Raw genomic sequence first — 72,089 nt, 5'->3', positions numbered from 1 at the left:
TATAGAGACCCCATTCATATTGGTTTAGGGTCCATTCATATGATGTAATTTTACTTAATTCCCTCTTCAAAGACCTTATCTCTAAATATAATCACATTCTGAGGACTAGGGGTTTAAATTTCAACATACTAGTTTTGAGAGGACACACTTCATCCCATAAGTGTATGATTCATTTAAAACATTTACCACACTTCATTGATTGTATGATGTATTTTGTTTCACATTTTAACATCTGGGAAATCAGGCCATATCTAAGAATCCTGGGGCTCAGATATTGGTGGACATTTTTCTGTATTAGTGGTGCATAAAGTAAAGGTACACCTTACAATGGATGACATCTTGGATTTGATGACATATAATAGTCCTCACAATACACCACTGAATTGCTACTGTTTTTACCCCCATTTTATAAATTAGGAGAGTGAGGTGTACAGGTTAAGCAAGTTCCCCAAGGACACCTCACCCAAATCCTAAACAATTCATTCCTGATTTCTCTTCCCTCCTCAACCCTTCTGTCCCATCTCACTCTTGGCTGATGACCTTGCTTCTTATTTCCTGAGAAGACTTACATGTGCAGGAGAGGACCACAGACCCTACCCACCCATCTACGTCCTCCCACATCTGCACTAAGTACCTTACCTCCCACCCGGCATGGATAGAGTGTGATTGGGGAGTGGGTGGCTGCGGTGGAGGAGAGGAGGTCGCGGGACTGGAGAGGCCAGAGTTGGGGAAAGACCATGGACATATAGGAACCCAGAAATCACCAAACATTCAGATTAGAGAAAGATCAAAAAGAGTAACAGCGAACCAGGAGCTAAAAAACCTAAGTTATAAGGGGGAAGTGACCCCCTTCATTCAAGTCAGCAACAATGAAGGGTACGAGAGACACCAGCTGATATGAGAGTCAAAGCTGGTGATCCGTGGAGAGGAGAGTAAGAAATGGGCCTTAAGGGTCCACGGGGATCGGAGCAAACGCTGAGCTCTCCTCTAGGCCTGGGGCTACGGAGACTACAGGAGAAAAACAGTCACTTCTTGAGGGGCTCCTGGGGAAGCCCGTCCTCAGGGGAGATTCAGGCAAAGAGGAGAGATGATGGTATGTGGGATTTTGGTAATGATGGACGAGGAATTGCCAAGACACGGTAGAAAAGTTTCAAGAGTGAGGAAGCTGAAAGAGACGGAGATAGAATAGTGGGTACTCAGAACCTATATGGATTAGAAGGTGGGAGATGGGGGATGACCTGAGAGGCCGAAGCTTCTCAGGACAACCTGGGATGCAGGGCAGGCTGAGATTAGTCCTCCTGGACTCAAGACAAATAGACTAAATTCCCTACATACGAACAAGTTTCGTTCACTCCGAGAGCACATCTTAAGTCCAATTTGAAAGTCCAACAAAGTTAGCTTAGGTACCCAACTAACACAATCAGCTATATAAAACTTATTGTAATAGGTTTGAGCTTCCCAGGTGGCACCAGGGGTGAAGAACACCCCTGCCAATACAGGAGATGTAAGAGACACAGTTTCCATCCCTGAATCAGGAAGGAGGAGGAAATGGCAACCTGCTCCAAATTTTGCCTGGAGAATCCCACAGACAGAGGAGCCTGGTGGGCCACAGTCCATGGGGTCGCAAAGAGGCAGACACAACTGAAGCGACTTAGCACATAATAGGTTTATAATACTTTTCACAAAAATAACACATACATAAAAACAAACAAAAAATAGAGAAAACATTTTTAGTCATGGTATAGTACCTTGAAAAGTACAGTAGTACAATACATCAGTTGGCATACTGGGGCTAGCACACACATTTACATCTTTGGAAGTTTGCAACTTGAAGGTTCGTATGTAGGAAATTCCTTTATTGGTGATGAAGTTGTAAATATTGAATGGTAGAGAGGGGTAAGGCCCTCAGGCCTCCTCTGGAGCCCCAGGATGGTGGAATAGAAGGCTTAGGGAGGCCAGGTCTTAATTCCTGAGCTTGGGGATCATTCTTAATACCTGTAAGTGACTCTGAGTTTGTATATGAAGTTCTAGACATTTGGAGAAGCCGTGTTACTCCAAGACCAAGTCTTCTCTTGACCTCTGTCAGTAGAGAGTGTTGTCTTTTTTAAAAGAATTTTGCAAGTAGTATTAACCTCATTATATTTGATGGAATCAAAAATAATAAGAATGTTGAAGGTCCTTGTAAGAAGAGGTGGAATTTCCAATGAAACTAATATAGAAATAAGAATATTGACAGTGATGAGAAAATGTCAAATGTTGGTGGTTTGGAGACACTTTGAACTTGCGAACAACTAGATCTAAGAAGGACCTGAAAACCAAAGTGAAATATTGGTTTTCAGGGGCTGCAGGGGAGGGAGAAATGGGGAGTTGTTAATCAACAGGCATAAAAGTTTCAGTTAAACAAGATGAATAAGTTCTAGAGATCTGGCGTGCAACATTTATTGACAGTCAACAAGATTGTTTTGCTCCCCTGGTGACTTAGATGGTAAGGAATCTGCCTTCAGTGTGGGAGACCCAGGTTCAATCCTTGGGTCAGGAAGATCCCCTGCAGAAGGAAATGACAACCCACTCCAGTATTCTTGCCTGGGGAATCCCGTGGACAGAGGAGCCTGGCGGGCTACGGTCCATGGGGTTGCACAGAGTTGGGCACAAATGAAGCGACTTAGCATACACGCACCATAATAAAATAAAATTCTAACAAAAGAATAACATTATAAATCTAACCTGTTCATAAGTAAAGAAACTTCAATACACTCTGTATGTTCACTGGTCAATATTTTGACATAATACGTCCTGCATATAAGATGCAGATAATAGACCTTAGCTATTATTGCAAGCCAACTTTAATTCCACATAACTTGCTCCTCTACATTACTTTCTGATGTAAATGCAATAAGAGGAAGAGAAGAAAACCTGTTTAGATGATAAAACTCTGACCTCAAAGCACTTACTGTCAGAATCCTACAGTGATGAATCGAAAATCAGGGTCTAAGGAAATCAGCTAATCCAATGGCCTCACTCTTCCATTTCAGAGGAGAGTTTACGCTCACAGGATACTTGTATATCATTTTGTGAGAGGGCTTCCCAGATGGTGCTAGTGGTAAAGAACCCGCCTGCCAGTACAGGAGACATAAGAGACTGAGGTTTGATCCTTAGGTCAGGAAGATCCCCTGGAGGATGGCATGGCGGTTCACTACAGTATTCTTGCCTGGAGAATCCCATGGGCAGAGGAGCCTGGCTGGCTACAGTCCATAGGGTAGCACAGAGCCAGATACAATTGAAATGACTTAACATTTTGTGAGATCTTAGTTGTCTTTTGTTTAAATTACAAGTGCCTTCCTCTTGTTTTCTTAAGAAAGTGTTAGTCGCTCAGTCGTGTCTGACTCTTTGCAACCCCATAGACTGTACTCTGCCAGACTCCTCTGTTCATGGGATTCTCCAGGCAAGAATACCGGAGTGGGTTGCCATGCCCTCCTCCAGGGGATCTTCCTGACCCAGGGACGGAACATGTGTCTCCCACACTGTGGGCAGATTCTTTACCATCTGAGCCACCAGGGAAGCCCCCCGACTCTATGACACCTATTTAGACATCCCAGGACAAAATAGCTCTCTGGTTTACATATCTCATAATAACAGTGATTAAAAATTAACTGTGTCCTGATTTCTTTAGTTATAAACCTGTCATTTTTCCCTGAAAAGCTAAGGAGACATGGGTATTACTCATGTGTCTATCCCTAGTTCTTTGCCTAGTGTCCAGTGCATATTAGGGTTAAAAAGGAAAAAAATGCCTGTTGGCCTAAACTTGAGATTTCACAGGTAGAAGCCAAAGTAAATAAGGTCAGAACTACATAGTGTGACTTTAGGAGGCTGGAAGTTTTCTGTTTTCCTCCCAAGGGTTCTGGGGCAAGATTCCAATACCCACTACTCGATTTATTCAGAATATCAGTGCCAATACTACGGTTCTCCAGGAGCAGCCCAGTTTATGGTCAGGAAGGAAGGGCAGAGGCAAAGACGGTTCAACCAGAGGGAAACTTCGGAGGAAGGAAATGGGCTACAGAGAAGATAAGAGAGCAACCTCTTAACTGTATAAGTAACTTGCAATTCATCTTACACCATCCTCCCTCCCAACCCCACCCAATTCTGTTGTTTAAGTCTGTTGCCCCATAATTTAGAAAATGAAATCACTTTTCACCTTGCAATGCATTTAACACACATTTAGAGGAGGGACGTCAGGCTCTTTAATGCCAACTCTCCTTTCACAACCTAGAGATAAAAGTCAGAATTCATCTCACCTTTGACTGACTTGTGCAGGTTGCTTTGGACAGGAGGCTGCCACCCCAGCGACAAAGTGAAGCCAACAAAATGAAGTTCTCTGCTGTTTACATCAAGGCCAATATCACCGGTGCTGCATGCAGATGGATGCACCTTTCAAATAGAGACTACAGGGGCGATTCAAGACATGCTAATGTCTCTGTGAGTATGGATGGCTCCACTCATTGGGTCATGGCTGATAACCTGGTACAAGGCTGGGCTTTTCCTTGACAGCTTTGTCTGCTGTGAAAATCTAGGGCTGCAGATAAAACACCAGAATAGTTATGGGTATCTTTCCAGTTGTTTTATGTGTCCTCAAGCTTGTGTCTTCTAGACTGTGTGATCCAGACTGTGGCCTCTAAAATATGTCCTCCAGCCTAGGTCCTTGAGGATACAGTACGTTGAGACCAGGCACCCACTATTCTTCCCTCTCCTGTTCTTTTCCTTTTTCCTTTCCCCCACCTAGCACCTTAATGTTTGACAAGGTTAAGAGATGAACAGTCCTCAGGTCAATCTAGTTAATTCACTTGGTGATCTTCAGACTTTGTACCTTGGCAACCTAGGACAGCCAAGACAGTTTGCAGGAGTTTCCCATGAAAGATTTCCCACCAGATAAAGATACAATTGTCCAGTAAACTCTATGTTAAAAGCCATTTATTGGGTCAAGATTCCGCCTAAGATTTTCTTTGAAAAAGAGTTGTCTACCACTAAAACATTTTTCATCCACTGTTCTAGTCACAAATTGCTGCTCTAAAAATAAACATGACACTCAGTTATGGTTAAGGAACAACTCTGAAAAAAAAAAAAAAGGAACAACTCTGAAGCCAGGACTATGAGGCTCTTTGCTTTGTAGACAGAGGACTCACAGTTACCAATGGCATAGATTTTTTAAGGGATATTGACAACCTGCAGTAAGCCCCACGCTGGGCCGTATGCTGAGGACACAAAGATAAATCTTATTTAGTTCCTGACTTAAGGAGCTTCCAGTCTAGTATTTTATATTTGAAATTAAAGCCATATTAACCTTTTTTCACAATGTTGAATAAAAGTGTTCTGTAAAAGAGCTCTAGGGTCATCATCAGGTGTCCTGAGTTCTAAGCCAACCTCCCTGTGTCTTGTCAAACCTCAGTTTCTCATTGGTGATAGTAACTAGTATCTCACTAACTTAGTGAGTAACTCACTAAGTAACTAGTAAGTAAGTAGTAACTCACTAAGTTACTGTGAAGAGTCAGTGAAACACTGGGTGTAAAATCGCTCTGTAAGTTCAAGTGCTACACAAGTCTAAAGCATTCTGTTGGGGACCTTCCTGGTGGTCCAGTGGTTAAGACTCCCCCTTCCAATGCAGGGGACATGGATTCGAACCCTGGTTGGGGAGCTAAGATCCACATACCACAGGGCAACCAAGCCCGAGCGCCACAACTAGAGAAGCCTTGGTACCTCATCTACTGAGCCCATGGACTCTAGGTCCCATGAGCAGCAACTAGAGAAGCCCCCCCACATGAAACTTGAAGACCCAGCGCAGGTAAAAAAAAAAACAACAAACTTTTTTTACTTTACTTTAAGAAAGCATTCTGTTTATTGTAGCTTGAATTTTTCTCAGAAGACCTCAGAGTGAGGAGGCCCAGAAAGGCCTGGCTCATCCTGACTCACCCTGAGCCCGGCAGCTGCCTGACCATGGGACACTGGCAGCAACAGAGGTCTTGACAGAACTCCTGCCTCAGGCTCTACCCTGCACAAGCTGTTTGACCTCAAGCAAGTGACTCCCCTTCTCTGAGGCTCAGCTTCCTCATCACTCAAGTAAAGTCAAAGTCGCTCAGTCGTGTCCGACTCCTTGCGACCCCATGGACTATATAGTCCCTGGAATTCTCCAGGCCAGAATACTGGAGTGGGTAGCCTTTCCCTTCTCCAGCGGATCTTCCCAACCCAGCGATCGAACCCAGGTCTCCCACATTGCAGGCAGATTCTTTACCAGCTGAGCCACCAGGGAAGCCCATCACTAAAGCAGGGCCTCGTTTCCTCCTTAGGACACTGCTGTGCAGATAAAGTGAATAATGCGTGTAACATGCCTGGTTCAGGGCCTGGCACATGGAAGCTCCTGGAACGAAATGCTGTCTGCCAGCCTCCCTAACTCCCCCACCCCATCCCACCCCAGCACTCTGCCATATGGCTCCATTCCATCCAGCCTTCTACATGGTCGTCCACTGCTTGGGAGCAATATAGAAAGAAAGGCATCTAGGCTTTGCAGTCCAGGTTCACTAGAGCTTCTCTTAAGCCAAACTTTCCACCACATGAGAATGTTTTCAAGCAGGTAAGCGATCCAGAAGATGCTCTGTGTACCCAGTTCCCTCAACAGATACTTATCAATTGCCCCCCGTGAGCTGCTCACAGGCACTCCTGGAGTGGGAGCCACTTTGGGAAAGAATTGGTCATTTATTTCTCTGGCAAGAGTCTGGGAGCTCCGAGAACACTCTGTTCCTGATAAGCCTGTCAGAAGACAGCTGTTTCCAAGGCCAAGTGGTGAGGAACAAAAGGGCATCTCAAGTCTGAGCCAGGGGCCACTGACAGCCTCCCGGGCAGCAGAAGAATCCTGCCGGTTTAGCATTGAGACAAGCAGGAAGCCAGCCCAACCCACCAGACCACACTTAAGGTTCTTCGCGTGCCAAGAACATAGGGCATTCAATGAAATCCAGCCGTGCACCTGGCCAACAGAGGGTGACAACACCGGGGCCATGAGCGCTGTCCCCAGGGCCCTAGCGTCCTCCATGTCATTTGTATTTAAAAGGTTTGGGGCTATCCACTCCAGGAGGCTTGCCTGGGAAATCCCATGGACAGAGGAGCCTGGCGAGGCTACAGTCCACGGGCCGCAAAGAGTCAGACACCACTGAGTGACTAACACTTTCACTTTCCAAGCTAGCTGTAGGCTGCGGGAAATACTATGTAATTACCTCAGGAGAGAGGAGGAAGGGGCAGCCGCCCATGTGCCTAAGAAGAATGCGGCCAGCCATTTGCTTTGGAACTGAAAGTGGACAGCTGTCAAGAGTCGTTTATCCTGGAAGCTCATCCATACCACCACGGGGTAGACCCTGCCCGTTCTTTGTGGCCAACTCTTGAGATCTCCAGGCCACCAGCAAAGGTTATGTGATCACAGACACCAGTCTGAACACTCAGTCAGACCTCACAGCTGATTCCCTAGGTCAACAAAGACCTCAGGGAGGCAGCCGGACAACCTACAAGTTCAGCAACTTAACTCAGGAAGTAACTTGAGCATCTCACTTAAAAATAATAATAATAAAAAGATTAGAATCAAATGAAAAGACATTCATTCAGAATTTCTAGGAAGTTCAGAGCCCTAAACTCTTATGTTAGCAGTAATGGCTTCAATAACTCAAGAAGTAATTCTTAAAAAGTTGTTGTTCAGTTGCTAAGTCGTGTCTGACTCTTTGCAGCCCCAGGGATTGTAACCCGCCAGGCTCCTCTGTCCGTGAGATTTCCCAGGCAAGAATACAGGATGGGTTGCCATTTCCTTTTCCAGGGGATCTTCCTGACCCAGCAGTTGAACCTGCATCTCTTGCTTTGGCTGGTGGGGTCTTTATCACTGAGCCATCAGGGAGGCCCAATTCTTAAAAAGAACCGAGTGCAAATACAGCTAAACTGAATAATCCCTGATGACAGCTCTTACCTTGGTTTTAACCCATGTACGTTTATTTAACTTACATGCAGAGTACATCATGCGAAATGCCAAGCTGGATGAAGCACAAGCTGGAATCAAGACTGCTGGGAGAAATATCAATAACCTCAGATATGCAGGTGACACCTTCCTCACGGCAGAAAGTGAAGAGGAACTAAAGAGCCTCTTGATGAAAGTGAAAGAGGAGAGTGAAAAAGCTGGCTTAAAACTCAACATTCAAAAAACTAAAATCGCAGCATCTGGTCACATCACTTCATGGCAAATGGGTGGAGAAACAAAGACTCTATATTCTTGGGCTCCAAAATCACGGCAGATGGTGACTGCAGCTGTGAAATTAAAGGACACTTGCTCCTTGGAAGAAAAGCTATCACCAACCTAGACAGCATATTAAAAAACAGAGACATGACTTTGCCAGCAAAGGTCCATCTAGTCAAAGCTATGATTTTTCCACTAGTCATATATGGATGTGAGAGTTGAACCATAAAGAAAGTTGAACGGTGAAGAATTGATGCTTTTGAACTGTGGTGTTGGAGAAGACTCTTGAGAGTCCCTTGGACTGCAAGGATATCCAACCAGTGCATCCTAAAAGAAATCAGTCCTGAATATTCATTGGAAGGACTGATGCTGAAGTTGAAACTCAATGAAAAAGACCCTGATCCTGGGAAAGATTGAAGGCGGGAGGAGAAGGGGATGACAGAGGATGAGATGGTTGGATGGCATCACTGACTCAATGGGCATGAGTTTGAGCAAGCTCTGGGAGTTGGTGATGGACTGGGAAGCCTGGCGTGCTGCAGTCCATGGGGTCACAAAGAGTCAGACACGACTGAGTGGCTGAACTGAAGTTAGACACAGGTTAAAACCCTCTCTTGGCCACAAGGGAACCAAAACATTATTAGGTGTTTCTCAGTACAATTCTACATCAACTAAGTTTTGTAAAACCACCTGCAAAATTAATGCAGAAACCTTCATTAAAGTGCAAGACGGAGAGAAAAATGCCATAGGCGGTGGAGATTGGGTTTGGGGAATTGAATTGCGGAACAGGATTTATTGGTGCAGATGAAGTCCTAACAAATAGCAAATTGTTCTCTTCTCCCCATTTTCTCTGAATCTCAAACTCTAGAAGGCAGCGAGGTTCCAGGCACCAGTTGCTGTATCAGGCAATCCACAACACACAGGAAGCGCCCGCATACCTGTGTTGGCTCCATTACCTGGCAAGTGGACATTAGGCAGTGAGTGGAGTGGTTTGCATTATTTCGAAGTGTAATCAGCTGGTGAGTGTGAATGAGGTCATAAATTCTGCTGTCTCATCATCCTTTTGTCTATGTAAAGTCTTCTCAAAATTCTCCCCCAAGGATGTCTCAGAGTCCTGTGGGAATGTCTTTGATGTCTCTGAACAGTTCTAGGCTTGTTCTTCCCCCACTGTGCATCCACCTGATCTCCACTGCGGAAAGGCTGCCCTCCTTGCCCAGGATCTGTCTTCCCATGTCTCCACACCTGCCCTTCCTCCTAGTGCTGCATGTAAGAGCTGCGTTACTCAGGCCCTCACCATCCGAGAGCCAGGCTGGTCCTTGTGGAAAACAGAGACAAGGAGAAGGGTGACTTTTCTCTCCCAATGACACCCCTCCTTTGTCACCATCTCTTCCTTTGGCCCCCTGGGTGTCTTACTTAGCACCTAGAACTTTCTAGGCAAGTATCCCATTCTGGGTCCTGCTTCCAGGAAAAACAACTCACCTAAGGACACCTTGAGTTTAAGCTCATCAAGGACCACTCTGCTCTAAGAAACCCAAGAAGTCACAAGGTAAGACAAACTTTTGAGGGGAAGTTGGAAAGGGAGATGAGACTTGAACAGGATTTTGAGGCAGAGGAGCCAAATAGGTAGAAAAGAGGATGGAAGGTGTAACAAGAACTCAAGAACTCCTGTCTGTCTAGTTATTGAGAAGAAGAAAGAGGAAATGATATCGGGAACCAATAGTTGCAGGGAGCCCAGCCCTGGACAGGTTCTTTCCACATGTGTCATTTCATTTACTCCACAAACAACTTTATCAGTTCCCGGTATTCATGTTCTACAGAGGAGAAAACCAAATCTTTGACAGAGAGAATAATGGTCTTTGTTACACCATGGTTTATACTTTGGGAAGCGCTGCTCAAAGGAGTTCTCCATGGAGGAGTCAGGATTCTGGAAAACTCTCAGGGTAGCTCCAAGCAGCTCTTCGCTATGGCTGATGGGTGGCTGTGGACTGGGAGAATGGAGGCTGCTGTCTTGCTGGTGTCCCGCACACTGACCTTGGGCCATACCACACGGCTCCTCTGGGCACAGCCAAGTCTGCAAGGTCATCGTTGTTCCTTCTCAGATCAAGAGAGGTACAAGGTGCCAAACCCTAGAGAGGGAGCTTGGGATTGAAAATATTCGACCTCCTCTTTTTTCTATAAGCAATGAAGCATGGGAGGAAAATAAAGCTACTAATGGCTCTGCTTCTCAATAGAACTATTTTATTCCTCTGTTGGAGCAGGTTCATAGGAGACCCCCTTCCATGGCTTAGTTTGGATTGGTGTATCTAAATTCAGACTGGCAAGATTATTCAAAGCTACTTAAAATCCTCAATTATGAATGGGAATGGAATCCTGGAATGGGGATGAACCAGCAGGTTCTTGGGGTCCTTAGCCATTCATGCAGACAACCATGTATTCAGTGTCTTCTATGGGCAGTGCCTTTCTAGGTGCTGGGCTAAGGGCACGGGGGAGATGAGAAGATAAATAACTCAGGATCGTCACACATTGCCAAATGTAAGGTAGTACAGACACCTTGGAAAATAATTTGGTAGTTTTCTTTAAAAACTAAATGCACACTTACCATATGACCCAGCAATCACATGCTTGGGCATTTACCCCAGAAAAATGAAAATGTATATACACACAAAAATGTGTACATAATTGTTCATACCCACTTTGTTTATAACAGCCCCCCAAATAGGACAACCAAAATGTCCTCCAACAGGTAAGTGATTAAACAACCTGTGGAACATCCATACTGTGTCATACTATATCAGCAATAAAAAGAAATGAACAATGGATAACACGCCACCACTTGGATGGATTTCAAGGATATTAAGCTGAGTGAAAAAATCCCTTCTTAAAAGGTCACATACGGTATAATTCTATTTATCTAACATTTTCAAAATTAGAGTGATGGAAAACATTTGTGGTTTGGGGAAAGTAGGTGGGTTTTAACTATAAAGAGCTTGCACAAGGGAGATTTTTGTGGTTGAAGGAACAATTCTGCACCTTGTGTATTAGACGCATGTTCTGGCATGTGCTAGAAAGATCTGGCATACACACACACTATACCAATGCCAATTTCTTGGTTTTGATGTGTTATATTTATGCCACAAGTAACTATTAGAGCACACTCTTAAAAGTTACATAGGACTTCTCCATACTCTCTTTGCAACTTCCTGTAAATATCTATATCAAAATAAAAAGTTTTTTAAAAAAAACCTCGGTCCCTACCATCAAGTGAAAATCAATCTCTACTTCTGTCTCCTCGAAAGAGCTTTGTTCCTGCCTCAATAAACAAAGCTTAGCAAGTGACATCGTCAGAGTATCTTTCCCTCTGGAAACATTCAGCCTGGGTTCATCTATACCCGCAACATTTTTCAGACTCACCCACAACTCCACTCCTATACTCAAGTTTTAAAGGACAGGTGTACCATTGGGTTAAAAAAAAAAAATGCCAGTGATGAAACAAGGAAATACTCAGCTGTACTTTGCAAATCCCAAGCACAGTTTTCTCTGTATCCAAATGAACACGGAAGCGTGGATGGGAACAAAGATGGCCCTGTAATCCAATCTTCTCTGTGCAAACAAGAGTGTGTGAGCGGGGTGATGTGCTCTGGACCGAAACCTTTGTTCGGGAGAGCCAGGGTCGAGGCTCGGCCTCTGACAGCCGTTTTTGTTGGAGGTCAGCAGCATCTCCAGACCTAAGGAGCAGAACAAGCTACTAGAAAAGAACATTACAAATGCAGGATCAAAATCAAGGCTGCTTTTTTTGTGTGACAGCAAGTGAGAAACACCGGAGCAGGGGTCAGAAGATTTGAATTTCAATCACAGCTCTGTAGCTCACTGGCTGTGAATTCCCCGGCAACGCATATAAACTCTTTGAGCCTCAGTTTTCCTATATTTAAATGAGAAGTGAGGATGTTAATACCAGCCTGATGATCACAAAGCAGTACTGAGATTCTAAGTATAAAATATATTGGAAACTCTGCTGTAAGCTGGTACTGCATCACAGATGTAAGAGAGTTCCATTGTTATTGGTATAATTTTCTCCAGGACAATATATATATTTAGAAAATTCAAGTAATTTTTTTTTAATTCAAGTAATTTTTATTCTGTTTGCTTCCTGCCATTTCCCTCTATTGAAGGGAAAAGTAGTTACCTGCTGAACAGAAGACATGCCTGACAAAGAGATGGGCAATTATTCCTGAATTCTATTAAGAATCTAACTATCCTACTTGGATGGTATCTTATGCTTATGAAATAAGTCAGAAAGAGAAAGACAAATATTGTAAGATTTAACTTCTATGTGGAATCTAAAAAATAAAACAAACTAGTGAATATACATCTATATTTAAAAGGGATAACCAACAAGGACCTACTGGACAGCACATGAAACTCTGTTCAATGTTATGTGCAGCCTGGATGGAAGGGGAGCGTGGGGAAGAATGGACACATGTATGTGTATGGCTGAGTCCCTTCGCTGTTTACCTGAAACTATCGCAACATTGTTAACCAGCTATACCCCAATACAAGATAAAAAGCTAAAAAATAAAATAAACTAGTGAATATAACAAGACTGAAACAGACTTGCAGAGAAGCAGCTAGTGGTTACCAGTGGGGAGAGGGAAGTGGGGAGGGGCAAAATCAGCGTAGGGGATTAAGAAGAACAAACCATTATGCGTAAAATATGGACTTCCCTGACAGTCCAGTGGTTGGGACTTCAACTTCTAATGCAGGGGGTATGGGTTCGATTCCTGGTCGGGGAGCTAAGAGTCCACATGCTTGCGGCCAAAAAACCAAAACATAAGACAGAAACAATATTGTAATACATCCAATAAAGATTTTTAAAATAGTTCACATCAAAAAGAAATCTTTAAAAAATAAAAAAAACCTACAAGGATATATTGTATAGCACAGAGAATATGATATATATTTTATAAAATATAGAGTACAACAAAAATATAGAGTACAACCCTTAAAAATTGTGAATCACGATGCTGTATACCTGAAACTTACATAATATTGTAAATCAACACGTGTGCTCAGTCGCTCGGTCGTGTCCGACTCTTGGCAACCCCATGGACTGTATGTAGCCTGCCAGGCTCCTCTGTCCATGGAATTTCCCAGGTAAGAATACTGGAGTGGGTGGCCATGCCCTTCTCCAGGGGAATCTTCCTGACCCAGGGATCGAACCTGCATCTTCTACTTGGCAGGTAGATTCTTTATCTCTGTGCCACCTGGGAAGCCCAAATCAACCATACTTCAATGTAAAAAAACACTACAAAATTTTTTTTAAATGATCATATTAACTCAATTTTAGAAAGGGAGAAATGAATCAAAAAGATGGTAGAAAGTTGTAGGTTCAGATACGAGTTCAAATATTTTTTCTCCTGTATTTTCACTGTAATGATTATAGTATTTTATTTTTAAAAAGGAAACTTCTGAGAGGAGAAAGTAATATTGGTCCAGTTATAATAATTAGTACATAAATAAAATAAATTTAAAAAATAAAAATTTCTGATATTTAAAAAATCTAATCATTCTGCTTCCACTGAGTGTCATATTTATTGTTGTTGTTCGGTCGCTAAGTTGTGTCTAACTCTTTATGACCCTATGGACTGCAGCACACCAGGCTTCCCTGTCCTTCACTGTCTCTTGGAGTTTCCTCAATCTTGGAGTTCTCCTGCCTTCAATATTTCCCAGCATCAGGGTCTTTTCCAGTGAGTTGGCTTTTCACATCAGGTGGCAAAAGTATTGGAGCTCCTACCTACTTATCTATGTGTCTGTACATACATACAGATATGTATCTATCATCTATCAATCTTTACATATATAAAAATAACCATATGGGAGAAAACTATTCCAAGTTTCAGGAACCCCCTAACTTAAATTGTATATGAGACCGTAGATATTTATTTATTGACTCTAATAGCCACATGAACTTATTCAAATGCAAAATATAATTGTTCAGATGTTACATATATGCTTTCAATGTGGGCAGAAGAGCTCTTAGTAATATTATCTTCTCTTAGATTCACTATTTCTTGTTCAGAAAAGTTTAATTTTTAAGCTATCTTTAAACATCATTCTGACGTTCTACGATCTCCGCTCACTCCTAATTCTCCTACACTCATCTGTTATTCACAGACAGTTTTGCGTCACTTCTCGGCAGGTTGGATGTCCTCATTCTGTCTTTGTTTTAACTCCCAGTGAGTTTGTGTTCACTCTCAGATGGTCAGGTAGCTACAGTCCACCCCCAGGACGTGCCCAGCTCGTGTGGATTCTCCTGTCACAGCGACACTCCATTTTTGGCTCTAACTCCAAACACCTTCTCTAATCTACTTTCTCATCCTTTCAATCACAGGTACTCTCTCAAATGCCTCCTGAGTATTTGCTATAAATAATGCCTTTGGTTGGTCACTTCCCTAGCTCAGTTCTGAGCACCCTTATCTCTTGATCTAGTGATACAGTTTTTTGCAGATGTCCCAGCAACCACTGGGTGCCTTGACTGTGGCTTTGGTCTGTGACTTTCACCTGTACTGTTGTGTTTCATTGCCTTTGTTATCAGAATCCTACTTCCCTTCAGAGCCCAGCATCCCTCTTCCTCTGAGAAGCTTTCCTTGGCCACTCACAACTGGGTCTGAAGTGGTATAAGCAGGCACTTGGACTCCCAGACTGGTTTGTCACTTGATTTGCTTCTACCTGGGCTTCCCTGGTGGGTCAGATAGTAAAGAATCCACCTGCAATGCAGGAGACCCGGGTTCAATCCCTGGGTTGGGAAGATCCCCTGGAGAACGAAATGGCAACCCACTCCAGTATTCTTGCTTGGAGCATCCCATGGACAGAGGAGCCTGGCTGGCTTCATTCCATAGAATCACACAGAGTCGGACATGGCTGAAGGGACTTAGCACACACGTACCCATGCTCGTTCTTCTAATTGTTGTTATCTTTTCTATCTATACTATCTTTTCTCCAATAAGATGACAATGCCTGGAAGGCAAGGACTGTCCATCTCTACAAGGCACATTGTTCTTGGTGAGCATCTTGCTGCTCATTCATAGATAACACAGGAGTCCTGTAAGACTGAGCCACTGAAATGAGCTATCCAGAGCATCCGTTGTTAGCATGCACTCTCCTATGCCTGCCTTGGTGGAAAATATTAGTTCTGGAGTCCCAGAAGAGCCCTAACCACAGAATCCTTGGCTGGAAAGTGCTAAAAACCACTCCATCCTTTGGACAAATGAAGAAACTAAATCCAAGATAAGGCTGCCAGTTCACGTTGGTACAGCTAGTTAACACCCAAGCTGAAACTAGAATAAAATAAGAAGCTACAACAATCTAAAACAAGTAGTAGAGAGTTCACTTCCTTACCCAAGAGTTTGGAGAGTCGAAGAACATCTTCTATAGTATCAGTGATCACTGTCACCAATATTTACCGAGCACCTTCCAAAGTCAAGGCTCTTCTTAGGGAGAGGGTGTACTGGACAGGTATGGTCAAAAGGTACAAAGTTCCAGTTATAAGATGAATAAGTTCTAGGGATGTAATATACCATATGATCAATAAAATCTACACTGCCACATATATGAAAGTTGTTAAGAGACTAAATCCTGAGAGTTCTCAACTCAAGGAGACATATTTTTTCCATTTCTTTAATGCTGTATCTACATGAGGTGATGAGTGTTCACTAGACTTACTGTGACAATCATTTAACGGACTATGTAGGTCAAGTCATTATGCTGTTCACCTTAAACTTCTACAGGGCTGTGTGTCAATTATATCTCAATAAAACTGGAAGAAAAATTGACATATTTTTAAAAAGACTCTTCTGAGTCAAGGTAATGAGGGGAGAGATATTGGTCAGGCAAATCCATCACTACTTCAGCAAGAGAAGCAGAGAGAAGTCAATGTGCAAGGGGCTTCTAGAGCCCAGCTGAGGCGGATGTGCCTGGGGAGGGGGTGAGGGCCCATGGGAAGAGAACTAGGTTGTCATTCGGGACTTGGTCCAAACCAGCTGTGCCATCTTGGTTTAGTCCTTCAACCACTCTGAACATTGGCTTTCTTATCTGCAGGGTAACTCTGACAGCGCTTTCTATTTCGCATGTTCTGAAATGGCTTCTCCTTTGGCACATGTGTGTGTGTGTGTGTGTGTGTGTGCACACGCTAAGTTGCCTCAGTTGTGTCCGACTCTTTGCGACACCATGAACTGTAGTCCACCAAGCTTCTCAGTCCATGGGATTTCCCAGACAAGAATACTGGACTGGGTTGCCATTTCCTCCTCTAGGGGATCTTCCCAGCGTGCATCTCTTATGTCTCCTGCATTGGCAGGCAGATTCCTTACCACTAGTGCCACTTGGGAAGCCCCAGTACAGGGATGATGGGGCCGCAAACCTTTATTCTCCAGCAAAACTTAAATGCCTGGTGGGGCTGATCTATGTGTAGTTGTGTTTACAGGAAAGCCCCTCCATTCTAGGACCAAATAAAACCTCTGAATGTGAGGAAGGAGGCAGTCACTCCTGCCTTCCTTACCCTTCCAGGTTTTGTCTTAACCTGATCTATTTTCCCCTTGTCCTGGCTCTTACTCTTTCTAAGGAAGAGGGGAGAGACTCAAGTACAAAGGTGAAGTTCACTATATTTCTCAGTTCACGTACATTACCATCACTGGGCCTTCATGAGTCCTCTCTCCTGTCTTAGGTATTTATTCATTGCCTTTTAACCCTGCTTCCCACTCCTATTCTGTACTGCAAGAGAAACCATTATAAGGGGCTTAATATATGTCATGTTGCTTGAATGTGCTCTTGTAAAATGTGGACTTTTGCTTTGTGCGTATTTTTAAACTTCTGTACATGCTATTAGGTTGTGGACCAGATGTCTATTTTGCTGGTATAGTTGGCAAAAGAGTTCCCAACCCCAAGCCTCTTCCTCTCCACCCCAGAGGATGTCTTCAAGCTGAGGAGATCTGTTAATTCTACACTCCCTGCAATGTGAAGGAGCTCATATTATTCATCCTTTCAACAAAGAAAGAGAAACAATACAGCATAGTGATTAAGCACATAGACTCTCTCAAGTCAAATGCACGTGAGCCTGAATCCTGTTTTCCCACGTGTATGTGACTTTAGGCAAATTACTCAGCCTCTCAAAAATTTCCGTTTCTGTCTGTAAGACAGGACAAGAGTAAATCATGAGGTTATCGTGAGGATTAAATAATATATGCTTAGAGCAATGGGGACCTGCATAAAGTCTAAATAGATGACAGCTTATTATTAATTATAATAATTAATCAATAATTATTCATTATAATTAATTATTAATAAAACATGTATTAGTGGGCTCACAGGTGCCAGACCCACATATCTTGTGTAGGGGAAGTAAGCTTAGGATGAAAGGCAAACAGAAAGTTAAGAACTTTAAAGACACATCTGAGAACAAAGAAAACTGCATAACTAAAACTGAATCCTTCAAGTCCCTGGGAACAACAGTTCCAATGAGGATGCTTACAAGTGTCCTAACTGATTGCTTTTTACACCAGCATGAAGAAACAAAAGGAAAAGAGTCACCTTACATGAGTGGAACATTTAAAGGTTTTTTTAAAGGTTAAAATAAGTACTTTGAGGCATATGCTTTGTCTCCACCCCACTTTCCCCACCTGCAGTGAGACTCTCCCACACATGTAAATTGCCACCTGTCTGGCATCAGCTTGGTCAAGAGTGTTGTACAAGGGCAATCTTTATTCTGAGATCTACTCTACATAGACACTGAATCACACGGAGTTGGTCAGAGCCTGGGAGATCCTTAGTGGCCGTCTGCCCTATCCTCCTTTACACAGGAGGAACTTGAGTAGATTAAGTCTCCATCACATCACATGGTGCTGTGTGATGTGTTCCAACAGACAGGTGGTAATCATACGAAAATTCTGTTGTTACCTCCAAGTTCACGGACATCAGCATGCGGACGGGGTGGGGTGTGAGGGGGTGATGCCCCACCTCTCCTTAGAACCAAGAAGCACTCCAGAATGATCTCTGGAACAGATTCTTCTAGGGAAGAACGCAGCCTAAATATAGCAAGTCACATGTTCTGAGCCTCTCCCCACCAATTTAACCTTTAAAGGCCATGCCCCGGGAAACAAGGATCTCAGTCAGTGCCCTTCAGCAGACTGAACTCTGGACTGGTTGTCTAAAGCAGCCCAAATCAGGTGAGTCACATAAGTGACGCCTAAAGCCACAGTGATGGTAACGCGATTACGAAAACCCCACCCTGGGGGGTTAGCTCAGGGAAGCAAGTTGAGTACTTCCTCAAAGACGTGTCTTTCAACGAGCCTAATGATTCATGAGTTCAGAAAATACGTTACGCTTCTATTTATACTTTCCAAACTAGGTGAACTGCCATTGCCAATTGCCACGTGCTATTAGCACCCAGGTAAAGTATCTACTGAGTTTGAGCAGAAGGATCGATTAAACTTTTCTTCTCCATTTCTCAGTGTAATGGTTGTCTTGCTGCTTTCAAGAACCTTCTTTTCAATGCACTACCAGCTTCCACAGGCATCAGCCCCTTAAGGTGGAAATTATACACCGAGGTAAGGCTAAATAGCCAGCGATGTCAGTGATGGACACTAACTGTCAGTGGACTGTAGTCATAACTAGCATCAAAGGTATAAGAAAGGATGGTGTGACTTTATACTGTGCATGTTTTGTTTTTTTTTTTCTTTTTTGGTTATGCTGGGTCTTTGTTGTTTTGTGAGGGCTTTCCCTAGTTGCGGCAAACGGGGGCTACTCTCTAGTTGTAGTGCACAGACTTCTCATTTCAGTGGCTCCTCTTGTTGAGGAGCACAGGCTCTAGGTCTGTGGGCTCAATAGTTGCAGTTCCTGGATCTAGAACACAGGCTCAATAGTTGTGGCTCATGGACTTAGTTGCCCCAGGGCACATGGGGTCTTCCCCAACCAGGGATTGAACCTGTGTCTTCTGCATTGGCAGGTAAATTCTTATCCACTTTGCCACCAGGGAAGTCCTTGTACTATGCATGTTAAGGGGACCAGAAAGAACAAATATGTGGAATCTTGTGATTCCAGAAGAATTTTGAAAGAGGTGTGTTTTAGAGTTATATGTACTAGAAACACTCTTCCTATTTCTAGGTATGTGTAGAAAGTGCCCCAAATTTATCACATTTTTTCTGATGAGTTTAGGTGTTATAAAATTCTATCAAACAAACTGCATTTATTAAGACATAATTAACCTATTTTTACATTTTAATCATCTAAGACATATATAACTGCAATCACAGCTTCAAATTAGCATGATAATCAATGTTATCAAACTGAATTAATTTAACGCTAATCAAAAGCAAAAATACCATGACATTCTACTTAATTCATGCAGTTTTATTTTGGGAAATGTGCAGTTTCTGTTGGACCTTTTGGAATTAATGAAAACAATTCAAAAATCCTTCTTGTTTCCTTCAAAGACCCCCTAAGGGCTCAGGTACCCCAGGGGGTGAAGCACTGACTTACTGCTTTATAAAGGGCCCAGTGAAAGTGTTAGTCACTCAGTTGTGTCTGACTCTTTGCAACCCCATGGACTGTATAGCCTGTCAGGTTCCTCTGTCCATGGAATTCTCCAGGCAAGAATGCTGGAGTGGGTTGCCATTCCCTTCTCCAGGGGATCTTCCCAACACAGGGATCGATTCCAGGTCTCCCACATTGCAGGCAGATTCTTTACCATCTGAGTGACCGGGGAAGCCCCAAAGAGCCCAGTAGTAGAGGTTATATAGCCTTAAATTAGAGAGGATGACTTACCTTTTATTTCTGTCTTGGTCCCCCCTCAAAAGGTGTGTATAACCAAGACATAAGCACAATGCTTACCTCTTCAGTGTTTCAATTTCCCCAACTGTACCTTGATAGAAAATGGGTCTTTTAAAAAGTACATGAATTTCTCTAGAACAAATTTACTGAGATCTAAGTTAATAATCTAGAGTAGCATGAATGAAGAATGAAGTCAGTTTCTAATGAAGCTGATCTAACAGACCAATTACTACACTACTTTGTCTGGTCTCTTGAATTTATAGGAAGTTAAGAGTAAAAATTAACTTCCAGAAATGAATGCAACAGCTTCACGAAGCATTCCAGTGCGTATGCAGGGTCCTGAGGTGATGGTTTCTGTGGGGTTACCATCATACAGAGCAATACAGTTGATATTGCTTACCTGAATGCTGGTGAGAGAAAGCCAGAAAGAATGGCGACCTCTTACAGCAAAGGGGTCTTGTTTGCTGTACATAGTAGTGAGTTCTGTTAGGAGTTTACAGAGTATGCATGTTAAGAGCAATTACAAATTTAGGTACTAAAATCTTATTCAAAAATCCCTATTTCAAACTGACCCTGGGAAAAGAAAAAACAACGAAAAACTCTTTCCTATCATGCAACATGCTTCCAAAAGATTTGTGTTTGTCATCCTGAAGCAAATTTACTGATTTAAAATCAGGAGCTGTGTCTCACTCCTTACCCCAGTTCCATTTATGGTAACAGGGAATCAGATACACATCAGGGAGGTCTTTGTTGCTTAAGCAGCCTAGAGAGTGAGTGAAGTTGCTCAGTTGCATCAGACTCTTTGTGACCCTATGGACTGTAGCCCACCAGGATCCTTCATCATGGGATTTTCCAGGCAAGAATACTGAAGTAGGTTGCCATTTCCTTTTTCAGGGGATCTTCCCAACTCAGGGATTGAACCCTCGTCTCCTGCATTGCAGGCCGACTCTTTACTGTCTGAAGCCGAAAACAGAAGCAACACTTATGGACCACAGTTGTTGTTTGGACACTAAGTCCTGTCCAACTGTTTGCCACCTTATGGACTGTAGTCTGCCAGGCTCCTCCATCCATGGGATTTCCCAGGCAAGAATACTGGAGATGGTTGCCACTTCCTTCTCCAAGGAATCTTCTGACTCAGGGATTGAACCCATGTCTCCTGCATTGGCAGGCGGGTTCTTTGCCTCTGAGCCATCTGACTATCTGTAAATCTTTAGTCTCCACCCTATATTTTGATTCAGGTAGATTAAGGCAGGACCCAGAAATCTGCATTTTTTTTAACAAGAACTCCAAGTGATTCTGCTGTTTGAGGTTCTTAGCCACATTTTTTAAAGTGTTGCTTTAAAAGAATACTCTTATTTTGGTTCACATGGAGCTAAAAAAACCTGACCTCTGCCACTTTGAGGCTAACTGGAAGAGAGTAGAGATTCTGTCTGATTTAGGAGGATCTGTGCCACAGTGTTCCATTACCTCCCATTTTATTTATGTGTCATTTCATGCTCGCTGAAAGAGCTTTTCAGGGTGAATACAGTAGCAATGGTACTGTCATTTCCACAAAGGACCTCCAAAAAGCTTAGAAATTGGTGGCACTGAGTTACTTCCGAAGTAGAGTTAATGACTGAAAATGTAATTGTTTAAAAGTTTGTTTAAAAAGAAGTTAGAAGAAGTTTACCTCTGGTATAGTAGAGTAAGCTCAAACTAAACCTGCTGCATCACAGATAATAACTATTGGGGTGGGAAGATCCCCTGGAAAGGGAAAGGCTACCCACTCCAGTATTCTGGCCTGGAGAATTCCATGGACTACAATCCATGGAGTCACAAAGAGTCGGACACGACTGAGCGACTTTCACTTCACTTCACAGAGCAACATTTTAAAAAACAAAAACCATCTGCAGTGAACAAAAGAAGGCAGACTCTAGAGAGGGCAGTTGACATTTGGAAAAGGGGGCTGATACAGGTTTATGAGGTGAGTTCCCCCCTACATTTTTCCCCCTTAGATGCAAGGAAGTTGATCACGGGGCACAGCTAAAACTCCAACAGGAAACCTGCAGGAGTTCCAGCTTGAAGAACAAGAGAGCAGAATTCAGGGCAGCCACAGCCACTGGAAAGTGAAGTCACCATATTGGGATGGTAGAGGTCTACGATGAGGAACCATAGATTATGCGTGTAAACTCTGACAATGTCCAAGTGACTCTCAAGCTACCCAGGCATAAGGAGAACTGCAAAGAGCACGGCTAAAGGGACATGAACCAAAGGAAAATTTGAGCTGCCAACCAAAATTAGAGTTTTCAGTTAGAATGCAACCAAGAGCTTACTAAGACAAATCAATGGAAAAAGACAGCATTCCTCCCGATTATCTACAGCACAACACTCCCAATGTCTAGAGTATAATCCAAAATGATTCAACATCCGAAGAAACAGGAAAATGTGACTCACACTCAAGAGAAAAAGTAATCAATAGAAACTGACCTTGACATGACCCAAATGTTTACAGTAGCAAACAAGGACTTTAAAACATCTATTATAACTATGGTGAATAAAGTAGAAGAGAATAAACTCATCATGAATGAAAGGTGGAAAATCTCAGCAGAGATATGGAAACTATTTTTTTTTTTAAATTCTAAAACTGACTACAATTGAACATGGGTTTGAATTGAGCAGGTCCACGTGTGCATAGATTCTTTTCAATAGTAAATACAGCAGTCCTACCCGATCTGGGGTTGGTTGAATCCCTGGTGGGGAAACACTGGATGAAGGAGCTGTGTGATGGGCGGATCAGCTCTTAAGTTGTGTTCACATTGGTTGATGACACCAACTCCTGTGTTGTTCAAGGGTCAACTGGAGTGTACCTGAAATAAAACATTTTGTGGGGAGGCTAGGTAACAGTAGGATGGTGATAACAAGGGAAAGCGTCAGTAAGCAAGAAGAGATCAATAGAAATTCAGTGTAAAGAACAGAAGAAGCCCAAACGAAGTTAAGATCCCTTCCCTTATCCAACTCAGCGTCCTCAGACTTCCCCTCCTCTACCACAAGAGAAGACCAAAGAAGGTAAAACAGACTAAGTCTCTAGAAAGGGTAAAAAGTGGAGGGGAGGGGGTCTCTGGACTGAGAGATTAGGCACAGTTCTGGGTGGTTGCACAAGACTGAAACGAGAATGAAGAAGTAGAAATTTACAAACGGAGTATGGAAATGTTCCCCCAAACACTCCCCAGCCACACGCCTGCTCTCTTGCTAAGATGTTAGCAGCCAGGCTTCAGTCTTACACTTTTCAACAGAATGTTAGAATGTCCTACATTAGGGAGACGTACCAACCCGGAGAAAAGATCCAAAGGTGCTGACAGCCAAGGCTCTTTTCTCCAGCAAAGTCACCCAGAGAATTCCTATCTAGGAGCATATATGCCTGGATGGCTGCATTCATTAAGAAAGAGAGCTGTGTGAGGCTTCCTCCCATCCCTCAGCATGCAAACTTTCACAAAACAACCCTGTTTGCAGCTCCACCCTCAACTGTGCCAAACATCCCTGCCAACGTGGTGAACTGGATGTCTGAGGAATGAGGGCCAGAGAGAGGCTTACTTCTACCTGTGTTCTCTTTATTCATAATTTTGAATTTTTAACATGAGCATGTATTATTCACTAAAAAAATAAATAAAACATGAATTTTTTTAAGTGCTCAGTAAAGAGATTGACAGATAAATTGGAGGAAATAACCCCAAAGGAGCAACAAAATAAAAAGAGAAGAAAAATAGTAGAAGACTAGAAGTAAGAAATTTAGAGAATCAATTTATGAAGTCTGACATCAACTGACAGTGGTTCTAAGAAAAGAATGAAGAAAATGTAGCAGAGGAAATTGTCAAAGAATAATAGAAAACTTCCCAGAACTCAATAATATGAGACTCAGGACTGAAAATAGCCACAACGTGCTCAGCACAATGCATAAATAAACAATGAAGAGAGTATACCAGCATAAAAAGGAAGATACTATGAGCATTTAGAAAGAATAAAAACGGTCACGTACCAAAGACATGAACTAGAAAGGCATCAGAATGCTTGGAAGCTAGAAGACATCAAACCAATACTAACTTCAAAATTCTAGGTTGAAATTATTTTCAACCTAGAACTCTGTAACCAGCCAAATGAGTGATCAAGAGTAAGCTTAGAGGAAGGACATTTTCAGATATTCAGGGAATCAAGTATTTTACCTGCGAAGCACACTTTTAAAATATGCTTCCAGAGGCTGTGTTTCAGAAAAGTAAGCAAGTAAAATAGTATGAAGATGGAGGACACAAGAAAGGTGGAAGGAAACCTGGGGTGCAGTCGAGCAACCAGCTTAATATACAGCCACACCCAGATGGAAGGAAGTGGATGAAGGGCTCAGAGAGGGGAGCCTTTGGGGAACAATGGAATCAACTGATTGTCCAAGACAGTTGATAGTGTGAAAGGAAACAGGAGATGTCTGACTGACCTGAATGATCATGTGTGTATTTGGGGGGAGGGTGGGAGAGGGATTAAAGAGATAAAGAAATGAAAAACTAAGGCAATTAATTATCTCCAATAAAAACAAAAATTTCCAAAACAAAATAGAACGTAATTTTGGCACATCACTTGGCTCAGGGGTCAACAATATACACAATCGTAATAAAGCAAATACAAAATATGATTTAAGGATAATTTTGGTAGAATTGGAGAAAGGAAAAGGGAAGAGTTCAAAAGCTAAACTTGACTGGTGTAATAGAAATTCATAGATAATGTCTATAGTTGATGATAAATAAAGAAGTAATAAATATCCTTACTTAAGGAAGTAAATACCAAAGTAATAGGCTAAAAGAATAGATGAGAAGTGACTGCTTCTGGAAGCAAGATCACAGATTAATTGTAGAGGTGGAGAAGGCTGTTTTTCATGATTACTCTTTAAATACAATTTGATTTTTATATATAGCTTTGATAAATATAAAAAGCAATATAAATAATTACAATAAAGGCTGAATCACCAATCTTCAGGAATATTCTAGCAAGTGATTCTAGAAAGAGTGATAATAATGATGAGACTTAGATTCTACTATCTGCTATTGCTTTTCTAAGCATGTAATATGTATTAACTCATTAAATCTCATAACATATTTATATTATGTTCCCATTTTGTTGTCAAAGAAACTGAGGCAGAGTGAAATTAAATAACTTGTCCTGGGTTCACATAACTGTTAAGTGGTTGAGTTAGGATTTGGAAGAAGTTTCCAGAATCTGGGCAATTTACTTTTAATTGTCCCTTTAATGCAAATATTACAGCAGACTGCCAAAATTTCTTCTAATTCTCCTCCCCTTTCCTTCTGTTTTATGCTCTATTTAGCTTCAATGATCACAATACGTATGAAATATATTAAAATAAGTTTCAATTTCCAAAAATATTCAAAAGTATTTTATTTGCAAGAATTTTTAAGAGTAAACATTTTGATACCTACAAATTGCATACATTATAAAATGATTGCCCATTGCATAAGATTTATTTTTAAAAATCAGAAAAATACAAAGGTCAGATTACTTGTTGCTCCAAAGATTTAAGTTTAGCAGATCTCTGAAGTTGGACAGAGAGGTTTGAAGACTACTGAAGAAAAAAGCCTGGATTGTTATAGAGCTTTGATCCTTTGAAACTGTTTCAGTTGGAACATCATCACCTGTGCCGGGTCACAATTTCATATCAACATCCTCCCCACGTCTGGAAAGATCATTTCTCCATGTGAGGGCAGTATTCATCATTTTGCAGGAAGAGTATGAAATGCTGCTGTCATTGTCCCAATAGTCACGGTGGCTGATCAGGTAATCCCAGGCAAAGCAGGCCAGTTGTGGTATCCCAACAGACAAGTTTGAAAATAGATGCATAGCCCCCTCAAGCTCAAGTACGCTAGATTGGTTTGTTAAAAACCATGACCTTTTTTTCAGGTTCCATATATAAGACCACATTTTCTTTGTCTCATAGGTCATCTGCCAACATAGCATTCTCAGTAAGAGACCTGAACTCGGAGAAGGCTCATATATTACTGTGGCTGGTTTCTCGCACTGTATTCCATGTAACAAGTACCTTCAGGAAAAATACCTTAATGCTCACACAAATCCACTTGCCATTTATAATAAGCATGGCGAACAATACTGTTATCCTTACTTTACAATGAGAAGACTGAGATTCAGAGAGGTTAAGCAACTTGCCTATAATCACACAGTGGAATCCAAATTAGTGGCATTCAAATCCAGCCGTATTAACAGATTCCTTTGTTGCTCAAACTGTTCTTAGTTTCTCTCATCTACAAAAATAAAGCTATAATATACTTAGATGATTCAAACCTGTACAATATTTTTCAAAGGTTAGGTGTTCCTCCTTCACACATCAGAGCAAGGGACTTGACAAGAGATCATTACTTTAAAGAACGGTTTGAGATGTATTCAGGAGCAGGGAATGCCTTGGCTTTCATTAAAATCACGTATGTTAAAGGTCAGTCTAATGTTATGAGCTTTGTCTTGGGTGGGGGGGGTGGTATTAGAGAAGGGGGGAAGAGGGCAGTGCTTAAATCATTTAAATTACCTCTAAGTTTTCCTTAGTTTCATCATAATTCCTTATATGTTGATGGCACATCCAGCTTTGAAGACGTTTTGCATATATTTGATGTTCTGCAACTTCCCCTTCCTTTGAAAGAAACATTAGTTATCTTCCAGAGAGCTCTGGGAGCATTGCAGAGATCTAAGTATCTTTGGGGGGAAATGGTTTCTAACATAAAATATTGTCTTAAGCGTCTAAAGCTGGCTCTGTTAATCTTCCATTTTTTAAAAAATTAGGACATCACAGTGACATTATAAGAGAGCAGTTGTCTATAATTTGCCCGGCTAAATTTGGTTTCCGGATTGTCAAATATGCAAGTGTATTGTTTGGAATAATAGTTAATAATAGTTTCCAAGCAAGTCGGAAATAGAGCCACTATCGTTGAAAAGCTGGAGCCAAAATGCTACTGCCTCTCCAGCAAGATAATGAATTAATGAGGAAGACCTCTTTCCAACTGACAAACGCCACCATCATTCAGAGTTATCTGGGCGCCCACTACCTTGAACTCCAAGTCGCTAATCGATGACAATGTGCTCACTAAGAATAGCCCCCATTACCGCCTCCTCAGCTAGGGCTGGAGCTAAGCGGCTGGCACTTATATCTGGGTTCTGCAGGAAATGAGGACTCCAAAAAGGATAAGGTCCTGGGTTTATAGAGCTGTTGTTAAGAACCAGGACAAAGCTGTTGGATTACAAAAGGGAGTGGATTTCAAACTCTCAGCTTCTAGGGCACCTGGAATAGCTCCTTTGATGTACTGCCCAGAAAAGCCTTCCCAGATCCCCCCGGCCCAGGTTTTGCACTGACCTTCTCCATTTGTCCTTCCACATCCACGCGCTGAGCCTTTCCAGCCTGTCCTGTACCCCAGGCTGCTGACCTCTGGGGACTGCGCCCACACAGTTCTCAGGACCCTCGGCTTCCTCTTGGTTTGGGATAACAGGAGAAACCAGCAACTGGCCAGAGGATGTGGGGACAGGGAGAAAGAGGTATGTATGCCGGGACCTGAAGCTCCGGACGCTGGTTCTGGCGCCCTCTTCTTCCCCTGGCCCCTCAGGCCTGGGGGTGGCAATGGCTTCCTGCTTTGCTGGTCCTGGTGCTTCACCAGCCCCTCTTGCTTTCCTCTGAACCACTCCACCTTAGTCAATGGGCCCTCCTCCACGGAATGCCCTTCAGTTACCCCTTTTGAATGTCTTGTCTGTCTCTTGTAGGACTCTGATGTTGTGGTCTTTTTTTCTCTTTGCTTACAGCTAATTGAGACTGGTTCTTATGAGGGAGAGATTTCAGCTTTTGGTGAATGCAGAGGCTGGTAAGATGTACAGTCTCTGTATCGAATGGGATCAGTTCCAGGACAGCCCGCAGATTCCCAAATCTGTACCTGCTCAAGTCCCATGTATAAAATAGCACAGTATTTGCATATAACCTATGCGCATTCTCCATGTACACTCTAAATCATCTCTGGATTACTTCTAATTCCTAATACAACGTAAATGCTATGTAAATAGTTGGCAGCACAGCACATTCAAGTTTGACTTTGTGGAATTTTCTGGAAATATTTTTCGAATATTTTTGATTCACAGTTGGCTAAATCCTGAGCTGCTGAACCCATGGAGAGGCAAGGCCAACTGTGTAACTGGGCAGGATGCCTCACACTCAGTTATATATTATTATTATAGCTCTCCATGCAAACTCGAGCAAGTCATCAAAACTTAACTGCCTGGTTTTTTAAAAGCTCTGGATATTGGGACCCATCCCAACTGGACATCCAACTTCCCATCCTCTAGTTCTCCTCTCCCCAGTAGGGGCCTTCCTAGAACCATGCTGTCCTCAACAGCCACGACACCCCGTCTCCCTCTGAATGCCTCACCTTGCCAACAACATGATACCATCTTTGCTAGTAGATGTTCTATCTCATCCTTATTTTGTTTCCATTAAAATGCAGAACACAGTTCTTAGACTATAAGAAAACTTCTCAGTACTTGTAACAAGAACACTTGGGATCAACTCAATATATATCATTTTATATAAATTACAAAATCCACTTACCCATGTAACCAATTTGCCTGCATGTTCTATAGACTGTTAACTTTCTTCTAAGGGCTTTGGCAGAGTCTAACAGGTAACGACAGCACATCCGGATAGGTATGTATGTATGTGTGTATATGCGTGTGTGTGTGCATGTATGTATATAGATGTATCTGCAGATCTATATCCGTGCTTAGTTGCTCAGTCGTGTCCGACTCTTTGCGACCCCATGAGCTGTAGCCTGCCAGGCTCCTCTGTCCATGGGGATTCTCCAGGTAAGAATACTGCAGTGGGTTGCCATTCCCTCCTCCAGAGGATCTTCCCAACCCAGGGATCGAACCCAGGTCTCCAACATTGCAGGAGGATTCTTTACCGTCTGAGCCACCAGGGAAGCCCAATCTATAGATATCTATATCTATGTATATATAAATTGTTAATATTTGCCTAGATGTGAGGTGCAGAAAGTGTTATATAAATAGGATGTAAATAGGATAGACTCTAAAATGAAATAGCTCCGGGTTTCAACTCCAGCTTATGTCACCTTGGGCCAGTTGCTTAGACTTTCAGATCTTATTTCCTCTTTTGTAAAAATGATGATAATCCCTTCTCTGTTGTAGCTATTTTGAGCATTAAATTATTTATTTTATGTAAAGTGCTTGACACTTACAAGATGCTTAATGAGTGTTTACTTCCTTCCTCCCAGAATTATGGTTTATAAACAAAGGAAATCCTGAAATTCTGTGGAACTTCTGATCCTTTTTTCCAAGAATCTTGAATCCTTTGAGTCAACCTGCTCACAATCAGAAGCCCTGGCACTAGGAGGTTTACAGGCTGACAAAAATAAGCTCTCTGCTACAAATACCTTCAAATTAATCTTCCCAAAGTCCCTTGAGTTCAAATGTTTAGTTGTTAGAAAGTTAGATGATTAATAAGATGGTAGTAGCAAAGACTCACGCCCCATTACCTACCTCCTGGTAGGTAGAAAGTGTGCATGCATGCTAGGTGGCTTCAGTCATGTCCGACTCTTTGCAATCCTGTGGACTGTAGTTCACCAGGCTCCTCTGTCCATGGGATTCTCTAGGCAAGAATACTGGAGTGGGTTGCCGTGCCCTCCTCCAGGGAATCTTCCTGACCCAAGGATCAAACCTGTGTTTCCTGTGGCTCCTGCATTGCAGGCAGATTCTTTACCCCTGAGTCACTAGGCGAGCCCCAAGAAACTGCAGGAACCTCAAAGAAATATCCACAAGGATGTAAATCAGCATGACGTGAGATGTGTTCTGCCCAACTCAGTAATCTGTTTAAACTTGAAAGTGAAAGTTAGTCACTTAGTCATGCCGACTCTTTGTGACCCCATGCACTGTAGTTCCTCTGTCCATGGAATTCTCTAGGCAAGTATACTGGAGTGGTTGCCATTTCCTTCTCCAGGGGATCTTCCTGACCCAGGGATGGAACCCAGGTCTCCTGCATTGAGGGTGAACTCTTTACCAACAGAGCCACCAGGAAAGCTAGAAGCCACTTGTTTTAATTTAGTAGCTAATAAAAACATACAAAGGTAGGAGGCAACTTTGGAGGGCAATGCATATGCTCACTATCTTGATTGTAGTGATGGTTCATGGATATATATACATGCACATGCATGCAGTTTATTATTCTATGCCAATTGTACCTCATTAAGACTGCTTTTAAAAGTCACACAAGAAAAAATAAACTTTCAGAAGGAAAAAAATTCATTCACCTGTCCACTTACGTTTTGTACATTTGACTGCATATGTTACACTTCAGTAAAGTACTAGTTGCATAAAAAAATCAAGTTGTCAAGTAGTAAATATTCTTGCTGTCTTTGTAGAAGAAATATGGAGCAGATTTAAGAATATATGCTTTTATGTGTTGTTATCTAAGAGTGTTAGAAACATTAGAATTTAATGGCAATTATCCATCCCTGGACTTCCCCGGTGGCTCAGACGGTAAAAGCGTATGCCTACAATGCGGGAGGCCCAGGTTCGATCCCTGGGACAGGAAGATCTCCTGGAGAAGGAAATGGCAACCCACTCCAGTATTCTTGCCTGGAAAACCCCATGGACGGAGAAGCCTCGTAGGCTACAGTCCATGGGGTTGCAAAGAGTCCAACACGACTGAGTGGTTTCACTTTCACTTTCACTTTCATCCATCCCTGTGGCCCAGAGAGAGGAAGATGAAGACAGAGGGAGTAAGGCTTCTCCACGCTTACCTTTGAATATCATCCTGCTCTTTGAAAATTCTGCAAAATAAATAGCCTCTAAAGAAAGATGAGTTACCAGTTAATTGGGGTGGAGAGTTGAAACAGGGAAGAGAAAAGGCAAATGAGCATTTTCTAAAATCAGAAACACCCTGAACATACAAACAGGAGGAGCCCACACTGGGAGAGTCGCAAAGCTCAGCGATCACGCCAGCCAGTCTGAGGTCGATGAGTAGATGGGCATCTGCTTGTCGCGTAATTTCTCTTCTGCCTGGGAGTGCAAAGATACCGCTACACTCTAGTTAGATATACTTAAACAAACCCAAACCACCCTAGGCTGCACTCCTGCCGTGATACCAAATCACCCAACTAGGCAATACAGATTGAGAGGCCAGTACATGCCATGCACAGCCCTGGCACTGACAGGAACCCAGAGAAAGATCACTGCAAGATGAAGTTTATTCTCTGAGATCTCTAGGTCCCATCACAGGTGAAATCGCAGCGGACAGTTATTGTCTGCTGAATGAAGAAGTGCAAGTTCAAAGGGAATGAGACCAACCAGAGGTGGCATCAGAGATTTCATTTCTAGGCATTAATTCTTTGCTCCCCTTGGCCAGGCCCCCAGGGGCTAGAAAGGAAATGGACTTGGTTTCTGATCAGCTAGAAAGGGGTCCATGCGTTGCTTCGCTGTTCCCCTTGCTCACCTCTAGGCAGTAGCAGGCAAGCCTCATGTGGGTTCCCTACTTCCTTTTCTAGCTACATCTCCAGATCCTGGCTTCTCCCACCTCAGCTTCCTTGGTTACAGCTAACAAGTCTCATTTGTATTTTCTGAAGGCTGCAGTAAGGTTTCCTGGTGGCTTAGGCAGTAACGAATTTGCCTACAATGAGGAAGACCTGGGTTCAATCCCTGGTTTGGGAGGATCCCTGGAGGAGGAAATGACAACCCATTTCAGTATTCTTGCCTGGAGAATTCCATGGACAGAATAGGCCTGGCGGGCTACAATCCACGGGGCTGCAAAGAGTCAGACACGATTGAGTGACTCACGCGCGCGTGCACACACACACACACACACACACACACACACACACACACACACACACACACACACACGGCTGCTATAACTGAGTACCACCAGCCGGGTGGCTTAAGAGAGCAATCCCCAACCTTTCGGGCACCAGGGACGGGTTTCATGGAAGACAATTTTTCCACTGAGCAGGGGTTGGGGGATGGTTTCAGGATGACTCAAGTGCATTACATTCTATTATTATTACATCAGCCCCACCTCAGATCATCAGGCATTAGGTCCCAGAGGTTGGGGACCCCTGGCTTAGAACACAGGATCTTTAGTTTCTTACAATTCTAGAGAATACAACATCAGACCTCTAGGGGGAGGGTCCTTCTTGAGCTTTCCAGCTTCCGGTGGCGCCAGGCATCCCCGGCTTCTGGCAGCATAACTCCTATCTCTGCCTCTATCTTCACAAGGTATTCTCCCCCGTGTGTTTATTCTGTGTCTTCTGTCTCCTTACAAGCACAACAGTCATATTGGATTAAGGGCCCTGCCTACCCTCTACCAAAGAACATCACATTCATAGGTATCCAGGGTTAGGACTTCAGTATGGCGGCACTGGTGGTTAAAGAACCCGCCTGCCAATGCAGGAGACATAAGAGATGAGGGTTTGATCCTCGGGTCAGGAAGATCCCCTGGAGAAGAGCACTGCAACCCACTCCAGTATTCTTGCCTGGAGAAACCCATGCACAGAGGAGCCTGGCGGGCTACAGTCCATGGGGTCGCAAAGAGTCGGACACAACTGAAGTGACTTAGCACATAGCGCATACATGTATTTGGGGGCAGGGGGAGACAATTTAATCCACAAGGCCCCATATCCCCACATTATACGGAGAAGGATCTCCACTCTACAAACAAGTCTTTTTTGTCGTCGGGATGGTATCTCATAGCAAAACTTTGATGGGTGATTATGTTAAAAGCCTCCGTCCCCACAGCAGGGGAGGATGGAGATGAGCAAAGGGTGAAGAGGACGGAAACCCACTTCCTTCCACCTTGGGGAGGATGTGCAAAGACCCAGCGGGGAGGAGGGCTGCGCTCTCCGGAGCCCTGCTGACTCGCAGGATGGGGACAGCAGGGCGACACGTGCCTTCCAGCCCTGGCCCCGCCACCTCCGATAAGCTGCTTAGCCTTCTGATCCCTGCTTCTCCGGCTGTAAAATGAAGGAGATGAAGTATTAAAATGTGGCCCGGGTCCTTTTGTCGCTTGCAAATGTCCTGACTTTACGGTGACATCTGGGGCGTTCCCGCCATCATGGCCTGTGGGTAACCAGAGGTAACTGACCGGGGTGTGCACTGCCACAGGCCTGGGCTGGAAGGCAGGAGCCTGGATTGGCGACGAGGAAGGGGCAGCCCCAGAGCGGGGAGGAAGACAGCTCTGCAGGGCGCAGACCCAGCTCCTTTCCCTCCCCAGGTGGGACTTCATCTGGGTTCGTTCCTTCCATTCCCCCTTTCTGCCAGACCCTTTCGAGGCTCAGAGGCCCCTCTGTCAGAGCAGGAAAAGGGACATTGACAAAGACTAGTCCGGGGCTTCCCTGGAAGCTCGGTGGTAAAAAAAAAAAAAAATCCACCTGCCAATGCAGGAGACATAGGTTCAATCCCTGGTCCGGGAAGATCCCACATGCTGCGGAGCAGCTAAACCCTGGAGCCACAACTACTGAGCCTGGGCTCTAGAGCCCACACACCACAGCTACTGAAGCCCCCTCACCCTGGAGCCTGTGCTCTGCAATGAGAGAAAAACCCGCGCAGCAACGAAGCCCCAGCACAGCCAAAATTCATAAGTAAATAAATGGCTAGTTAGATTTCCTGCCTATGAGCACCTGACTTAGAAGAACATGGGCTTCCCTGGTAGCTCAGCTGGTAGAGAATCTGCCTGTGACGCAGCAGACCCCGGTTCGATTCCTGGGTTTCCTGGGTGGGGAAGATCCCCTGGAGAAGGGTTAGGCTACCCACTCCAGTATTCTTGCCTGGAGAATTCCATGGACAGGGGAGCCTGGCGGGCTACAGTCCATGGGGGTCACAAAGAGTCGGACATGACTGAGCGACTTTCACAGTAGAAGAACTTAGACAAGGCCTTGGATTTTCTGAAACTGGGCACCCCCTCCCCAGTACCCCAGCCCTGCACACCCACTGCCCCCGCCTCCTCCACGTGCCCTGTTTGCTCCCCTGTGCCATCTGGAGCTGCTCTCAGCCCCACAGGCATGCATTCGTGCATTCAATCAACAAACCGCTTTGCAGCATCTGCAGGGTGAATAAGATACCCTGCCTGCCCCCAGGGAGCTCACAGCACAACAAGAGGAAATCAGCCTCTCTTCTCTCTGGGCCTGCCTGTGAGGGCCCGAGGAGGACAGGACTGGGGCAGAGGGCACAACCGATGCTGTGCCCTACAGGCTGGGGTTGGAACTCAGATCACTGGGCCTTCTGGCCTCTGGCTTTGGGAAGAGGCGGACAGGATGCAGCAGTGTGTGCGGTGGGTCCCTGGAGCCGACGGAAGGGTCCTATTCCTTAGGCCCCGTCTTATGGGTCTTTGTCTCCCATGTTCCTGAATACATCCAGCCACTGGATGAAAGTGTATCCGTCTGTATCTCTGCCTCTCTGCTCCAGGGACCTTTTTCTTCTTGGTGTTCCCATTCTTCCACCCTCTGGTAACCCCCCAGGGGTCATTGGTCCAATCCTTTGCCTCCTCCATAGTCCCGACTGACAGTCAGGGCTTATGATCACCATTGTTTCATTCCGATTACAAATTTTCTTCCGCGTTGCAACACAAATCTCTTCTCAAGATTGATCCCCTCCCTCCACGGCTTCCATTTCTCAAGTCTTGTTTTTGCATTGATTTCATCCCAGCAGCTTCATTTCAAGTGAATCCAAGCACAGTTCCTCTTTTAACTCAATTCAGTCTTAAGGAAAACCGCTCTTCCAGTATGTTAAAAAAGCTATTGATCCTTGTAAGTACAGAGAATACACTTTCTCCTTATTGTTGCCTTAGCGGCCTCTGACACAATTCCACGACTCCTGTCCATTCTGGCCCGTGCTTTGGGAACGCTCTAGGATTCCCTGGTGGCTCAGAGGGTAAAGAGTCTGCCTGCAATGTGGGAGACCTGAGTTCGATCCCTGGGTCAGGAAGATCCCCTGGAGAAGAAAATGGCAACCCACTCCAGTATTCTTGCCTGGAAAATCCCATGGACAGAGGAGCCTGGTGGGCTATAGTCCATAGAGTCGCAAAGAGTCGGACACAACTGAGCGACTTCACTTTCACTTTTTCTTCACTTTTGGGGGTCCTCTACCCAGAATCTATAGGTCAAGGATGACAAGGTTGCAGGATGCCTGGGATCCTGCCTGGCCCATCTGTGACCCACTGCTCTCATGGTACTTCATAGTAACACCAATCAGCCCCTATTGTTCTAGTTACGTACGTCTGGGAGCGAACCCTCCAAAACCTAGAGGATTAAAACAGCAATCATTTGTTCATCTCTTGAGTGTATAATTTGAGCAGGACTTACAGGAAAGGTTCATGTCTGCATCACATAGTATCAACTGAGGTGACTCAACTGGGAACTGAAAGATCACTTCCAAGACACCTGGAATGTTGGTGCTGGTGGTAGGATAGATGTCATGGCAGAGGGCTGGGGGCCTCACTTCCTCTCCATGTGGACTTCTGCCTAAATTACTTGATGACAAAATTACTTGATGTCTAAATTACTTGATGGCAGCATGGAGCAAGTGACCCAAGACAACATGGCACTTTGATGACCTAGCCTCAGAAGTCACATAGTGTGACTTCCATCATACCCTACAGGTATAGACAGTCATAAAGGCTACAAAGGTCCAAGAAAAAGATACACAGACCCTACCACTGCATGGGAGGAATGTCAAAGTTACACGGTAAAAGCATGTGGAAGGCTTCCCTGGTGGTTCAGTGGTTAATAATCTGCCTTGCAATGCAAGGGATGCCAGTTCAATCCCTGGCCCCAGAAGATCCCACATGCCTCGGAGCACAACTGTGGAAGGCTGCACACTCTAGAGCCTGTGGTCCACAACAAGAGAAGCTACTGTAATGAGAAGCCTGTGCGCTGCAGGGGAAAAAAAGCCTGTGTGCAGCCGTGAAGACCCAACACAGCCAAAAAATAAAATGTTTTTAAAAATAAATAAGTATTTAATTTAAAAAAAAGCATGTGGAATGGGTCATATTGTAGTGGATGTCATTGGGAAATATGATCTATCATGATGTATTGTTCTCTGGCCATAACGATTCACATCTGTCCCACTTAAAAAATATACTCAAACCCCTCTGTTAAAGTCCCCAGATCTTATCCCATGATGGTATCCTCTTGGGAGTCCAGGACTTTTATTTTCTAAATCCAATCCAGGTGCAGATGAAGCTCAGTTCTTTGAGAATAGAGCCTTAAACCTGTTTATTTCTGCCCAAAGACCCATGAAGACCCATGTACTTAAAAGGACAAATTTTCTGCTTCATCCACCACCACCACCTACACAACCAACTTGCAATAGTGGGATAGGCCTGGGATAACCACTACAGACTCTCATTCAAGAAGAGGAAAGGTTCTTCCCAGGCAGTCCAGTGGTTAAGACGGGGCTTCCAATGCAGGAGGTCCAGGTTCAATCCCTGGTCAGGGGAGCTAGATCCTTATGCTGCAACTGAGGGTCTACGTGAGGCAACGGAGACCCCACGTGCTGCAACAAAGGCTGGGTACAGCCAAATAAATAAAAAAAAATTTTTTTAAGATGATGAGAATTGGAGGCACACAGCTTTCTCTGAAATCTGTGAAATCCAGCCAGGTGTATGCTGCTGACTCCTTGATTAGGGTTCAGAACTACTGCCTGGGAATTGTCCACTGTGGCTTTTGGCTCAGCCTTCTGGATACTTAGTTCATCCCTGTTGATTATCCTTTTTCCAAAAAAACAGTAAGCCTCTGCAGCTGAGTGGTTTTTCCCAACCTGTTCCTTACAAATACAAACTTGAGGACTCAAAGACAGCTTTTCATTTTGTGCTCCCTACCCCTTTTGGTTTAAGCTGGTGTAATTCACATTGTATATAGGTCAGTTTATCAATCCATACCAGATAAAGGCCACATCCACAAATTTCTTTGAGATGAGTTCTTCTCTACTTCAGACTCCTGATGTGATTGGTGTGGGACAACACCTTCAAGTTTTTAGAAGTTCAACTTAATTGAATTGGACCTGTAAAACCTGACCCTAGGACCCTTCCAAAGGCTTTTGTCCACCTGAAAATTTTCATGAGGCATTGCCTTAAATCTTTCCAATATCTTAACAAAAATATATTAGAAAAAATATATATATTAGAGATCCACCATGAATCTGATCTTTACCCCAAATTCATTTCTTTATTTGAGTACTCTGAATTATTTGAACACTCTGGAGATGTATTTGAGGATGAGAAAGGTAGCCCAAGTAACACAGAGGCAGCACATTTAGCTAGATCATAGGGGCCAGCAAGTCCTCCCGATATTTGATGACACACACAGGTTTATGTTTAAGTTTGATCACAACTGGTCCAGGTCTGCACTTGAGGTTTCTTAGCACAGGTAACAGTGTTTTCAAAAGTCCTTTCCTTCCACTTAATTAGTGGTGGCTTTGCCATGCCATGCCCTCCAATGTCCTGTTGGTTCAAGCCAATAACTTAATTGCTTTCTTTGCAGTGGCTCTGTTCTACAGACAGCCTAACTTTAGATTTGGCTAGCTCTTAATATTTATCATTTCACTGGTTTTATGAAGGGAAGAAGAAAGTTCAGAACCAATTAAGGCATCAAAGACAAGCTCACCATCCATGATCCGAAGGCAAAAATGAAAAAGGCCAGCTGAGGACCTCATCACTCCTCTGGCCCCCTTATAATGACAAGGCCAGGGCTTTGTGTCAACACCCCCTGCACACTGGGCGGATTTTCATGATGTTCTCAGTATTAAGGGCAGCTGTCCTGTGATTTGCTGGCGTCTCCAGTGAGTTGGAGCTGAACTGCTGGACAAACTGCAGCTGATGAGTCTAAGGCTCAGATGTAAAGAGAGAAAGAGGCCTGGCTTTCGGAGCTAAATAATGAAGTGGATCCACTCCACTTGGACCTCCTCCAAGTGAGTTCACCACTGATCCGTGTCCTCAAGGGTTAATAGCTTCAAGGTTACTGGGACTTCTGGCCATAAGGAAAGCTGCCAAGAAGCGACTCTCTTCCTAACCTAAGCCCCCACCCGGTTCTTTTAATACACAACTTCCTCCAGCACTTCCTCTGGCTTGAAGAAGGAGGATGCAAATTTGTCTAACCTCTTAAAAAAAAAAAAGAAAAAAGAAACTTGTGGTATGTGCAGTGAGTGTTTTAGGCAGAAAGAAAAGCAGAGAGACCTGAGGCTGTTTCCACCCACACGCCTCAGCTCAGCTTCCAGAGAACACCATGTGGTTTGTAGAACCCTTGCAGAGTCTCCTGCAGATGCTGTTGGGAAAAAAAATTTTTTTTTAAAACCTGGGCAGTAAATGTCATAACCCAGACCCGCACGTGGTCAAGCAGCAGCAGAGGCGCAGACACACAGCATTCACAGAACCAGACAGATGCCAAGGCCTGGGCCCACACTTCTGCTTGGTGTCACATCCTCTCTCTGACTCTCTGGGGGACTTCACTCCCAGGAAGGGAGGGGGTGCCTTCTGGCCGACCACACGAAGCTGCGTGGGTGGGAAGCCGAGAAATGACTGATAGCCCCTGGGCTTGTTAGAGCCACAAGCGTGCTAGCGACTCTTGTCACAGGGGTCTTTGATGAGAAAGAAAACCACTCCTGGCAGCTTTAGCGCAGTCGGCTATTTATGCCGATGGTAACTAGGGGCCTGGAGGTCAGAACACACCATTAGCCCATCTTGACAGTGACTGCTTATTTCAGGACCCTGAAAAGGTCCTCTTTTATTACTTGAGAGTTTTATTTTATTAAGAATGAACTGGCTGGTTCCACTGTTAAGGCATCTGACTTCAGCCCATCTGTTTAAGACGCATTCTCTCTCCTGCCTTCTCACCCGCCTGGCTAACCCCCAGGTCCACCCTGAGTGGTAACTGGCCCAGGTGAGGCCACCCAGTGGGGAAGGCTGTGCCCGCGGGTGGCCAGGACAATTTCAGATGTCCTTCTAGGCAGGAATGGGACCAGCTGTGCCGCCATCTTTGGTCGGAGGATGGGCTACATTGGTATCCCCAGAGAGCTGTGAAAATGCAGATCCCCAGGCCCCATCCCTCTCCAACTAAACTGTCTTGTCTTGAGAGGTGTCTCAGAACCTTTATTGTAAGCAAGCTCCTCAGGTATTTCTCACAGAACTTTGTGAAAGACTCTGTCACTCCTTTAGGAATTCACGAGATGCTTGTTGAGTGAATAAAAGGCAATGAACGCCTGCTAATCAATCTCTCCTGACAAAGAGTGGCATTTATTTATTTATTACTTAATTATTTGGCTGCTCTAGGCCTTAGTTTCGGCCTGTGGGATCTAGTTCCCTGGCCAGGGATGGAACCGGGACCCCCTACGTTAGGAGCATGGAGTCTTGGCCACTGGACCACCAGGGAAGTCCCAAGAGTGGCAGTTTAAAAAAAAAAAATCTCGACAGTTCCAAAACTGAAATTAAAATGGCAGAACCTTGTGTGTGAACTCTTAGGGTGGCAGCCCCACACACATCCCCTCAAATCGTCACGTAGGCCCTTGACTTGTAGACCCGCAGTTTCACAGAGACAGACACTATTGGTGTGTATGCTGACAATTTTCTCATCACCTATCTACCAGGGAGGGCTTCCCAGGTGGCTCGGTGGTAAAGAATCTACCTGCCTATGCAGGAGACATGGGTTTGTTCCCTGGATTGGGAAGACTCCCTGGGGGACAATAATGGCAACCCACTCCAGTATTTTTGTCTGGAAAATTCCATGGACAGAGGAGCCTGGTGGGCTGCAGTCCATGGGGTCGCAAAGAGTTGGAAAGACTACCAAGGAAGCACACACGCGCCTACCAGGTACTCACCGGGCGCCTTACAAACACTACCTCAGATTTCCATCAAAGTGCAAGGCACAATCCCCAATCTCTTGACAAGGAAACTGGGGCTCAGAAAGGTTGCAGAATGTGTACGCGCTGATATGGTTACTGGGCTTCCCAGACGGCTTATCAGATAAAGAATCCGCCTGCGATGCAGCAGACACAGGTTTGATCCCGGGGTCAGGAAGATCCCTTGGAGGAGGAAAATAGAAACCCAATCCAGTAATTCTTGCCTGAAAAATCCCATGAACAGAGGAGCCTGGCAGGCTACAGTCCAAAGGATTAAAAAGAGTCAGACACAACTGAGTGACTATGCACACACACATGGCTGGTAGGAATCAAGGCACAGATTGAAACTCATTCAGGACACGCCACACCCACTAGAATCTATTTCATAAAGCTCAGAGGGCATCAGAGAACCATGAACTAAGGACAGGACAAAGATCCTGCCTGCTGAAAGGAAGACCCAGCACAGTCAAATAAATAAACTATATTTTTTAAAAAGCAACAGACATCGATTCTTCGTTTTGAGAACAGTACATCTGTCCATCAACTGTAGAATAATCCTCATGACTCAGTAGTACCATGATGTGATGTCATTTTGTGCTATTGTGAACAATTAAAAGTTTTTTTGAAACCAAAAAAAAAAAAAAAAAAGCAATAGACATCTTCCAAAATATAGAACTGCTCTATCTACATGTGGCTTGTAAGCACTGGAAATGTGGCTAGTCCGAATTAAGATGTACTATAAGTATAAAATACACAACAGATTTTTAAAGACTTGGTATGAATGATAAGAATGTAAAATATCTCATTAATTTTTATATTGATTTTACCTTGAAGTGATGCTATTTCAGATATATTAGTTCAATAAAATATGTTCAACAAATTTTATTCATTTATCTTTATTCTTTTAATGGGACTCCTAGAACATTTAAGATTACATGTGTAGTTCACATTTTATTTCTATTGGACACCATTGATAAAGAAGAAAAATTGAGGCACAAGAATATTTTTAAGTGACTTGCTCCAGATTCCACAGAGAGTTTGAACTAAAGTCAATGTCTGACAGCCTGGGTGGGAATATAGTCATCCCACCAGTTAAATAGGAGCGGCAAGGCTTCCCTGGTGGCACAGCGGTAAAGAATACACCCCTGACCCCTCCATTGCAGGAGATGCGGGTTCGATCCCTGGGTTGGGAAGATCCCCTGGAGAAGGAAATGGCAATCCACTTCAGTATTCTTGCCTGGAGAATCCCATGGACAGAGGAGCCTGGTGGGCTACAGTCCATGGGGGTCACAAAAGAGTTGGACATGACTTACGGACTAAACAACAATAGCTGTTTGGCATGATTCCTTGAAAATATTTATCTAATATCAAGATTTTTTTTTTAAAAAAAGCTTTTTATTTTGTATTGGAGTATAGTTGATTAACAATGTTGTGATAGTTTCAGGTGGAGAGTAGAGAGACTCAGCAATACATGTATCCATTCTCCTCCAAGCTCCCTTCTCATCCAGGCTGCCGCATAACATTGAGAAGCATTCCATGTGTTTTAGTAGGTCCTTATTGGTTATCCATTTTAAATATAGCAGAGTGTACATATTGACCCCAAACTCCCTAACTATCCTTTCCCCCGATCCTTCCCACCACTGCCCCCCCACCCCCCACCGGTAACCATGAGTTCATTCTAAGTCTGTGAGTCTGCTTCTGTTGTGTAAATAAGTTCTTTGTATCATTTCTTTTTAGATTCCACATAGAAGGGATGTCATATGATATTTCTCCTTCTCTGTCTGGCTTATTTCACTCAGTATGATGATCTCTAGGTCCATCCCTGCAAATGACATTATTTCATTCTTTTTAATGGCTGTACTACTGAGATCTTCATCCACCACTTCGTCTCTCAAGAAGGAAGCATGCGAAGACAAAGCCAGCCCAGAAGATGAACCAAAAGCCATCATCCTCTATGAGTCTTGAAGGGCAAACTGAATGATCTAAGAATTTTCCATCCTTCTGTCTAGAGCAGTCATCAGAGTCTTCTTTACTCCCACCACCACATCAGAACACATGTGACTCAGAAAAATAGTGAGACTCAGATGACAAATATTTTCACAGTTATCTCTTCTTTATCAGCAGGAGTGTGGTCCCTCACCAAATCCCCAAATGATGTCTTCTAAGGTACTGAAAGGATTGTTAACTTGCAGAGCGACTCACCTGGGTAGGAGCATTGCATATAAGTGAAAATATGAAGCAAAAATAGGCATCTTAACTGGATCGGTCTCAGCTTTGAGGAGGGAAAGGTCACGTGTAAAAACAACCCACATCCGGAAGGTCAAACGTCACTGAGTTTAGGGATCAAGCTCCAAGCAGAAAGGGCCTTCTCTTACCCAGATTTTGCCTGTGCCCTTAAACCCTCAACCTAGCCAGAGACATTCAGGAAAGACCTCTGGCTCACCCTCTCAGAGTTTAAAATACCTTCCTTATCTGGAGGTTACTGTGAGACAGGCAGGAACCTTGCTACAAGAATAAAACCAAAACAGGTCTGAGAACAGTCAACAGAGCTATCAGTTAAGTTCATAAGAATCTCATCAGGTTCTTTCCAGAGCTTATTTATTCTGACTTTACAGATAAATATAACAAAGCAATTTATTAATTTCAGTAGAAACGAGAGGGAAGAAGAAAAAAAAAAAGGACGAGAAGGAAGTATTTCTTCAGTTAGACTCCAAAACGATGTGCAAGCAGCAAGAAAGATTAAGATGATGAAAGATAGGCTTACGAACTCTCAAAGCATAGTGCCTCGGAGCTGGTTGGTAAACCTCTGCCAGTTTCAAGACAGAATTCATAACATCAAAATAAAAGAATAGTTATAATAATTACATTCATTATACGCAGAAAGTGATATCTGTATTAATGACCCAAAGGCATTCATAGATGTTTATAATTTGGTCTGTTTTCTACTTTCAGAGGCATTAAGATGTGACACTCAGACAAAGTCTGATTAATTTGTCTTGAATGTTGCATCACCTGCAGGGGTGTTTCAGTGAGCCTTCACTCTCCCAACAAAAGAGGCCTTTGTTAGAGAAAGGATATACTTGGGATGTTCACGGAACATATGTCCCGGTAATCCCAGGACAGAAGTCAGTTGTCTTATGCTCAGAAAGGGGCCCCTAACTAACCTCCCTGCACTCAGAGCCCGTCATTTGCTCACTGGCCACGTGGGCCAGCATCCTGGCAAAGGCGACGCTGAGGGCAGTGGCTTCCTGCCTGCAGCCGGCCCTCCTCTCCCCCAGCAGATGGGCCAGCCCTCAGGGAAAGGAAGCCCTTCTGAGATCCTCCTGCCTTCATTCTTCCCAAATGGGCTTTGCTATAAAAAGCAAATTAAACACCCATTGTTCATTCCCTCCATGAAGCTGGCAGACCAACATCCTGTCCAATACCCAAGGCTCCCGGATGCTGGCTGCCCGGCTGCTGACGCTGGCTACTTACAGCTTAAAGCAATGAGAAAAAATGCACCTTCCATTGGCAATAGGATTTTCCTTAAGCTCCAAGCCTTCCTTTTTCACTGGGTAATTTTTTTTTTTTTTGCAATGACATATTACACATAGTAGAAAAGGGCTTTCTTTTCATTGCTGGAGTTCTTCACCATCCTTGGAGAAGCACTTCCATGGCTGTTCAAATAGATGAGGGTCGGCACTGGAGGTGAGCCTGAAATACTGGCCCTTAAATCTTCCCCTGCCTGTCAACCTGGGATAGTTCTCAGTGAAAGACTTACTTCAGTGTTTTCAGGAGTTCTAAAATACCAAGTAGTCAAAAAAAAAAAAAAGCTATGTGAGGCGATGGAGATGTGCCAATTAATTTGATTGTGGTAAATATTTGACAACTTGTATGTATATTAACTTATCATGTACACTTTAAATACATAAAAGGTTATTTGTCAATTACACTTTGATAAAGCTGGAGGTAAAAAATAAAATTGTTACTGTTGTTTAGTCGCTAAGTTGTATCTGACTCTTTTATGACCCTATGGACTGTAGCCTGCCAGGGCTCCTCCATCCATGGGATTTCCCAGGCAAAAATACTGGAATGGGTTACCATTTCCTTCTCCAGGGAATCTTCCTGACCCAGAGATCAAACCCATGTTTCCTGCATTGGCAGTCGGATTCTTTACCATTGAGCCACCAGGGAAGCCCCCAAAATAAAATATTCCACCCCAAATCTAAAATAGAACACAAAATATAACCAATATTTTATAATAACTATAAATGGAACATAACCTTTCAAAACTGTGATTCACTAGACTCTACACCTGGAACTTACATAATATTGTGCTGCAACTACACTTCAATTAAAAAAGAAATCAGAGAAATAAGTCTGAAAAAAATCCAACTCACATAACTTAAAAAAAATAAAGTAGAAAACAAAATATTTTCTTAAAAAAAAACCAGCTGAGATGAAGAGTCTAGAGATACACTGAGTGTACCTACAAAGCAGAGCCCTGGGGTGGGGGCCGGGGGGTAATGAAACAGATCAGCAACAGCTCGTGGTCTCTGCAAAGAAAAGAAAAAATTGAGCAGAAAGAAAGAGGGAGAGAAACCGGAAGACAGAGAGAGGAGAAGCGGTCTATATTTCTCCTACGGCAGCATTTATCAGACTGTGATGTGATTGCTTGTGTAATTCTCTCTCTCCTCACTATATATACTCCAGGATTTACATTTTAAGTTTCTACTTTCTGTGTAAACTTATCTCAAATTTGACTTTCCCAGCAATCTAACATTTATCAACAGCTCACTGAAAGCTCTGACATCCTAAAAAGACCCACTGGCTCGTCCATGTGGGAGAGCGTCTCTGAGGCTTCTCCGTGGAGCATACGAAGATGTTTGGCACTGTCTGAGGTCATATGACTGGGTAAGTTGAGAGCCCTCTTTTCACAGATTTATATGGTCCTTGGAGTGCCGTTAACCACGGCTCTCTAGCTTTGTAATTAATAACTTAGAACAGATAATTCAAACATTTGATTCATTGCACTTCAGAAACCCTAAGGCAGAAATCCAACATTTCCAATAACCCTCAGGTTGTTGATACAAGATCCTCAACAGGGATGATTCTATCAAAGGCATTCCCGGGAATAAAAATACTCCTTTAAAACCTAAGCAGGCTTCGACCAAGAGGCTGAAATTATTCAAAAGCCGTCTTTGATCTTTTAGAGTGAAGACTAGAATAGGTATTTAAAAAACTAATTTCCCTGTGTACATTCACTGGGACATTTCATGCAAACCAGTTCTCTAAACCATTACTAAACTGAGGGGTCGATGAGGTTTCCAACGTCACCTCGTACATAAAGATTTTCAAAATGAAACCTTGATACGTGTTTCCTGAACGGCTTCTCTCTGCATGGTCAAGTGGACTTGTTCTCAGAAAGGGAGAAACGCTTCTGGTAAATAAAGGACCAAAACAGGAAGTGAACCCGTGACAATCAGCAGCGGGGAGATGCTGTGGAGGGATGAAGGATTGCGAGGAGGCTGTTGAAGGATGAGGAAGGTTCCATGGGGGTGTGGCTCAGACTTCTCCAGACAGCTCCCCTGGGGCATGGGCTTCCTCCCTTACCTCTTAGGAACAGCCACCCAGACAGAGAGTCCTGTGGAAGTCACCAGCCCGTATGCCTGCAGGGGCTCATTTTCAGACTCATGGTCTATCTGCTGCGGCATACTGACCAAGCTAGTGTTTTGAGTGATGCAAATTGTACTAGACGCCTATGGCTGCTGTGACGCATCACCACAGACTTAGTGGCTGAAGCAATACAGTGTATTATCTTACGGTTCTGGAGGTCGGAAATCTGACACAGGTCTTATTACCAGGCTGAAGTCAAGGTGTCAGTACGTCTGTGTTCCTTCTGGAGACTCCAGGGGAGAATCATTTTCCCCACCTTTCCCAGCTTCTAGAAACCACCCATAGTCCTTGGCTCATGGCCCCTTCACTCCATCTTCAAAGCCAGCAAAGACAGAATGAGACTTCTCACATCCAATCACTCTGACCTGCTCTTCTCTGTCCTTCTCCACTTCTAGGACCTCATGTTGACACAGTGCCCGTGCAGATCCTCCAGGATAATCTCTCTGTTTTAAGGTCAGATGATTAACAACCTTAATCCCATACAACTTTAATTCCCCTTTGCCACGTAATGAAATGTTCACAGATTCTGGGGGTTAGTGTGTTTAGCCTCTTTCAGGGACTGTTGTTCTGCTTACCACATGGCCCTGGTGGTTGGAAAGGCGGGGTTGTAAAGAACCCGCCTGCCAATGCAGGAAATGTAAGAGACCAGGGTTCAGTTTCTGGGTTGGGAAGATCCCCTGGAAGAGGAAATGACAAGCCACTCCAGCATTCTTGCCGGGAGAATCCCATGGATAGTGGAGCCTGGCAGGCTACAGTCCATGGGGTCGAAAAGAGTTGGACACGACTGAAGTGATTTAGCACAGTATACAACACAAGGGCCATTGTTCTGCCTACCACACAAGTAAACCGAAATTAAAGGGATATAAAGTGGGGGGTTGCACCGTCTACATTAGCACACGTGAAAATATCTTCAAAATGCCAGAAAATAAATGCAAAGTAATAGATCAGTAGTGAATAAACAAAGTGCAACATCAATTTGGGGTCAGAAAGCTCACAGTTTATCACCAATGAAATCAAAGCAGAATGAAGGACCCAGGAGATTTTTAATCTATGAGAACTGGTGGGAACCTCAAGGAGTCATATGGCTGCCTTTGCTGAGCATTCTCATACAGTAGCGCATGCTCAAACATTTTCACAGTCAGACGTATGAATGCAACAGATGAAGATGTCAAGAGAAGTAATCTGACACTAAGCAGGCTGTCCATCATTGCATCATTTTGTGTTGTCTTTAAAAGTGTCCATGGGTTTCACACTATTTGCTTGATTCCCGCCCCCACCCTCTTCAACTCTGAGTCACTGTTGAAAAGAAGTGTTTGTAGTCCTGACAGCTCGGAAAGCAAAACTCTCACATTCGCCAGTAAAAACACTTTTTTTTTTTTGACAAGAGATTGCACGTAAGAAATTGAATCCCCATTAGCCTACGTGTTGAACCGGATGTTGAAAAATCAAATAAATTAGGGTAAAGAAATTCCAGGAGAGCTGAAATGGAAATGCGGACAAAAATACCCCCACCATATTAGTAAACAAAGGATGTTGCAGCCACGAAACCATCGACTACTGCAGCTGCTCCAACTGTGCACCCTGAGGGGACTCACGATGAAAAAAAGCAGGATTCTGGCCCCAGATAGCGTGCACATCAAAGCAATGATTTTGAGGCCAGGCTGTTGCTTCTTCCCTTACACAGAAAAGTGCTAAATTCATTAGCTCAGGGTGCCTGGTTTTCTTTGATTAGCAGTAATATTTTGAAGTTCGACTCCCTGGGTTTTTTTGGTTTAAACTCCTATATCTCCTGGCTCCTCCCTCACCTCTGAAGAACAGACCCTCAGAGTTACCTGAGAAACTGCCTCCCAGGTTTAAATCCTCAGTAAGTCCACCCAATAGAACATCAGTCTCAGTTTTTAGGTTGTAAACTCAACATTCAGAAAACTAAGATCATGGCATCCGGTCCCATCACTTCATGGCAAATAGATGGGGAAACAGTGGAAACAGTGACAGACTTTATTTTTGAGGGCTCCAAAATCATTGCAGATGGTGACTGCAGCCATGAAATTAAAAGACACTTGCTCCTTAGAAGAAAAGTTATGACCAACCTAGACAGTATATTAAAAAGCAGGGACATTACTTTGCCAACAAAGGTCCATCTAGTCAAAGCTGTGGTTTTTCCAGTGGTCATGTATGGATGTGAGAGTTGGGCTATAAAGAAAGCTGAGTGCCAAAGAATTGATGCTTTTGAACTGTGGTGTTGGAAAAGACTCTTGAGAGTCCCTTGGACTGCAAGGAGATCCAACCAGTCCACCCTAAAGGAAATCAGTCCTGAATATTCATTGGAAGGACTGATGCTGAAGCTGAAACTCCAATACTTTGGCCACCTGATGCGAAGAGCTGACTCATTTGAAAGGACCCTGATGCTGGGAAATATTGAAGGCGGGAGGAGAAGGGGATGACAGAGGATGAGATGGATGGATGGCATCACCGACTCAATGGACATGAATTTGAGTAAACTCTGGGAGTTGGTGATGGACAGGGAGGTCTGAAGTGCTGCAGTCCATGGGGTTGCAAAGAGTCAGACACGACTGAGGGACTGAATTGAACTGAACAAGTCTGATCTACCCCTAAGTTGGATTTTTTCTACTGTATTTGACTGTTACTCATCTGATCATCCCTGATGACTCTGCTCTTCCTATAACTTTACAGAAAAGATGTATTTCCTGGCTATTGTATTATAAACAGCATGTATGTTATCTGGATATGCAAGTTAGCATCAGTAAATATCTCTTTCTGTCCTTCCTCTAAATTTCCCCAAACACTGAATTTCATTATCTTTAGGCTTTTTAAAATGAAATATTGCATCTATAAAACTCTGTCTCTCTGTCTGTCTCTCAATCTCTCCCCCTCTCCCTTCCCTTCCCTTAGAAATTCACTCCAATGAGTCACAAACATTTTTCGTCATCAGGAAAACACAAGTTCTCTTCCATCATAGATCTTTATGTAGTTCCTCATCTGGAACGACCTCATTCATTTGGCTCTGCTACTATCTGGCCCATCAGTCTCAGGTTGGACGTACTTCTCCTTTCTCTTTTATTTTTATTTTTTAATAGGAGTATAATTGCTTTACAATGCTATGTTGGTTTCTGCTGTCAACAGCATGAATCAGCCATAAGTATATGTATATCCCTTCCCTCTGAAGCCTCCCTCCCTCACCGCCCCCATCCCACACTTGCCCTTTCTAATATAACTTATTCTTAGTCTCATTCCAAACCATGGGTCCCCCACCCATCAATTCAAGGCCCCCTGCCCTACTGAGCTCTGCCTTTTGCTTCTTCTTCATTTGTTGATTTCATCCACATTTTTAAGGTCCTATGCAACATGTTCCCATCAGAAGGTGTTTTTACCCATCCACCCACCCAGTCCCCACTTCCCCTTCCCCATCTGGTAAATTTCTCCCATCTTGCAAAATTTCCATCTGTCTACAACAACATTGTCCCAAGTGTCCTGTTTTAACAAAGGCATATTTTCCTCTAGAGTGGTGGGATATGTGAATAATACCAGGTAGCAGCTTTTAAAAATAAGATCCCTAGAGAAGAGGTCTGCCATTATCATTCATGAATGTAAATTCATGCAAGGAGGAAAATGCATTCATCAATGGAAGCTCCTCCTCTCTTCCTCAGAGGGATTTTCTACTCTGTCAAAGGAAAGAGAACAGGTCTTCTCAAGAGACCGAGCCACTCAATTCATTCAGCTGCAGAGGTTTGTAACACCTCCTAGGTGAGAGTTTTTGCAAAGGAGGAGCTTTGTTAAAAAAGGCTTCTGTGCTGGAAAAAAAGCCCCAGGGTTCAGAAGCGCAAGAAGAAGCTGTGTTGCTGAAGCCAGGCAGGGAGAGGTAGGAGCTGATCCTTCTCCCTGGCGAGGCAGACAGGTGAGGGAGGGAAGGGTTTTGTAAAGATCAGAGATGGGAGGCAGTGCCTGGCTAGCGTGAAATCCCAGATTGTCTTTTTGTACAGAGAGCAGGGAAAACCATCCAGGCAGTCTGTCCCTGAAACTTTAAACTGCTTTAAACTGAGGGGTTTTATCCCATTATCTGGCCATACCAGAAGGGGTTACTGTCCCAAAGCACAAAACTATTTTGCTTCCATCTTTGCTTGGGGAAAAAATACCAAATAGGGGGCTTCCTTGGTAGTCCAGTGGTTAAAAATCCACCTGCCAGTGCAGAGGACACAGGTTCGATCCCTGGTCCAAGAAGATCCCACATGCTGTGGGGCAGATAAGCCCATGTGCTGCAACTACTGAAGCCCGCACATCCTAGACCCCACGCTCTGCAACAAGTGAAGGCCGAGCATTGCAAGTAGAGAGTAGACCCCACTCACTGCAGCTACAGAAAGCCTGCACTCAGAAACCAAGACCCAGTGCAGCCAAATAAATAATTTTTTAAAATAATAATAATCTTAAAAAAAAATACCAAATGGGAAAACTGGAAAAAAATTTTCCAGTTTTTTTCGCAAGAGCTTTACTCATTATTTTAGTGACCAACTCCCTGAGAAGAAAGAACAACTCTGGAGTATCAGAACCACACAGAAATGCTAGGATTTTCATTATACCCAGGAGGAGAATAGCTAGCATATATTTAGCAACTAAGATGTACCGGGCATGATCCATAGTTTTCAAAATTATTATAATCCTGAAGGAAAAATATTTTATGCCCATTTTACAGTTGTAGAAACTAAGGTTTTGCCAACGAAGAAGTTGGTAGAGCCAGGACTCGAAGCCAATTAAACCTTGCTTCCAAACCTGATGTTCTTTCCTTATTGGAGAGAAGGAGAGGATTCACTGTGACTTAATATTTCCTATAGGAAACCCACTTGCTCTAATCTTTAGGAATTAACATGCATGACAGTCCTGATTCAAACACTTTGCTCCACAGTCCCTTTAAGGACTGAAATTATTTTTCTTGATATTTAGACAGTCAGTGCAGATGTTTCAACATTGTTAATACTCAGAATAAGAACCTCAGTGGCCAACACAGAAGAAAGGATCCTTTCAAAGAGAAATGCTCAACTGACAATTTCTGATAAGACTTTTAAAAATCACTAGTGTTCATGGTTATCCATCCTGTAGCACATCAGAATCATCTGGGAGAACTTTTTAAAATAAATGCCCTGGGGACTTCCCAGGCAGTCCAAAGGTTAAGACTTCACCTTCCAATGCAGCGGGTGAGGGTTCGATCCCTGGTCTAGAAGCTAAGATCCCACATGCCTCGTGGCCACAAAACCAAAACAATGAAAATCAACAGAAGCAATAGTGTAACAAATTCAATAAGTACTTTTAAAATGGTCCACATAAAAAAAAACACAACTTTTTAAAAATTAAATTAAAAAAATAAATGTCCAGGGATTCTGTCCCTCTCGTCAGCCTTGGCCAGAGCTAGACAACCTGTACTTTAAAAATACCTCTCAGATGACTTTAATCTACCATAGGGGCTGGTACTCACAGAAGCATGGTGCAAACAGGCTTCAAATTTCCTCTGTATCCTGTCACTTGCAAATGCAATCACAATGCAATCAAAGAGAGTCACAAATCCTTAATCCAGAAACGCTTCCAAAGCACCACAAAGCAATCACAGAATAGTCGGCCTTTTTTTTTTTTTTTTTAAGTGAAGGCCAAAACTAAGCATAACTAGAGCAGGAAACCACCAGATGTGAATATATTAAGCTTTATTTTAAGAGATGGCGATTGGAAATTGTTTAAATACTAGAGAGCGCTGGGAGCTGACAGATGGCAAGTGAGATGGAGGAGGAAGGCAGCCTGGTCCAGCCAGCTCTACTTTAATCTCGCCCCACCTCTCCCGACACCATCACGGGAGATGCTGTATTGTGTCTTTGACATGACTGCTCCCTGGCTGTACCTGAACCGTTCCCATTTTAATTCAAACTTGATCCTTTAAAATAAAATTGGCAAGGTCCATAGAGAACAGACTTATGGACACGGGGCAGGCAGGGGGGCGGGCATGAGAGGGTGAGATGTCTGGAGAGAGTAACATGGAAATTTATATTACCATATGTAAAATAGATAGCTAATGGGTATTTGCTGCATGGCTCAAGCAACTCAAACAGGGGCTCTGTACCAACCAGAGGGGTGGGATGGGGAGGCAGAGGAGAGGGAGGTTCAAGAGGGAGGTGACATATGTACACCTATGGCTGATTCATGTTGAGATTTGACAGAAAACAACAAAATTCTATAAAAAAAATTATCTTTTAATTAAAAAATAGCAAATGAAGAAACAGACAAAGGATTAATCTCAAAAATATACAAGCAACTCCTGCAGCTCAATTCCAGAAAAATAAATGACCCAATCAAAAAATGGGCCAAAGATCTAAACAGACATTTCTCCAAAGAAGACATACAGATGGCTAACAAACACATGAAAAGATGCTCAACATCACTCATTATCAGAGAAATGCAAATCAAAACCTCAATGAGGTACCATTACACGCCAGTCAGGATGGCTGCTATCCAAAAGTCTACAAGCAATAAATGCTGGAGAGGGTGTGGAGAAAAGGGAACCCTCTTACACTGTTGGTGGGAATGCAAACTAGTGCAGCCACTATGGAGAACAGTGTGGAGATTCCTTAAAAAACTGGAAATAGAACTGCCATATGACCCAGCAATCCCTCCTGGGCATACACACTGAGGAAACCAGATCTGAAAGAGACACGTGCACCCCAATGTTCATCGCAGCACTGTTTATAATAGCCAGGACATGGAAGCAACCTAGATTACCCATCAGCAGACGAATGGATAAGGAAGCTGTGGTACATATACACCATGGAATATTACTCAGCCATTAAAAAGAATTCATTTGAATCAGTTCTAATGAGATGGATGAAACTGGAGCCCATTATACAGAGTGAAGTAAGCCAGAAAGATAAACACCATTACAGTATACTAACACATATATATGGAATTTAAAAAGATGGTAATGATAACCCTATATGCAAAACAGAAAAAGAGACACAGATGTACAGAACAGACTTTTAGACTCTGTGGGAGAAGGTGAGGGTGGGATGTTCAGAGAGAACAGCATTCAAACAAGTATACTATCAAGGGTGAAACAGATCACCAGCCCAGGTTGGATGTATGAGACGGGTGCTCAGGGCTGGTGCACCGGGAAGACCCAGAGGGATGAGGTGGGGAGGGAGGCGGGAGGGGGGATCGGGATGGGGAACACATGTAAATCCATAGCTGATTCATGTCAGTGTATGTAAAAAACCACTACAGTATTGTAAAGTAATTAGCCTCCAATGAATAAAAATAAATGGAAAAATAAATAAATAAAAATAAATTAAAAAAGAAAAAAAATAGCAAGGTCCAAAATACCATAATTTTAAAACTTTAATTTCCATAGAATACCCCCAAAGCATACGATCCCACACACAGAAACTCATCATTAACCTTATCATGACCACTCGACATAAAAGCATGTTTTGTTTTTTAAACTAAATATTTATTGGAGCAAAGCTGCTTTGTTGTGTTAGTTTCTGCAGTACAGTAAAGTGAGTCAGCTATTATACACATGTACCCTCTTTCTTGGATTTCCTTCCCATCTAGGTCACCACAGAACATCGAGGAGAGTTCCCTGAGCTACACAGTGGTTCTCATTATCTACTATATGTCTGTTTGATACGTAGTATCAATGGTGTATATACGTCCTTCCCAATCTCCCAATTCATCCAACCCCCTCCCTTTCCCCCTGGGTATCCATACGTTTGTTCTCTATGTCTGTGTCTCTATTTCAAAGCATGAGTTTTAAACCCAAGTGGCCAGACCGCTGGAAGAACAATGGGAGCATTTCCCATGGCCGTGACATGTCAGGGATAACTACACAATTCCTGTCATCTTCACTTCCTTCAGTAAGTAGTAAGGACTGTGCTTCCGTACCAATCAATCAGGCAAATACCCAGTGGTGTGCTGGCTAATATTTGCAAATGCTTATTCCTCCCACTCCCAAGGAAGCCCTTTGTAGCATCTGCTGATTCCCATAGTATAAATAGTCTCACTATGGCCAAGTTCAAGATACTGCTGTGATATCTCTGAATGTGAAGTTGGGAAGAGATGGGCACGATCAACTTTCTTAAGCCAGTGTGAGCCCTTGCACACACCCATCAGAGCTAAAATAAGGGACTTCCCTGGTGGTCCCCTCATTAAGAGCCCGCCTGTCAATGCAGGAGACAGGGTTCAATTGCTAATTCGGGAAGATCTCACATATCGTGGAACAACTAAGCCTATGCACCTCAACTACTGAAGCCCCAAGCTCTAGGGCCCATAAGCCACAACTAGTGAACCCACAGCCTGCAACTACTGAAGCTGGCGCATCCTAGAGGCTGCGCTCTGCAACAAGAGAAGCCATCACCATGAGAAGCCCGTGCACCACAACAAAGACCCAGCGCAGCCAAAAATCAATAAATGTTTTTAAAGTAAAATAAATACATAAATAAATAGCCCTATAGCCAAATCCAAACCATACTGGCCCATCAGGCCAACCCCAAGGGGCCTCTATTCTCATAGGTGTTTCCTTCAACAGCCCTAGAAGAAAACAGTTCTGTTTAGTGCCTGAGACAATGGAAGACTTTACCGGAAGTTGAGTTAGACTCCTCGTTGGGTACCTTTTCACCTGTTCTCTAAAACAGAGATCCGCCCCTTCCAGCCCTCAGGCCAAATTTGGTCAGCTGCCTACTCTTTAAGGCCTGCCAGCTGAGGAGAATTTTTATGTTTTTTAAAACAGTAGCATTTTCAATAGTTACAGAAGTACCTACATGATAGCCTTCATTGTTTCCCTTGCCACACAACCCCCAAAGCCTGAAATATTTACCATCTGGCTCTTTCAGAAAAAGTTTGCTGGCTCCTGCTCTAAAGGGTCTGGAAGACAAAGCCAGTTCCACCTCCTAGAACCTTGTCAGCAGCACCGGTAGCAAGTATTTTTTTCCCGCCTCACCCAGGCCATCTCCCACCTCCTGACTGGGCAGGACCCAATCAGAAAGAGCCACATTAGGAGACCACATGGAATTCCCCTCACTTCACAGGCTCCTCAGCTTCGCCTGGTCCATCTGAGGCTGACCCTGTCCATCTCCTGCTGCTCCCTCCGCCGCCGGATTTGGCTAAAGCTCCAAACCACCAGATGTGAGCTCTGACTTTCCCAGGAGCTGGGATGTGCAACCTGCAAGCATAGGCTCCACTTCCCAGCGGACAAACCTTGACCTACAGAAACAAAAGACAGAAGAGAGCCAACAGATAAATGGCCTCCCTGTTCCGCCCACCAGTGGGCTATTCTGAGCATGATACTTCTGTGGAGCCTGTCTAGAACCATTCCAGAGAGCTGAGCAATTAGCTGTGTCCTTCACAAAGTAGCAGCCAGGTTGGTGAGGCACCTTCTCTGCTCCGGTCCTCTGTCCTTCATTCTGGTTGCCCTGGGATTCCACCTCGTGATAGATATTAGTACTGAAGTGTGCATTAGGCTCTTATACCTAGAGAATCTGACTAAGATATCAGATGATAAGGTGCTATTTTTGACAACCCAGATCTATCCCTAAATAAATAAAAAAGTACAGGCATCCCTTGAAGATACTACAGGTTCATTTCCAGGCAATTCCATCCCAATAAATTGAGTATTGTGAGCAAGTGAGTCACATGAATATTTTGGTTTCCCAGAGCATATGAAAGTTACATATACCACATACTGTAGTCATTAAGTGTACAATAGCACTATGTCTAAAAAAAAAAAAATGAACTCACCTTAATTTAAAAACAATACTGGGCGACTTGGTACACGTGAACGGCAGCATGGCGGCCCATCGCTCAGGCCCGCTTAAGCAGCAGAATAAAGCGCATAAAGGCGGGCGGCATCGGGGTCGAGGGTCCGCGCAGCGAGACGGCAAGGGCCGTCTAGCACCGAAAACCCTCAGCAAGAAGGTGAGAAAAGATCTCAGCAGGGTGGACCAGAGGCATTGCGCCAGCCAGCTCCGAAAGCAGAAGAAGGAGGCGGTTTTGGCAGAAAAGAGACAGCTTGGCAGCAAGGATGGCCCTCCTCATCAGGGGATCTGCACACTGTGTTAGACATGGCTAAAGTGGCTGATACCATCCTGTTCCTCCTTGATCCACTAGAAGGCTGGGATAGCACCGGGGATTACTGCCTTTCTTGCCTGTTTGCTCAGGGCCTTCCCGCCTATACGTTGGCTGTTCAAGGGATTTCTAGCCTCCCGCCAAAGAAACAAGTAGATGCCAGAAGAAAGCTAAGTAAAGCAGTGGAGAAGCGCTTTCCTGAGGACAAACTCCTCCTGTTAGATACTCAGCAGGAGGCAGGGATGCTGCTCAGGCAGTTGGCTAACCAGAAGCAACGGCATCTTGCCTTTCGAGATCGGCGTGCCTATCTATTTGCTCATGCTGCTGACTTTGTGCCTAGTGAAGAGAATGACTTGATGGGCACCTTGAAGATCTCAGGCTATGTTCGTGGGCAGGCTCTGAATGTAAATAGTGTGCTGCATATCATTGGACATGGTGATTTCCAGATGAAGCAGATAGATGCCCCTGTGGACCCTTTCCCTTTAAATCCGAGAGTGATCAGATCCTCAAAGGACTCAGGCGCGGCAATGGAGATTTGTTCTTCAGATGCTGTAGCTGATATGGAGGAAGACCCGAAGGTTCTAATGAAGGCAGACCCTGATAGACAAGCATCTTTGCAAACAGAGGTTATCCCAGATCCAATGGAGGGGGAGCAGACCTGGCCCACAGAGGAGGAGCTGAGCGAGGCACATGACTTACTGAAGGAAAGTTCCAAGGTTGTAAAGAAGGTTCCCAAGGGAACATCCAGTTATCAAGCTGAATGGATTCTGGATGAGGATGGTGAAAGTGGTGGGGAAGGAGATGAGTATGATGATATAGAACACGAGAATTTTATGGAAGAGGAATCTCAGGACGAGGGTAGTGAAGAGGAAGAAGAGGAGGAATGTGAAACTATGACTATAGGAGAGTCTGTACGTGATGATCTGTATGATGAGAAAGTGGATGAAGAGGCTGAGGAAAAAATGCTGGAGAAATACAAACAAGAAAGACTGGAAGAGATGTTCCCAGATGAAGTAGATACCCCCCGTGATGTGGCTGCTAGAATTCGATTTCAGAAATACAGAGGCCTTAAGAGCTTCCGGACATCTCCTTGGGATCCTAAGGAAAACCTCCCTCGAGATTATGCTCGGATCTTTCAGTTTCAGAACTTTATTAATACCCGGAGACGCATCTTTAAAGAGATTGAAGAAGAAGAAGTTGAAGGAGCTGAGGTTGGCTGGTATGTCACACTTCATGTCTCTGAAGTCCCTGTCTCAGTGGTTGAGCACTTCAAGCGAGGCACACCCTTGATTGCATTTTCGTTACTACCTCATGAACAGAAGATGTCAGTACTTAATATGGTGGTGAGCCGGCACCCTGGCAACACTGAACCTGTGAAAGCTAAAGAGGAGCTGATCTTCCACTGTGGATTCAGGCGCTTCCGAGCCTCACCTTTATTCTCTCAGCACACTGCAGCGGATAAACATAAATTTCAGAGGTTCCTGACTGCAGACACAGCCCTGGTGGTGACAGTATATGCTCCGATCACTTTTCCTCCTGCGTCTGTGCTGCTTTTCAAACAGAACAGCAATGGAATGCACAGCCTCATTGCCACAGGCCATCTCTTGTCAGTGGATCCAGACAGGATGGTCATCAAGAGAGTTGTTCTGAGTGGTCATCCTTTCAAAATTTTTACTAAGACGGCAGTGGTGCGTTACATGTTTTTCAACAGAGAGGATGTACTGTGGTTTAAACCTGTGGAACTGAGAACAAAGTGGGGCCGCAGGGGCCACATCAAGGAGCCTTTAGGTACTCACGGTCACATGAAGTGCAGTTTTGATGGGAAGCTAAAATCTCAGGACACAGTACTGATGAATCTTTATAAGAGAGTTTTCCCCAAGTGGACTTATGATCCATATGTACCAGAACCAGTCCCCTGGGTGAAAAGTGAGATTTCTTCAACAGTGCCTGAAATGGACATGGAGTAATGGATTCAGTGGGATTCTGTCTCACTGCTCCTAGTGAGCACTCTAGGGATGGGAGCCTGTAGGTTGTGGTTGCCCAGTTTGTGCTTTCTACTTAAGCCTACTTAAGGGCTCCTGCTCCTTTGTGCGGAAGACTTTTCTTGGCCTTGAGAAGGTGTCTCAGTTAAGTATGGATGTTTAGTTCAACTTAGTCCAAAAAAACCCATTAAATCTTACTGAAATACACATTCTCAAAAAAAAAAAAAAAAAAAAAAACAATACTGTGGGAAAAATGGCACCAAGAGACGTGCTCGATGCAAGGTTGCCACAAAACTTTAATTTGTAGAAAATGCAGTAAATATGTAAAATGAAATAAAGTGAAGCACAATAAGATGAAATCTACTTGTAGGTTACCATGTCTTACTTCCTGAATAACGTCAAATGGCATAAAGTTTTTTCTTCTAAGGAGCTTTTCAGAAAACTATAGAAGACCAAAGTATAAAGTGATGCCATTTTTAAAGCTATAATATACATTCAACAGAAGAGCCTAAATAGTGTAGTATTAAAAAAAAAAAAAAATAGTGACAAGTAAAAGAGAATGATCAGAAACAATGACCCCAGGGAAAAACTAATTCAGGGAAAAGTCTCAGTGGGGAATGAGAAACTCTTACCTGGGCTATAGTCTGACGTCAAAGGTTCAACTCAAGCAAACCAGCCAGTGTGGATCTTATTTATTAACCAGGGAAACTGAGGAAGGAGCTTTAGCTGGGACTGACATGAAAGGAAAACGCAAACCCCAGAATGGAAAGAGAAATCAATTGTGGAAAAGCAGTGAATGGGTTCAGGAGCGTCAAGTGGGATGTCAGTGGTGAGACCCTGCTTGTATCTCCATACATGCTTAAGAGACAATGCCTAAGAAGGACCTCATACTTTGGAGTCTGGGAGCAGCAGATTCCCAGCAATAGATTCTTAAGGGTAGGAGAAACTCTGAGTCCATTAGCCACACTCTATTAAAAAAGCTTTTTTTAATTATTTATTTTTTTAAGTTGAGGAATAATTGCTTTACAATGTTGTGTTAATTTCTGCTGTAAGTGTACATATATCCTTTCCCTCTTGAGCCTGCCTCCTACCCTGCTCCCGTCCCACCCCTCTAGATCATCACGGAGCGATGAGCTGAGTTCCCCGTGTTACCCAGCAGCTTCCCACGAGCTATCTGTTTCACACAAGGTAGTGAATGTACGTCAGTGTTCCTCAATTCAAGATCCCACCCTCTCCCGTGTGCAAAGTCCATCTCTACCTCTGCGTCTCTATTCCTGCCCTGCAAATAGGGTTATTGGTTACCAGTTTTCTAGATTCCATATACATGCATTAAAATACTGTATTTGTTTTTCTCTTTCTGAATTACTTCACTCTCTAGGACAGACTCTAGGTTCATCCACATCGCTACAAATGACCCAGTTTCGTTCCTCTTTATGCATTAGTTATATTCTTTTCCATATCTTTTAACCTTTTCCATTACTTCCCATCAAGCATTGTTTCCCTTGACCCTAGATGGATGTTGTAGAACTCGATTTGTTCTCCAAGAACATCTCTCAACTAGATTGTATCAGCAGCAACACGGCAGCAACGGAACCAGCTCCTCACACCATGGACACACAGTAAGACTTGTTCAGAAATTGACTGGATGCACGACCAGCCCTCTAATGCCCACTTGTCCTTCTCCGGAGTGGCAAACATGGAACACTCTATTGTTGTATACCTAAGCCAAATGGATTTTCAATGGCCTTTCCAGAGAGCCAAATAGTTTCTTCCCTTGAGAAAAAAAGTGATGAAGAGGCTTACATATCCACCACACTCTAGCACATGATGTAAAATTCCACCATTTGGAAAGAAAGAGTTAGTCGCTCAGTCGTGTTGCCAAGATACTAAAAAATATCTGAGACAGGAGACGCCTTGACTGCCCCTTTGCCTAGATAACCACTTGCTAGGTCTCAAAATTTAAGTGAAATAAGGCTTATCAAGCATGTAGCACAATGCCTGGCACCTGCCGTGCTGCTGCTGCTAAGTCGCTTCAGTTGTATCTGACTCTTTGTGACCCCGTAGACTGTAGCCCGCCAGGCTCCTCTGTCCATAGAATTCTCCAGGTAAGAATACTGGAGCAGGTAGCCATTCCCTTCTCCAGGGGATCTTTCTGATCCAGGGATCAAACATGGGTCTGCTGCATTGTAGGCAGATTCTTTACCATCTGAGCCACCAGGGAAGCCCTTTGATTGGCTAAATGAATGTTAGTTGTGCTGTTGAATTTTACTTTTATTGTTGCTGTGTTGTTCCTTACAGGTTAACTCCTCAGGTGCAGTAGTTCAATTAGCCCTCCCATCTTGGCCTTTTAATACATACCATCAAAGTGAAAACCCTTATAATAATCCTTTATCCAGATCTGCAGAGGCTTTCCTGAGGTGGTTTCCAAACACAATCACACAATTAAAGCTTTTAAAAATGTGGAGGATTTAGGAAGGCTTTCCATGCAACAAAAGGATTTTAGGGTTTTACAGGAAATTCTTTTTAAATAAATAAATAAACCTTTCCTGAGCCCCGTACAGGGTTGAGTTTTCCTAGAGAACAGTAAACATTTGTCCACGAATGACTTGCACACCTAGACCTCAGGAAAGAAAGACCCTCCACTGAGCCCAGTGTCCCCAACTCCTACAATAGCTGGGCCTCTCAAACTCAATAGAGTAGAACCTGCCCCTAGTCACAAACACTTACAAAGTCCCGTATCCAACCTCAGACTGCTCCTGGATACAAAGCATTTCTTAAAACCACGCAGAGAGAGCTTAGATAGGGTCCTGACATTTTGGTCTTATTTACAGGGGGCAGCCATGAACTGGCTAAGGTTTCAGCATTCAAACACCAGAATAAAAGCTTGGGATTTCCATCATGGCTGCCAATATCTGGGCCCAGAGTAGGTAGTTTGCAAATATTGCATCATTACCTCCCCAGGGGATACGCACTATCTTACTTGATACTGTCAGTCTAAGTTAATACATGTAGGACAAGTTAAGGTAAACCCAGTGGAACTCTTTATCACAGATTCTTTTTTTTTTTAATTGAAGAGATTTGACATAAAACATTGTATAAACTTAAGGTGTGCAATATATCACTTTGAAATATTTGAATATTGTTATTAATTGCCATTGTAGCAATATCATGTTTCATACCTATAGTACAATATAGTCTATATTCATTACATTGTGCATTAGATCTCTATGGCTTATTTGCTACTTGTTGCAAGTTTGTACCTTGAAATAACACCACTTTCTTTAAGATAGAATCCATGGTTTTTCTCTTCCTGTGCCTCCTCTGAAAGGAACAACAGAGGTTTTCCTCTCTGGCAAAAAAGAAAGCAAGTAAGGACTTCTCTGCAAGTTCAGTGGTTAAGCCTCTGTGCTTCCAATGCAGGGGACATGGGTTCAATCCCTGTTTGGGAAGCTAAGATCCCACATGCAGCCAAAATAAAAAAAAAGAAGAAAGCAAACAGGTTCCTGGCCACCTGGGCCTGAAAGGAAAATCCCTTTTCTGTCGCCATCTGCTTTAATGAACACACGTACACAAGGCCCCCGTAGCCTCACGCCTCACTGACATCTGAGAAGGGTAATACTATCCTTACATTGACTTTCTACTGTGCTTTTGCCTTTAAGAGTCCAGTGAACCGGAGAATTCCCTCATGCCTGACTCTGCAATATTATTTCTTCCCCTCTTGTCTCCTTTTCTGAGAAGAAAGGAACTTACTCAGCTGCAAATTCACCTGCTCAGAAGCACTGGTGACTTCCATACACCAAAAAGCAACTGTCAATCAATGGACAGGGCTCTGTGAGGGTGGGGGTCAGGGCAGCAGTGACCTGGCACGATGTTAGTGTGGGGGAGCTTTCGGGAGGAGAAACGTTGCTTACCACCCTTCCACAGACCTCTGATCCTCAGCTGTCTTCCTATGAAAGCAAAATTTGAAGCATATGCTTCAGAAAGCTACTGGGAAACACAGACATTGCTTCAGACAGTTTTGCTCAGAGTGCGAGGCTCCTGGCTTCCACAGCCCATGCATGGCATCTCCTTTCCCTGCATCTTGAGACTTCCCTGGAGCATCATCACCAAGGTTCATTAATGTTTTGGAATGAGTCAGGAGGCTTGCTTCTAATTCATCCATCTCTTTATCTCTATGTAGTCTGGGAAAAACCATCTTGAATTCAAAGGAAACAGACTAAATGTCTCTAAGGACCTTTCTAGACCAGGGACTATTCTGACACTGAATGACTGAGGGAGAATGCCTTGGACTCTGCTGATTGAGGAAAGGTATCCACCCTTGGGTGCCTGACCTAGACTGAGACAGCAAGACCGGAAGAGACCAATACCAGGGAGACCATGAAATAGAGGGACATGGTGACTTCAGGAATGTTTCAGTTCTGTTCAGGATTTTCAGTCAGTAATGAAGAAGCTCCTGGAAGAGTGAAGGCATCAATTTAGTCAACTGAAACTTAATCAATAAATATAAAAGAAAAGGGAAGGGAGATGCTAAAAACTTACTCTATCATTTTCTAGAAATGTCCTAATTGTTTAATGGAGACTGGAGGGAAAAGGTTAGCACCAAAATCTTGTTTGCTACATCAGATATGCTCCCAGGCTTGAGATCTTCTGGATGAGCAGTGGGAGGCCAAGTCTCTGGGACCACCTCTACTCCTTTATTCACTTTTCAGCTGAGTCTTCAGAAGTGCACCAGCTGTCCACCCTCCTTCCAGGCCTGGACACAGCCTCTCCCTACCTCACGGGGCACACCTTGGAGCACACAGCAAGGAAGAGACAACAGAAGTAGTGTTCAAATCAGACAGGGAGTGTTATGGACTCCTTGTTGGTGCCTACTCCCCATTCATATTTTGAAGCCTTAATCTCCAGTGTGATGGTATTAGTGATTAGATTTAGATGGGGTCGTGAGCTTGGGCTTCTCAAGATGGAATTACTATCCTTATAAGATAGGATGTCAGAGAACCTGTTCTTTCTCTTTCCACCAGGTGAGGACACAGCAGGAAGGCAGCCATCCACAAGTCCAAAACAGAGCCCTCAAGAACCCGGCCATGCTGACACCCTGATCTTGGACTTCTCAGCCCCTAAAACTTGGGAAATAAATGTCTGTTTAGGTTTCTTGGTACACCCAGCCTATGTTATTTTGTTATAAGCAGCCCATGCTGACCAAGACAGGGGGAAACCTCTAAATAAAACAGAAGTGGGTCCAATGACCTTTGTAATGTTCTCTAAGCCCTAGCGAAACAACAGCTGCCTTGTTCTGATCCAATCTAATCTTTCAGAATTTATGTTCCTAATTCTCCTACTTGGCCTCAGTACAGACAAAGGAAGTATCGTGACCTTTGCCAGATCAGCTCCCACTGCCTTGCCAAGTCTCAGGCCTGACTCAAAAGCCTGAAAGCCTATATTCCTTCAGGCAGCTACCCTATTACATACCTAGGTGTGTGGGATCCAGAGACCAGGTAGGTGAAAAGTGAGGTTGTCTAGGAAGGCGGGACTTCTGAGGGTCTAGGGGGTAGGGGTGGGGTGAGTTCTCTTCTTGGGAGTCACCTGGATTCCAGAGATTGACTGTAATGTCTTTCCTAGAATCAAAACACACAGACTATCTGATGCTCCCCAGAATATACTGTACCGTGGCTATGGGAAGTTACTTTTCAGGCTGGATACAAGCTCGTGTCAGAGCAAAGTGAGAAGGATACGCTCACTTCTGGGGGCTGAAATGAACTCCAGCATCAGCCCTAAAGGCTCTCCAAGAATGGGCACAGAATTAAGCAAGTTAGACCCTCATGATCCCACTTGAAAGAGCTTGTGACCTGAAGAGGCTGAGGGTTGTGATGGGGTATAAAGTAACCCAGGCCAGAAGCAGGCAAAATACCCGTGATCTGCTTGGATCCAGAGCTCATTCTGAACAACTCACATCAAAGGAGCCATTCTGTGTCTGCTGTGTCTGCTCCTGTGGCTTTGTTGATCCCTCTGGGCCACTCAAGACACCTGAGACCAGAAGTGCTTGGGGCAAAACTCCAGAGTTTTAGTGGGTGAGCAAATAAATAGGAGCAAACTGTCTCTTCTGAAGGTCCAGTCTTCTGCAGTAACGGGAATTCACTTAGTAAGATGAGCACTTAATAAATGAGCACAACATGGAACGCTTTTCTTTTCTTTCTTGGTTGAGCTGAGTCTTCCTTATCGCATGGGCTTTCCTCTAGTTGCGGCGAGCAGGGGCTACTCTCTAATCGTGATATGTAGGCTTCTCATTGTGATGGCTTCTCTTGTTGCCAAGCAGGAGCTCTAGGGTGCGCAGGCTACAGTAGTTGCCGTTCGTGGACCCTGGAGCACAATAGTTGTGACACATGGGCTTAGTTGCACCATGGCATGTGGAATCTTCTTGGTCTAAGGATCAAACTCATGACTCCTGCATTGGCAGGCAGATTCTTTACCACTCAGCCATCCAGGAATCCCAGGGAACACTTCTCTAAATCCTTCACTGTGAAAGTGAAAGTGTTAGTCACTCAGTAGTGCCCAACTCTTTGCAACCCCATGGACTGCAGCCCACCAGCCTCCTCTGTCCATGGTATTTTCCAGACAAGGATACTGGAATGGGTTGCCATTTCCTTCTCCAGGGGGATCTTCCCGACCCAGGTATCGAAACGGGGTCTCCTGCACTGCAGGCAGTTTCTTTACCGATTGAGCAACAAGGGAATCCTTCATAATTGTGTTAGAATGATCATGTGTCAACATCACACAGGTGCTTTCGAGATCTGGGAAAAGCCATGGATCTTTCCTTGGAGATCCAACTAGTCCAACCTAAAGGAGATCAGTCCTGAATATTCATTGGAGAGACTGATGCTGAAGCTGAAGCTCCAATACTTTGGCCACCTGATTTGAAGAATTGACTCATTGGTAAAGACCCTGATGCTGGGAAAGATTGAGGTCAGGAGAAGGGGACAACAGAGGATGAGATGGTTGGATGGCATCACCAACTCAATTCACATGAGTTTAAATAAACTCTGGGAGTTGGTGATGGATAGGGAAGCCTGGCGTCACAAAGAGTGACCCCACAAAGCCATGGGGTCGCAAAGAGTCGGACATGACTGAGCAATTGAGCTGAACTGAACTGATGGAAAATCGTTTGCTTTCAGAGCACACAGAGAAGCTGACCAAGACAGACTGTGATATCTTTTTCTTTCTCATTTCTTTTAGGTCTAAAAAATGGCAAAAGGATGGAGAAGGAAGGGTCTAAGAATGCTCAAAAGATGATTTGCCCATAAATTAGGGACAACACTTGTGCATAAGAGGGCACAACCAAATTATGAATTAGGACAATTATAAGAGCAGTAGACTTGTATCTATGGAAATTTGCCTCCCCATATAAAGTCTCTGAAAATACTGTTCCACACCCTAAGACCTGGCAAGATCTTAGCCATTATCTGGATCAGACTACCATCACATAGGAAAAGAAACTTGGAACAGAGAGGAAAGTCACTAGTCCTTGGTCATGTAGTGGGTTAGTGACAGTCTCCTGGTCCCTGGGCCAGGAGTTTGTGGAGCTGAATCTCTAGTTTCAGGGAGAAAGCCTCCTGCCAGGGAACAGATTTTCAGCTCCACTCTTCTTATTATTTGCTGTCTTTTTCTATCTATATGAGGCATTTTCTTTTAGTGGAAAATCTAGAAGATACAGAAACTCAGAAAAAAGAAAATTTAAGTTACCCACCACCCAGAAAAAAATTATGAATATTTGATATGTTTGCTATTGATGATTTTTCCTATGCATACTAAACTATAAAGTCTGTGACAGGAACTGAATTAATCTCATTCAACTCTACACCTTCAGCCCTTAACACGGTGTCTGATACATAAAGTGCACTTGATCCATGCTTACTGAATAAATGACAACATAAATATATATATCTATATACCTGTGCATATAATTACGTATATGTAATTAAAAATTGAAGCCATACCATTATACACTTTGGGTTTTTTTTTTCACTTAATATCATAGTGTAAATATTTTCCCATGTCTGTAAATATCCTCCTAGATTAATGTTTTTTAATAGTGTGTTTAAACCATAATTTATTGACCTATCTCCAAACAACGCACATTTACGTCATTTTCAAACTATTTTGAATTATAAATAGTACTATGATAAATATCTCTTGGACATGAATCTCAGTGAGAATCAGTCTGTGGGAAAATGGAATCTACCTTCACTAATGAAAGAAATTCAGGCAGGAAAGTGATAGTCAACAGTCTGGGGTCATCTTATCAGCTCTGTGTAGGTCATTTGACTCAGCTTCCTTCACAAATCAAGCCTCAGGTCAGAGCTGCCAGTCTCTGACGGCAGGCATCAGATGATCAATTTAAATTTTATCTCAGTCACATCTTACATGAAAAAGTCATCCCATGTGGATAAGATAAAAGTTACCAATCAAAGGGCATTTGAGAGTTGATTTTATCAGTCCCATGCTTAGCCAAAGAGACTAACATATAAATAAAGTGCCCTGCTTTCCCCAAACAAGTTCAAAATACAATTCTACTGGGAAAGTGACTTTAAATTCAAGAAAAACAGAACAGATGGCCCACATCCAAACCTAAGTAACAAATCTCTTTTTCTAATGAAATCTGTGCACATAGTTCCCAGCATGACCCACACTGTGTTGAACTTTTTTTTTTTTTTAACAATAGTACATTACATTCACTGACATTCAACAACCTATGAGTTCAAGCTGCCTTGTTATTTTCCCTTTTGTCTGAGGCAAAGCCCATCCTTCTTCAATGGCTAGAACTTCCTGTGGTGGTGGTGGTTTAGTTGCTAAGTCGTGTCTGACTCTTGCAATCCCAATGGACTGTAGCCTGTCAGGCTCCTCTGTCCATGGGATTCTCCAGGTGAGAATACTGGAGTGGGTTGCCATTTCCCTCTCCAGAGGATCTTCCCAACCCAGGGATCAAACTCAGGTCTCCTGCATTGCAGGATTCTTTACTAACTGAGCTATGAGGGAAGTCCTAGAAGTTCCTGCGTGAAGATACATAAGAGATCTTGATGGGACCATTTTATGTTCTTCTCTGAACACCAAGGTAAGAGAAAGTGCTTTTCTTCCAGGGAAGAAGCAGAGAAAGGATGTTCCTTTCTCATCAATGTCACCTGCTCTTCTCACCCAAGTCCAGGCTCAGCTTAGTTCCTTGTCTGGTGAAAGGACCTCAGATTCCAGGATTGGGCTGCTGGGCAAAGCAGAAACTGTTAGCAAACTTTCTAATGTGAAATGTGATTTCACACCAATGAATCTGGATGTGATTTCAGACCACACTTGTTTTAGAACTGCTCACACCTGCTATAGTGTACATTGCGAGCCAAGTCATGGCAAGACACGTAATGCCTCTCTCACATAAACTTCTAGGAGGAATGCAGCTAATGCAGAGGACTATGGTCATTTCCGATACCCACCTTATACACTGCTGAAGATTCGGAAGAGGGTAGACTTGTTCAGCAAGAGCCTCAGTTTCTCCAATTGAAAAATAAAGAGATTGGACAGGATAGCAGACATTTTCCATCTTAAGAGCTAATTCTAACCAAATAATGGCAACTCCCTGGAGTGCTAACTGAGGACTATAATCACCCAGAGCATAGGAAAAAATAAATAAAGTTTTAAAATTGCAGAGAGATGGCGCCAGAAAGAAAATCTAGCATGCCCAAACCCCAAGCCTGTGGTCCCTGAGAGTAGGCATTTTTCTGATTCATCCTGTAATCCCAGTGGCTGACGGTGCCTGGCACATAATGAACACTGAGTCATGATGCTGGACAGAGCTGAATGAATAAACAAATGCCAGAAGTCTAACCACAGGACTTATTTTAAGTTGCTATAACTGGGTACAAACAAAAGAAAACCCTCTGCAAATAGATGAACATGTTGCCAACTCTTCAGAGTGATAAAAATGACACTTAAAATGAAACATATCTCACCAGGGACCACTGGGGAGTCAGAGGATGGGAAGAACAGTGGAGATGTTCTTCTCTTTAAATTTTTATTTTGGGCTGCACTGGGTCTACCTTGAGAGCTTTTCTAGTTGCGGCGAGCAGGGGCGCCTCTCTAGCTGTGGTGCGTGGGCTTCTCGTTGCAGTGGCTTCTCTTACTGCAGGGCATAGGCTTTAAGGGCGCGTGGACTTCAGCAGTTGTGGCACGTGGGCTCAGTAGTTGGGGCTCCTCTAGAGCACAGGTTCTCTCTGAGCTGCTTTTAGTTGATTATTTCACCACATTTTATCAAAAACATTCTATAGCATGTATACAAGTTCCATGGCTGCAGAAGGCCTATGACAGGCATGATTCCAGGAACCAACTCACCTTCTGGGGCAGGTATATAGGTCTTTGGGCTTACCAGGTGGCTCAGTGGGCAAAGAATCCCCCTGCAACGCAGAAGATGCAAGAGACGTGGGTTCGATCCTTGGGTCGGGAAGATCCCCTGGAGGAGGGCATGGCAACCCACTCCAGTATTCTTGCCTAGAGAATCCTTTGGACAGAGGTGCATGATGGGCTACAGTCCATGGGGTCTCAGGAGTCAGACACAAGTGAAGTGACTGAGCACACAGCAGCTCATAGCTCTTTAATTCTAGAGGTGGAGGTTTTTCCCAAGAAGCCTGGGGAACAACTGCTACAACCCAAGATGGACTGGAGCAGTCCATTTCAGGTTGTAAATGACAAAGCCAGGCTAAAGGAGGAAATAGTTTTAGAAAGAAATCATCCATAGAAAATGAAGAAGAAATTGAAATCTTCATGCTTTCCTGCTTCCTGCTCCCCAGAAGACTTTTTGAAGCAATTTTAAAAAAAAGTCAAACATCACCAGAGGAAAACAGATTACCTCTACTCTATTTATAACTTATGGGTGGTAATCCTGCTAGCAACAGCACTTACATTCCTATTTTCTTTCCTAGTTACTATTTTTCTATGTGACTATTGTAACACATTACGTTATCAGCAATTTTCTTTGGCAAAATGAAAACAGTTCAGTGGAGAATGAAACTGAATTAGAAAAAAGTCAGTACGGTCAGTCTACAAAGGTGAATAGGAAGAGAGAGAGAAGGGAGGGAGGAAAGAAAGAGAGTGGCAGGAAGAAGCGAAGGATGGAATAAGAAATAAAAGGATGGAAGGGAAGAAAGAAGAGTAAGAAAAAGAGGGGGGAAAAGACTCTCCTATTCAATAGGCATTTTAAATGCTGGAACGAAGCAAGTGATGCAAAAATAGATGGTGTGTTCTGACTAGTATTTGTGGTGCTTCTAGCATGACCTCACCACTAAAAAGACCAAAACAACCCATTAGTCGGAGGCAATGTGAGATGTTGGAAAAAGCACAGACTTTGAAGAAAGAAGACATACATCTGAATCCCAGGTATGCCTGTTGCTATTAATAACTGCAAAACTTAGACCAGAGATCATCGATCAGCAAACTACAGTCCACAGACCAGCCACCTGTTTTTGTAAATAACAATTTTATTGAAACACATTGGCAGCCACTGATTTACATAGTCTGTGTAGCTTTGAGCCGAAATGGCAGAGCTGAGTAGCTGTGACAGACACCATATGAACTGCAAGCCTAAAATATTTGCTGTTTTGCCCTTTAAGTAAGGGTTTGCCTTAGGCAATTACCTAAGCTCTGTTGTACTCATTAGGTTGGACTTAAATGAAGATATGAGTTTCAGAAGAATCAGTCAATTTGAAGAGAGTTTGGCAGAAGTTTTCCAATCTGAAGAACAGAGGGAAAAAAAGATTGAAGAAAAACAGTCTCAGAGACCTGCAGGAAAATATCAAGCAAACCAACATAAATGTAAGGAGAGTTTAAAAAAAAAAAAGCCACAAAGAATATTTAAGAAAATAATGGGGCTTCCCAGTGGCTCAGTGGTAAAGAATTCACCTACCAGTGCAGGAGACATGGATTCAGTCCTTGATCCGGGAAAATCCCACATGCCACTAAGGCTGTGTGCTACAACCATGAACCTGTGCTCTAGAGCGCAAAGGAAGGGAAGCCCAAAAGAAGTTCTCTTCTGCAACAAGAGAAGCCACTGCAACGAGAAGCCCCTGCATCACAACCAGAGAAAAGCCTGAGCAGCAACAAAGACCCAGCACAGCCAAAAGTAAGCAAATAAGTAAATGAAAATTTTAAAAAACAATGGTTGAAAATTTACCAAATTTAAACTTTTTAAATGAGTCTATAGATCCAGAGAGCTTAATGTATCCCAAGTAGGTTGAACCTGAAGAGATCCACACCCACATACATCACAGTCAAACTGCTAAAAACCAAAGAAAACAAGAAAATCATAACAGAAGCAAGAATAAAATGATTCACCATATATGAAGGGAACGACAATGTAATTAATGGCTGATATCTCATCACAAATCAGGGAAGCCAAAAGGAGTGGGGCAACATACACAAAGAGCTGGAACAAAAAACTGCCAACCAAGAATTTTATACGCAGCAATTAGAAAAACGAAGGCAAAATAAAAATGTCTCTCAATAAACAAAAACTGAAAGAGTGTTTTGCTAGCTGTCCTTCCAGTTAAAACTAAATGACACAAAGCAGTAACATGAATCCCCAAGAAGATATAAAGAACCCCAGAAATAGTAAATATCTGGGTAAACATAAAGAATGTTAAAATAGGTTTTAAGTTTTTTATTTAAAAAATAAGATTGCATAGAGCGATAACTATAACACTCTATTGATGGATTTATTGTAAACCTACAACATGTGACAATACTAGCACAATGTGCGGAAGGGAGATACTATACCAAGTTACTATATTTTACCAAAATTATGTCAAAAATAGCCTGAAGTAGTTTGCACTGAGTTAAGATGTATGAGCCATCACTGGGAAAATAATCCTTTTTAAATGTCTGCAAAATTGACTGAAGAATTAAAATGGTGCACTAAAAAAATGTTTAACATGAAACAAAACAGTAAAAGAAGTACAGAAGATTAACTATGAAGTGAATTCACGTATGTAAAGCTCTTAAACAGTGCTGGCAGATGGGACATGCTACACAAGTGTCATTGTCATCGTCTTCGTTATGGCTGCTGTCATTCAGCTCTGGGAGAATAAAGAACTAACCTAGGAGGCTTTACTGATAGCTCGGCAGGTAAAAATGCAGGAGACACAGAATATGAGAGTTCGATTTCGGGGTCGGGAAGATCCCCTGGAGGAGGGCATGGCAACCCACTCCAGTGTTCTTGCCTGGGAAATCCCGTGGACAGAGGAGCCTGGTGGGCTACGGTCCATGGGGTCACAAAGAGTCAGACATGACTGAGTGACTAATACACACAGCAGGCTCTAAGGGCAGTAAACCATTAGGTGTGGAAAGCTGGAAGGGACTAGCAAGCATCTAAAGAAAATAGTGTTGCTACAAAAACAAAGACTCTCTAACAGCCTCAGAATTCTTACGAAAATGTAGTAATTGCTGGGAGATAGGAGAAAATGACAATGGCAGAGCAGCTGGCCTAGAATAAACCTCAAGGTCATGGACCAGGAAGATGCCTTGGAGTTTGAGCCTAGAGGAAGGACTCACTTAAAGGCGGCAGACTCAGAAAGGGTTTTTCTAAAGTTGCTTGAGTGAAAAGAACCAACTGAAGCTTGAGGCTGATGATACCAAGTTAAGGAATAGCAAGAAAAGAAGTCCAACCATTTCTTGTTTGTTTCTGTCTTCCAAAGAAAGGAAAACTCACAAGTTTGACTTTCCACTAAAAACTTTTCCCATAAGTTCACTGAATCTTAAAACCCAGGAAGAAACGAACATCTCCCACTGAACAGATGGAAAAACCGAGCTGACAAAAGGAGTTCTTGCCTGGGGACACACAGTAGTTAAGTGGTAAGTCAAGATTTAAGAGCTATCTTTCTCTTCTGTGGGGGCTTCCCTGGTAGCTCAGCTGGTAAAGAATCCGCCTGCAATGCAGGAGACCCTGGTTCAATTCCTGGGTTGGGAAGATCCCCTGGAGAAGGGATAGGCTACCCACTCCAGTATTCTTGGGCTTCCCTTGTGGTTCAGCTGGTAAAGAATCCACCTGCAATGCAGGAGACCCTGGTTCAATTCCTGGGTTGGGAAGATCCCCTGGAGAAGGGAAAGGCTACCCACTCCAGTATTCTGGCCTGGAGAATTTCATTGACTGAATAGTCCATGGGGCCTCAAAGAGTTGGACACAACTGAGTGACTTTCACTTTCTCTTCTGGACAAAGCTACTGTCCCGGTCAAATGGAAGATCTTTTGTCTAAAACTGGAAATATCTAGAGAGAACCAAGTGAATAAATGAGCTATAAGGGAGGACTGGGTTGCCCTGCCGGAGTACAGCCCCTGGCCCC

General features: G+C 43.5%; 1 protein-coding gene and 1 long non-coding RNA gene across 2 annotated transcripts; both read left to right on the top strand.

The window, feature by feature from the left end:
• Positions 1 to 44,759: 44,759 nt before the first annotated feature.
• Positions 44,760 to 62,830, top strand: LOC122432563. The gene is made up of 3 exons (XR_006266877.1): positions 44,760 to 44,869; positions 46,027 to 46,084; positions 62,745 to 62,830. It is a non-coding gene; the product is annotated as an uncharacterized LOC122432563 (long non-coding RNA).
• LOC122432562 (pre-rRNA-processing protein TSR1 homolog) lies at positions 55,442 to 57,932 on the top strand. Its single transcript, XM_043454574.1, is given in 2 exon segments — positions 55,442 to 55,709; positions 55,712 to 57,932. Coding segments are annotated over 2 exon segments (2,244 nt in total). The 5' UTR covers positions 55,442 to 55,462; the 3' UTR covers positions 57,709 to 57,932.
• Positions 62,831 to 72,089: the final 9,259 nt, after the last annotated feature.

This window comes from Cervus canadensis, chromosome 31 (assembly GCF_019320065.1).
Source record: "Cervus canadensis isolate Bull #8, Minnesota chromosome 31, ASM1932006v1, whole genome shotgun sequence".
In the NCBI taxonomy this organism is placed as follows: domain Eukaryota; kingdom Metazoa; phylum Chordata; class Mammalia; order Artiodactyla; family Cervidae; genus Cervus; species Cervus canadensis.
Note: the sequence above shows the minus strand (reverse complement) of the source record. Positions and strands in the feature narration are given on the sequence as shown.